This window comes from Falco cherrug, chromosome Z, assembly GCF_023634085.1.
Source record: "Falco cherrug isolate bFalChe1 chromosome Z, bFalChe1.pri, whole genome shotgun sequence".
In the NCBI taxonomy this organism is placed as follows: domain Eukaryota; kingdom Metazoa; phylum Chordata; class Aves; order Falconiformes; family Falconidae; genus Falco; species Falco cherrug.
In genome coordinates, this window is record NC_073720.1 from 53246768 (window position 1) to 53318617 (window position 71850).

The 71850-nt window shown below is 42.9% G+C and overlaps 1 protein-coding gene and 1 long non-coding RNA gene across 3 annotated transcripts; one reads left to right on the top strand and one right to left on the bottom strand.

Annotated features, from left to right (window-relative positions):
• Positions 1-1424: 1424 nt before the first annotated feature.
• On the top strand, positions 1425-18550 carry LPL (lipoprotein lipase). 2 transcript variants are annotated; one of them, XM_055699262.1, is made up of 10 exons: positions 1425-1692; positions 8575-8738; positions 8874-9053; positions 9864-9975; positions 11136-11369; positions 11593-11835; positions 12954-13074; positions 13887-14069; positions 15245-15349; positions 16370-18550. In XM_055699262.1, the coding sequence occupies exons 1-10, from the start codon at positions 1611-1613 to the stop codon at positions 16413-16415; spliced, it is 1470 nt and encodes a 489-aa protein (XP_055555237.1). In that variant the 5' UTR covers positions 1425-1610; the 3' UTR covers positions 16416-18550. The 2 variants fall into 2 exon arrangements, with proteins under 2 accessions (XP_055555237.1, XP_055555238.1); XM_055699263.1 differs by having other exon boundaries at positions 8578-8738.
• A 2002-nt stretch (positions 18551-20552) lies between these two features.
• LOC129734731 (uncharacterized) lies at positions 20553-32783 on the bottom strand. The gene is made up of 3 exons (XR_008730265.1): positions 32617-32783; positions 28277-28424; positions 20553-21118 (listed from the first exon to the last, which is right to left on the bottom strand). It is a non-coding gene; the product is annotated as an uncharacterized LOC129734731 (long non-coding RNA).
• Positions 32784-71850: the final 39067 nt, after the last annotated feature.

The following is a 71850-nucleotide window of genomic DNA, read 5'->3' on the forward strand; positions in this document are numbered from 1 at the left end:
TCACACTTGGCGGGGGGGGGGGGGGGGGGGGGGGGGGAAGAAGACATGAGAAAATTCTTGCTATTGTTTTGATGACAGGGTCTTTAACACTGGTTAGAGGATATGCTCAATACTTAGCAACCTGCAGCACAAACCGTAAGGAAGGCTGGTCTCTCATCTTAGCCCCAGCCTCCTCACCACCTATCCCCTGCCTCTGACTCCCGTCTTCTCACACTGCCTCACCCGCTTCCTTAGCCACCCTCCCTGACCCTGTTGCCCTGGTTGGTTGCCTCAGTTGGGAAGAAAGTCTCAGCATGATCAGTTTGCACTCTCATTAAATTCTTCCAATGCCTTTTGGATATAAATAGGGACTGGCAGTGGAGGAACTTCAAGTTGAGTCCTGGGAGAGATGTGTTCTCACTTACAGATATTCTGGTCTTTTAATGGAATCCAACGTTGCAAAGGTGACCCAGTTCTCTTACTCTCAAGCAACCTCTTATTGAATAGCCTTGCTAATATGAACCATATATATTTTAGTCTCCAAAGGTGCCTGGTCAGAGGAGGATCAGTTACCCTCAAAGTGAATCCCATTTCCTTCATGTTGCAAAACCCAGTGAGTCCTCATTCCCTGTAACTGTCGTAAGCCTCTTTACGAAGCTGGGCCTCTGACAACACACTGCACACTGAAATGGAATCTGGTCTTGTTATTAATTTAGTATTTCTCTATTACATGTCCTTACATAACTGATCTTTTACCCAGTGGCCACCGATGCAAAGCTGTTTGCAAACCATACTGTTGAGAGGAAGGCAGAAAGAGCTGAAAAGCTCAAACTTTGCATTTCTCCAGAGTACAGATGCAGTCTCCAGTGAATTTACACTCCAAACTTGTATCCCCTTGAGTGCAGGCAAAACAAGACTTTGGCAACGGTTTTTCAAGGGAACAGCAGAAGGCTCCTTGCAGGCACCGAACTGGAAATGCAGTTAGCAGTTGGTTCCTGGTGCAAAAGCATGGATAAGATGGAAGATGTTATCTGGGGTGCAGGGGAGCTAGGTCACCAGCAGCCCGGAGGACCAAGGGGGAGGGCGGCGGGGCCATAACCCGGCTGGCCGGGCACAGCGCCGGGGGGAGAGGGCAGAGCTGAGGGAGATGCGGGTGGCCAGCGGGAGGCAGGCTCGAGGGCTCTGAGCCGAGGGGCCCATGGACACCGATGCCAGCTGCCCGAGCTCCTGGGTCTCGCCCGAGCCGGGCCCGGCCGTGGTTACCCCTGGGTGACGCCCTGCCGAGGGCCGCGCCGCACGCGGGCTGACCGGGACCGCGGCGCCCCCGCGGAGCAGCGCGGCCCCCCCGGCCAGCCCCGCCCCGCCGCGCGCGCCCAATAGGTGTGGGGGCTCATTTGCATATTTGCATATTGGCGGGGACATAAGGGCCCGTGGAGGGCGCGGCAGTGGCATTGGGTGGGTGGGTCGTCGTGCTAGCGCGGGCTGTTGCCAGAGTGGTTCATTGCCGTCGCGTTATTGTTTTGCGCTGCAGCAGTATTTTCTTTCTGACGCCCCCCCCCCCCCCTTTTTTTTTTTCCTTAATTTTATTTTACTTTTGCGCCGCGGCCGAGCGCAGGGCGAGGGAAGGCGCGATGGGGAGGAAGGCGTTTCTGGCTGCCGTCTGCCTCTGCCTGCGTTGGGCGGCTGCTGTGGGTGCGGCGGCCGCCGCCGGCGGTAAGTTCGCGGCCCGGCGGGGAGCATAGCGCGGACCGCGCAGGGCCCGCGGCGCGGCGGGGCTGCCGGGCACGCCTGTTGCGTTTGGTGGGGGGTGTGTGTAGGGGGAATGTCGCCGGCGTGGCGGGAAAGGGGGCGTTTGCAACTTGCAGGGCTCTCCCGGGGTGCTAGGGCTGCCGCGGGACCTGGGTGGCGTGAGCTGTCCTCGGAAGGCGCGGGGAGAGCGATGCTGGGGGGACCTGTATTCTGTTAGGACAGAGCTGGAGCCGATTCCCTACCGGGATCGAAGGCACAAGCTGCCGGGCTGATGGCACAGGCTGTGGAGTTTTGGGATGTGTTTTCTTCCCCAGGTGCAAGGTGGCTTCCAAGTGTCCCTTGCCGCAGGTGGACTGGCACGGCGGTGGCAGCACGGTAGCGTCCTTCGGCTTACCGCAGGGCTAGGACCCTCTGTTCTGCATGGCACCCGCCCCATCCCATGGGAGTCCTGCATCCCAGCTTCCAACGGTCCTTGGTCTGAATTGTCAGAGGCAAGGCTGAGTTTCGTCAGTGTCATGATGATGTGTTTGGGCTGTAGATAATGCCTTTAATGCAGAAGAATTCACTGAGGGAAAAGTAGACAGAGGGGTGTACTCTCACAGTGTCTGTATATATACATGTGATTGTACTTGCACATAACCTGTTGTACCTGTGTTTGTGCATAGCCACCCTCCAGGCTAGAAGAAGTGGACCAGGTGTGAATGTTGTACCTGTGTTTGTGCATAGCCACCCTCCAGGGTAGAAGAAGTGGACCAGGTGTGAATGTTGACTACTAGATGTTCACTAATGCTCTCTTGGTTCATCACAACATGACTGGAGCTTTAATAAGCAAAGACAGTAGTTCTAGGAAGCCACTACTCCTCAAACTTAGGCTAGCAGTGCCCTATCACAGCCTTACTTTCTTACACTAATCTCTCACGATTGTCCTTAAAAGTCTACAGCCTTAGAAGAAAATGTGGCTGTAGCTCTTAGAGCTACTGTGTGGTACTAAAATGGAATGTGGAAACTGCTGTTTTTTTCACTGCAGATGCCTTTGTTACTTCCTTTGTGTACAAGGAAGCTGAAGGGAAGTGTTCAAAAGTAAGCGGATGGGGTGCTAGGGCACAGCCAAAGAATGTATTCTTTCTTTGAATCCAATCTTATGCCATCATGGCAATCAAAAGCAGTTTTCATCAAAGTATTGAAGTTTCATACAGTAAAATAACTATCTTCCCAGAAGAAGCTTTCATCTCTGTAGGAAGTGATTTTCTACAGACTTACTAATGATTCCATTATTTCTCCCTAGGAACAGGTTATATGAAAACAGGTTGTGCGACCATCCTAAAGCTGTCCAAGCCTTCAGTCCCACACTGTCTTGCACACCACCGTGAAAAGATGTTTTGAAATCATGGAAAATTCATGATCCAGTCCGCCAGGAATCCAGAGTATTTAACAAACAACACGGGCAGAGATATTCTAGGTGGAGGGAGCACTGGTGTTCCAGGAAAAGATAAAAACATTACTAGGAATACATTCTGATCTCTATTTCTGCCAGTGTAAATCCACAATTGGGAGTTACAGCAGAGTTAAACTCTTGTGTGATGTTAGCTGCTGACTTTTGCTATGGTGGTGTTTGGGATAGACCTACCAGGGCAGCTGTGGCATGGCCTTTCCAGAAAAAATGCATTTCTTAGAAGGCTTAGAGGTGAGGCTGTCAGGCATCAAAACTGTGCTAGAGAATAACATGAGCACTAGCACACCTAAAAGTTTGCTGGAATGTCTCCTGTGCAGGAAGTACTTGCTTGGTACAGCTTTCTCAGGCATCTTTTCCTCTATATTACTGCAAAGGGTGACTGATTGCATTTTATTGTCTTGGGCTAATTCCGGATATCCCAGAGGGACTGATGGATGGCAAGAGCTCTGCTGGATTGAGTTACAAGCCTCCCAGCTGCAGCTGAGTAAGGGTTTATTTGACAGGGAGTGCCTTAGAGAGGGGTGAGCACTTGTGTGCACAGTGCAAGAACAGCAGTTTGCCCTTGTTTTGCCAGCTGCAGGACTTGGGAGAAGCTGCTCAGCATCTCAGCTTGGGCCCAGATGCTTTTCAGAAGTGTTGCTCTTTCTGTTGACTCTGCCTGGGAAGTAAAGGAGAAGGTACTCTCAGGGCTCTGCCATTAAGGAATACATAAATAAACTTGAAGTTGTAATTTCTTTACAGTAACCTGACTTGTGGGGTAGATTTCATGGGCTTGCAACACATAGTACACTGTCTGTTTTTCAACTTATAGTGTAGATCAAATGAAATGATAATAATTTCTATAATACAACCCCTTTATTTCATCTGACCACCAGTTTGCTTCAGAACTCGTTTAGGAATTCAGTGTGAGTGATGATCCTAATGTTGGTCATCAGCTGAGGGAAGAGTTACTCCCGTTAACTCCAGCTGGTTATTTAAATGTTTGATGTTATGTGCAGATGCTGGCTCCAGTGCATATTTGTGTGTGTGCATTTCAGTGTGGGCTTGAGTTTACACGGTCTAGCTGTATAATTTCTAATGATCTTTGCACTTAGCTAACAGTATCTCCATTTCTGTGTACATAATGCTAGGAAACTGTTGTTTATCAAAGATTACCTTTTCCAAAACCATAGTCAGGTGCGCTGATTCTGGCAAACGCATTGTTACTATTACTGGCATCCTGTATCTGATGTGGGCAGTTTAACTTTTGATTTATATTCCAGATGCTGTTACTTCCTCAATACTCACATTCTCCACCCAGCTGACCAGTGATAAACAGTTTTCTTCACCAAAATCAGTTGCCAGGTTGCCTTGAGCTTCCATGAAGCAGCCTTGAAGCTGAGTTCTCTTAATTAGTATGTAAACTTGTATTTGTACTGTGTCAGAATGGTTAAAGGTAGTGGGATGCTTGCAAAATCGATAGGAGTCCCTAACTGAATGGAGTTCTACAAATTGTAAGTCCAAAGTGTCACAAGGTTTGAACAGGAAAATGAAACTACTAATTTTTCCCAGTTTCTAAGCTTTTTTTCTTGTGCTTCTTGGGAGTTCTAAGATACTTGGTATTGCTTGACATACAGGACAAAGTCTTTAAAATACGAAAGCTAAGATTATTGAAGTGGAGGTGTAAGAAAAGGATCAGAAATTTTGCAAGGCGTGACCAAATGATGGGAGTTTGTAGGCTCTTAGAAAAGACAACTCTGACCTGAAATTGGTGGTTTCATTCTTAATTCCACTCGCTCTTCAGTTCCCTGAATAAACCCTTTGTTGGTCACCTTGTTAACTGCAAGCACGTGGCAGTGGCCAGAAAACTTTTGTAGCAGGTCCTTGTATGGGTAAAGTTTCTGCAATATGGAACACGTGCCTTTATACATCTGCTGAACTAAGCCTGGGAAAATGTGGTTTTTAGCAAAAGCATGGATTTTTTTGTCTATGCATTTTTATCTCCAGGTCTGTTTCTCTTCAAGGCCTTGTTTAGAAATGCATTCTATGCATTAGTGTTCAGACTTTAATTCTTGTCACTAAAAACTATTCCAGTGTCTCAGTAATGATGCATATAGATTTATCTAATTTCTATATCTACGTTATGTAAAACCTGATGCAAATTCAGGTAAACTTCCATCCACCTTTCAGAAGCATGCTGAAGACTCCCCATTTCTGGGTTCTCCCTGGTTTAATTAATTTCGGTTAAAACATGTTGTAACTAACCAGTGGTGAATCTGTACATTGACTGCATTTCTTTGGCTTTGTGTAAGGCTGTGAGAATGAGACCCAATAGTGTGTCTAGCTCAGCTAGAGCATGATTCAAGGAGATCTCTCACTTCATGAGGAAAAGGTCTGTGACAAAGGTCTGGTTCTGAATAATTTTTTTAAATAGACCAAGGTACTTCATGAGGTACAAGAGTAGAAGTGGGAAATGCTGGTTTTCTGAAGTGATATGTTTTGTAGTGTTTCTGCTGCAGTTTAAAGCATGATACATACAGATGTCCATATGTGTGGAAAATGTGATCTACAGAAGGTGGGAAATGATGTGGCACTGCAGCTTGTGTGTAGCACAACCTGAGGTGTAGACAAGTTATCTTATGCTCTAAGTCATACAGAATCTGCGAAGCCAAACTCTGGAAAATTTTGGGGATAGCTTCTGAATGAGTGTATCATTAATAAGTAGGTAACAAATCCTACCCCACACACTTCCCTCATCCAGAGGGTATCTTGCTGATGAAAATTGAGCATATGTGGACACTGGACTAGGCAATACTTTGTGTGACTGTAAATATGCTAATAATAATTTATTCTGACTTTTTCTCGTATAACATAACTAAATGAGCAGAGTGGCCTCCTGCCATTTCTCAAACTCCTGGGCTGTTGCTCTGCAGCTGCTTGTTTCCTGGTGGTGACTGCATCTGAGGGCTCCGATGTCTTCAAATCCCACCCAAAAATTTTTAGGCACAAATATTTGAGAAGCACTGTGCACATCTTCAGTGTTAGGTGCCACTGTATTGCAACTTTTCTAAGTGCACCTTTAAGTGCGGTGCACTTAAAATTATAAATTTAATTTATTGCAAGCTTATTTCCAAAAGCAATGCAGGCTGAACTTACATGCAAATTCTAGCATGTGTTTGTAATTGAAAACACACTGCAAGACAGGGTATCCGTTTCATTCAGATTTTGGCTGATTATCAGATAGGTTTAATTCAGAAAGGAAATGATATCCAAGTATGAAAGGAAGCACTATTAACTTGTGAGCAGGTGGACTATTCTTGTTAGCCTTCCTGTGCGGGGCGGGAATGATCATAATTGGAAGTCCTTGCATTGTATGCCTTGCCGCTGAAAGTTGTTCCTGGTCCTGTCAAGGTTTTACTAACTCACTGCTGAGTGAAAAGTTACAGTTGGTACCTAACCAGTTGGCCTTTGGGATGTTTTCTGGCTTAGAAGTAAACAGTGAAAGAGTAAAGATTTGTTCCAGAAAGAGTTTTTGTGTGGTCTCTGTGAGAAAATGATGTTTTGAGTGTAAAAATACAAGAAAGGGGCAGCTTCTGAGAAAGATCAGCATTTGGTTAGTTTGGTAGATTTTGGTTTCAGTAGGTAAAGTCTTATATTCACCATTATGTGAATGAACTTTATCCCCTTCTTTAGGGGGAAGGGGGCCGTCAGTGTAGTTATCCAGGTTTAGCTAGCTAACCAGCCTAGTGCAGTCAAGGTCAAAACCTAAAGCTGAGCACTGCCTCTGTTCAGCCAGCGGTTCTTGTTACCTGCCTGCATGTGCCTTGCTTTCAGCAGGTGAGAAGCCCTGATGAGCTTGGGCAAAGTTAAGCTGTTGATTTCGGATGTCGGCAGTCTCTCTGAGGCTTGCATGTGAGCCTTTGTTGCCAGCCTGTTTCACATCTCATGGAAGAGGTTAGACTCTGGTTTCTGTGGCCCCTCAGGCACAGCAGGAACCTCCCAGATTTTATACAGCTACCTGAGGGCAAAGTGAGGTTGAGCCTGAGTCAGTGTCCTGCTGAGTATGGTAGCTTGAATGAGAAGACCAGGAAAAATAAGTTTTAGGGGGGAAAAAAAAGTTCATTATATTTGTTGCCTCTGGGTGATGCAGCACAACTTTATGGAGAAATACAAATCTACCAGTTATCATAGAAAACTTGTTCAGCAACGGGCAAAAGAAAAGGAGTGGAAATCTCTTTTGCATGTCATCAGGTCCTCCTCACTGTGTCCCTTTGCATTCCCTACAGTGGCTTGGAGCCATTCATTAATGTGCGTTTAGGAGTTTGTGAAAGCTTCGTAGTCATGATGCCAGGAAACAACACTGAAGAAAGCAGAGTTGGTCTGATTTCAGCTGCACTTGGAAAACAGGCAATCAATATTTGCTGAATGCAAGTTGCCAAAGTAAGGCTTGGTTTTCAAAAAGCATTGAAGTTTTAAGTCCACAGTTAATTACAGGGTCTGTTGGATATAGAGGTAATTAAGTGTTGAATCAGATGTAAAAAGAGGAGGTATTTAAGTTTCTTTCCAGACAAAGGAAATGGTAAGCATGAAGCCTTGGCAGGAACAAAAGGAAAATTTTTGTTTTGAAGATGGAGAGAGTTCTCCAAGTGATCTTTTCAGGCCATCACATGCTTTATTACCACCAGTACATGATCTTCCCCAGCCCCTGGATTCAAAACAGGCTGAGGAAGATTTTTTTTTTCTGCAGTGTTGCTTATCAGATGGTCTGAAAAAATACTGCCTTCAAAATACAGGCTTGTGCTTTGCTAGTGCAGTTTCCATAATGGGTGTCTGATGTTCTCACTTGCTGTTTGTTGGTGAAAAGTTAAAACTAGCATTTTGTAAAACAGTGGTGAGTTTGCAGCTCTTATTTTTAATCCACTGCAACTACTGTGTACTATAAAGAGCCGCCTTTGGCAGTGATTATTGGTGTTGTGGAAGATGCACCACAGAAATATGTAATAGTATGGTAGGAACTTGCTGCTTTCCTGCATATACTGTCTATGACTGTCCTGAACTGTGGTAATTTCCTGTTTAATTGTATGTATATATCTATAAATATACCTGTTTATATTGGTTTCCTGTTAATAACATAATGGGGAAAATAGTGACTCCTAAAAGGAATTCATACCTCTCTGACAGCTGGCCAGATTCTCACTGCTTTAGCAGGATCTTGGAGGGCAAACGATTTTCACTCTTTGATTCCATCTTTGCATGGTGGCTGTTTTGTCACAAAAGGAGTGCTGTATGAAATGAAAAACACATGCCCCATTTCTTGGCCAATCCTGATACCTCTCCAACATTGTAGCTTCTGAACTGTTTGTCCTAATATTCCTAAAACACTGATGCACGTTTCCTGTGCTTTTTCATAGCAGAAGCCGAGACCAGTTTTGAGGGAATTGAGAGCAAGTTCTCCTTACGGACGCCTGCAGAGCCCGATGAGGATGTCTGCTACCTGGTTCCTGGGCAGGTGGACAGCCTGGCACAGTGCAACTTCAACCATACCAGTAAAACCTTTGTGGTGATCCATGGGTGGACGGTAAGAAGAAAGGGGAGGAATCTCCCTTTAACCACACTCCTGATAAACTATGCTGTGCTAGGTACATCAGCTAAGGTGTCTACACACCACGGATAATATTAAGACATCTTTTTTTAATTAAAAAAACCCCCACAGGTGACAGGAATGTATGAAAGTTGGGTCCCGAAGCTGGTGGATGCTCTGTACAAGAGAGAACCCGATTCAAACGTCATTGTGGTGGACTGGCTAATTCGAGCTCAGCAGCACTACCCAGTGTCCGCTGCATACACTAAGCTGGTGGGAAAGGATGTTGCTATGTTTATTGACTGGATGGAGGTAAGACATGTAGTCACATGTCTCACATTTTACATAATGATGTCGGAGACAAAACAGCAATGATGCAGCTGTGTTAACCATCTCCTATTGGGTAGATGGAATTAAGCTGTTGCAGACAGTGCTTTTGTTGGACTAGTAAAATCCCAGCTTTATTGTAATAGTTCTCTCTTAATGCAAGGAGGCCTCTTACAGTGCATTCCAGAAACTTCATCTTGTGGACTGTGGAGCCCTGTGAGTCCACAGTATTTCAGAAGGTTCTGCAACTATGAAAGACACAGCCCTATATATCAGGGGTCCTCAAACTACGGCTTGCGGGCCGGATACGGCCCCCCAGGGTCCTCAATCCGGCCCCCGGTATTTACAGACCCCCCTGCCCCCCCCACTGGGGGTTGGGGGGGGAACCAAGCAGCCACAGATGGCTGCCTGCCACTGCATCCGCGCCGGCCCCTGGTTAAAAAGTGTGAGGACCCTTGCCATATATTATGCAGCAGCCAGCCCTTGAGAAACAAAGTCTGCCCTGCCTTTGGGAAATACTTAGAACTGAAACTGGTGAGGAGGGGGTGGTGGAAAACCTTCAATATACACAGCCCTATGGTCTGTCCTTCATTTTGCATTCCTCTCTGCTTAGATTTTTTTTCTTAACTAACTCAAGTGACCTAGTATGCCATAAAATTGTGTTAATTGTATTTAGTGTTCCTTCTGTTATTTGTGGCTCAAAGAAATCCCAGTGTTTACAAAACATTTTCCTTTGTGTCTGCTAATGTTTTCCTATTTGACTTCAAACTTTAAATAAATTGCTCTCTTCTGCAGGAGCAATTCAATTATCCTCTCAACAATGTCCACTTGCTGGGGTACAGTCTAGGTGCACATGCTGCTGGGATTGCTGGGAGCCTGACCAAGAAGAAGGTGAACAGAATTACTGGTAAGAACACCTGTGGTTGTAGAGTGGAGAGTTCTGTCTCTTGCATGCTGAAATACTATGTTCCTCTGGAAAATCACTGGAATAACTTTGGCTTTTCAGCAGTGCCTAGGTTATCTGTTCATGCTTTATTAAATCAGCAGGGCTGGTATTTGTGTAGTAGAACTGGAAAAGGTTCAGAAGAGAACAGCAAAGGTGACGGGTGAGAAGCCTTGATCTGCTTCTGCACAAAGAATGAGTGAGTAGGCAGGGATTCATTGGCTGTGAAAAGTGACTATCTGGGGAAATGTAACTGAGACTGGCCAAATGTCCAAATCCCTGAATGGCTTGGGGAAGGACACAGTATCTCTTGCAGCATGAGAACTTCAGGTGGTTGTCTTCAACCCAGGCAGTCATCCCTTGCAGCTGATGGGAGCTGTTTCAAAAAGAACAGGAGGTAGATCCTCCTGCAGAACTCATTGCTGTGGGACCTTTACCATGTGGTCAGGTACTCACAGTAAAGAGGGAGGCAGCTCAGACTGGGTGAGGCTAACCAGGGGTGGGCAGCCCAGGTGCCTAACCCTGGCTGAGGACTGCAGAAAAGACATGTCCCTTCAGCTTTGCCCTCAGCCATCTCTCAAGCTCTTGTCTGGCTCCAAGAGAGAGTACTCTATCACTGGCAGAGTAGTTCTGGCTGTTTTTGATGTCAGTGTTGCTGCAGCTTGACAGTTCACCATAATAATCCCCTCCCCCTTAGGCATGTAGACAGTGAAGCTCTTGTTTGTTTCCCACCTGTTCCCCTAGCAGGGAGTTAGCAGCAAGACATTTTCCACACTTCAGATAGAAATTTTGCAATTCTTGACAAGAGAGGAAGACACTTAGAAAATATTTAGTACCTTGTTTCTTCTTTCCACTGTAAATGTTACAGCTGTGAGGAAGCTAGCTCTGCTTCTTTACATGTTTACATACACCTCATTTTTTAAACCGTGACAGCTTTTCAAGGTAGTGTATTTGATTCTCCTGTACACATGAATGCTACTAGAAATGATCCCACTGTAATGCCTGCAGTGACACCAACACCATCTGCAATACTGCAGCCCAATGTGGTAGCTGTTTGGCATTTGTGATCAGTGTCTTTGGCAGATAGTAATCTTAAGTTTTTCTTTGTGGTTTGCCCCATAAAGGGCTGGATCCAGCTGGTCCTACCTTTGAATATGCCGATGCCCTCATCCGCCTCTCACCAGATGATGCTGACTTTGTAGATGTTCTACACACTTACACTCGAGGCTCTCCAGACCGCAGCATTGGGATCCAGAAGCCTGTTGGACACATTGATATTTATCCTAATGGTGGAGGTTTCCAGCCAGGTTGCAACTTAGGAGAAGCACTCCGTCTGATCGCTGAAAAAGGCTTTGCAGGTGAGACTGCTGTGCAATAGTGTAACATCCAAAGGGAGATCTTCAATAGTCTGCAGGCTTCCTGCAAGCAATGATCTCTGAGAGGCACAGGAACTCGATCTTTTAAGTGTTTTTAAAGTCATCCTATGAAGTCCAGCTCTGGCATAGTGGATTGTGCCTGCTTAGGGATTTATATCATTATATGCATGTGTGTATAAATATTACACATTTTCATTTTTTCAAGATGTGGACCAGCTGGTAAAATGCTCCCATGAACGATCCATCCACCTTTTCATTGACTCCCTCCTCTATGAAGAAAAGCCCAGCATGGCCTACCGCTGCAACACAAAGGAGGCCTTTGAGAAGGGTCTCTGCCTCAGCTGTCGGAAGAACCGCTGCAATAATTTGGGTTACAAGGTCAACAGAGTGAGAACAAAGAGAAACACCAAAATGTACTTGAAGACCCGTGCTCAGATGCCTTATAAAGGTAGGTCCTGCTTGCTTACTGGTGAGCAAGGCTGGTACTTTTTTGCTTAGTTGTGTGTCAGGATGGGTGTGTGCTGCAGGTGACAATATTGCTGCTTTGGTGCCTATGGTGAGCAGGGGTGAAGCTTGCCTGCAGTTTGGTGTGAAGCACCATCACAGAAGAACTAGCGTCATCTTACTCACAGTAAGACAGAGGTAAGAGGATAGAATAAAGGGTGATGTCTGTAACAAGTTTCTAAGTAGCAAAATTAAGATTTGCTCCGCAGCCTGGCTTCTTGGAACAACTAAGTCTTGAAATTTTTTTCAGTATTTTTCAACCAAATGATTTTTATTTTCCTGCTGCTGGGGAAATAGCAGAGCTCAGCCTGATGAGCCACAGCTTTAAAGATGTGCAACCATCAGACTTAGCTTTTTGTAGTACCCTTGCCAGGGGGGCACCAGCCCATGTTAAAATATCACAGCACTTTTGATTCCTGTTGCCACGGTGGTAGGTCTGAGAAGGATGCTGCCTGAAAGAACTGGAAGGCTTTGAGCTAGGGAAATAGCTTCTGAGTTGGATTTTACTACTTTTAAAGCTAGGCAGGAAAAAAATAACTGTACCACATGGTATGGTCATCGCATGCATTGTGTCATAGACCAGAATCAGAGGGCATATTCCTGCAGTGTTAGAACAGCTGCAAGTCTAGAGATTTGTTGGCGTTTGGTGCTTAATCTGCAAGTGTCAGTGGGTTGAATTTTTTTTTCGCTAAGGCTCCTGTATGAGGAGGACAGAACTCATTTGTTTCAAGTCAAGGACAGCAAGTCTTACACATTTATAACAGGTTTGAAGGTGATACTGCAGACTCTGGGGTTATAATAGTGGCAGTCCACTTAAATGCAGACTTCAGTTGCAAGAACTGCAAAGGTGTTTTTTAACTGTGATTGCCTTGCATCCTAATCTTTACCTCTTCACGTAGATAATGTCCTAGGTACCTGCAGGGAGCTAAACTCCTCAGTTTAGTGATGTTGGCATAGTCTAGCCTAGGTTTACACGGGGGTTTTTACGTGGCTTTGTCACCAGCAGTCTCTTCAGAGGTTGATTTTTTTCCTAATGGCCTTCTTTCTTTTGTGTTCTTCCAGTCTTTCATTACCAGGTCAAGATCCATTTCTTTGGAAAGACTAATACGACCAAGACAAACCAGCCATTCCTGATCTCTCTCTATGGCACTCTAGATGAGAGTGAGAACATTGCTTTCACACTGTGAGTAGCTACAGAAACAACTACAACGCACTGTTGAGTCTGCCTAAATTTCTTACAGCCCCAGCTGAAAAACTTGCTCTAGCTTACAGGGTCCCAGAATGTGCCCTTGTCCTTGATCAAGGGAGTGTATCCACTGCTAAAGCTAATGATCTAAGCTCTATAGGAGCTGTTCTTGATCAGAGATCTGAAATATAGAAATGTGAATTCTGACATGTGGTTCAGCCTAATAAGATTTTTATCTGATGTGGCACATTTCTTGTTTCTTTTGCTTTTCACTGTCTTTAAGCCATGTTCCAGCTGAACATGGCTGAGTTAAGCTTCTGAAAAGCAGACTGTAACCTGTAGTTGTTGTCTGGGTCTGAAGGCATCAAGTGCAGAAGCAAAGGGAGATGTGAGATCTGCTTCCACAGCTCTGCAAATAAGTAGAACTCTGCTTGCATCCCTGCACATGGGCTGGCAGGGAATGGGGCTGGAAAGCACCAAAGTCTGTCTTCTACTCTGAGGAACCTAAGTTGTTCTGGCTAGTGCTTGTCTGGCTTCTCTGAGAGCCATGAGTGCTCGAAAAGACACCGCTTGCATGGCAGTCTGTCCCAGGATTTTTACCAGCCTTTCTGTGGAAAGCTTTCCTTGTGCCTGTACAAAAGCTCAAGGTGGTTTTTTACCCCTTATTCCATCCATCAGAACTATGTGGAAGGTTGCTTCCTTCTTCTCTGAAGTGCATGAAGTCTTGGTTCTGTTTTGCCTTAATTTTCTTTCTGTCCAACAGTTTCCATTTTTTTGTTGTTTTTTTTTCCTTATTCCCCTCCCCGCAGGCCTGAAGTCTCCTCAAACAAGACCTTCTCCTTCCTGATTTACACAGAGGTGGACATTGGTGACCTGCTTATGCTGAAACTGCAGTGGGAGAAAGACACTTTCTTCAGCTGGTCAGACTGGTGGACTCCTTTTACATTTGACATCCAGAGAGTCAGAGTGAAATCAGGAGAAACTCAGAAAAAGTAATTTTGATTGTTATAAGCTGTATTGGTTATAATTGACAGTGTTTCCTGATTCCTGGTAGCTTGCAGGGCAGGACAAAGCACAGAAAGCAGTTATAAATGGGTGCAGCACTGATAATAAGGGCTCCAGTGGCACCAAACCAGCATTTTTATGTCAGCCAGGTTCAGTTACTTGCTTTCACTGGGATCTGCAATCTGTAGTTTTACTCCCACAGAACTAATTTGCATGCCACTGTTTCATATGCCTCAGGGTAGTTACAATATGCAGGAGAGGATCTCCATGAACCAGCATCTCTGATTGTATTTGCAGTTACTCTCTTCCTTTCTCTTGCTGAGCATTTACATAGGTTTTCTTGTGAAGAGTATGCTTAAAAGGAGATTTTTAGAAAGCCTTCCAAAAGTGCATTTGCACAAGAAATCATGGCTTTGTTAAGCTGGATTTTTCTTGGGGTTTGAATACCTGAATGGTGGGTAAAAACTGAAATACATGACTGTTGCAGGACATTGCTAAAGCATGAATGTTAAAACAGCAAAATCTGAACAGAACTGCTTTGACCCAAATTTTTTTAAATACTTATGTGCACTAGATGTAAGATCTGTTAGAAAAATGGACCTGGAACAGGGTATGCATGTCCTGTGTACAGTATTGTGAATAACATGTTCCTCCCTTGAATAAACAAGGCAGTCACTTGATCAAAGAACAGTTATCAGAGCTGAACAAATATAGGGGTGGGGAAAGTACTGATAAATAGAAAAGTGACTGCTCAGGTTTGCTGGAATTGGCAACCTGTTTTGTTTGCAAACATTTGAGGGAGTAAGGGTTTCTTCCAAGATCACTCACCTGACAAAAGTCACACAAGGACTTGTGTAAATAAAGATCCAGAGACTTTGAGATGGAGTTGCTGCTCCCTTAGCCACAAGAAGATTTTACGCAAAGTACCAGCAAAAGTTACGGCTGCAGTTTGAGGTCCACGCATAATGCGTTCACCAGTTTTTCTTGCTCAGTGTTTCTTTTGTCACAAAATTCTTTTAAAAATAACTTTCTCACAGGCTTGTGAGGTAGTAGTGCCCCACATGGCAAAGTATAAAGACTGCTTCCAAGCACCAGTCCTGTCCCTGCAGTTAAAAAGAGACATCTGGCTCAGCCATATGATTGTGCAATATTTATTCCACAGGGTGGTGTTCTGTTCTCGAGATGGAACCTCACATCTCAGTAAGGGAGAAGAAGCAGCAATATTCGTGAAATGCTTGGAGCAGCCCATCAACAAGAAGAGAGAAGGGTATGAGTGATCACTGTTATTTTTGGGTTTGGGGGAAACTTGAGTGGTAGCAGGAGGATCTAGAAAAACTTCCTGATTTAGTTGACTTGGGCAGTAGTCCTCTCAAGGCTTCAGAAGAATCACATCACAGCTCAGACTAACCTGAGGTTTGCTTGTGGCTGCTGTGGCAGCTTAAATCACCGCCCCCCTCCCCCTCCCCTCCCCCCCCCCCCTTTGGTTATCCGCTAACCATCTCCTTGTGTGGTTGTTAGCATGTCTGAAAAGCAAGTACTGGTCATTGCCTCTCACATTCATATGGTGGCCAAGTACAAATGACCGTTGGAGGGTTTACAGGCCAGGCACTAACAAAAAGAGGAAAGTGTGCCTCTGTCTAAAGAAGCCCTACATTTACCCTTAATTGAGGAACATTTGAACACCCATACTGAGTCAGTCCAGAGCCCACTCTCCCTCACTGGCCAGCAGCAGATTCAGATGCCAGTACAGAAGCTGAGCAAGCATACACAGGTGTGCTCTTGGTGCGCGCTGCTTTCTGCTGGCAGCTGTCAGGCGAGTGACTTTCTGAGATTTGCATCTCTGACTTGGACTGGAGATTGTTTAAAAGCCTTTGATGTACTTCAATTTTTTAATCAATGATTTTTCTGACCCAGAGTAAACTTTAAAATGTGGGGCCAGCTTTATTTGGACTTTATCCACTAAAGTTTGAGCTGGGGAAGTGTTTATATTTATTTTAGTGCAATTGCTGTGTGTGAAAGGTCTCATGGGGACGCTTCTAAACAGAGATCTAGTTATGGATAAAAAGGCATGTGTGTAGACCTTCACTCCAGGACAATGACCTGGGGAGGCCTTGAGAGCTCTGTGTGTATCTGATATGTAAAATCAAGCAGCAGCCAGGAGAAGTCCAATCACAAAACTTGTTTCCCTGTTAAGTAGTATTTTTTTAATCCTAAGTTTCAAAGATAAGACAAGAAGGAATAAGTATTTTACATCTTCTTCCTCAACTTATCTGTCTTTTCCCCACAGAGCCAAGAAAGCCTCTAAAGAAAATTCTGCTCATGAATCTGCTTAAGTGACAAGAATGAAGATTTTCCACAATGGGGAGGAAGAGAGTCTGTTCGTCCCCATGGACTGGATGTTCAGAACCAAATATATAGAAATATTTATCCACTGCTGGCTTTTTTTGCCTGCTATTCCTAGCTATCTTAAGAGACTTCTTGCAAGGAAGCCTCAGCATACAGAGTTACTAACCATAAAGATACATTATCTACATAGTTAACAAGAAACCCACAAAACAACTTGCCAAAGGCTTGAGTGCTGGAAAGGAATAAGTAATTTTGCTTAATCATGGTGCCTTGTGACAAGGTTTCTTGACATAAGATGTTCTATAGCAATTTTCTAGTATTTATTGCAAAGAAGCAAAACCAAACCTGGCTTTTCTTTCTTTTCAGAAGTCTTCTGAAATGGGACAAGTTGTTTTTTGGCTTGGCTAGCTGAATTTTCAGACAGTTCAGTGGCTAGACTTCACTGTCTTGTGTGTTTGGCAAATGAGTAGGTTTCTCATCAAAAACCACCTTTGTATTACCAGAAGGTGTTAGGCACTGCACTGACTTGATATGGGGATGAATTTTCTAGTTTGTGGTTATGAATGTGTTTTACTGGGGGTAGATGCCAGTGCCGCTTAGCAGTAGGTATGATCTGTTAAGCTATATACTTCTATGCAGCTGAGTCTGGAATACGTAGCAGTTGTAGGAGAAGACAGCAATACCAGTGTCCTGTGCAGGCATTCAATTTTTCATCTGTGCTTTCATTCCTTGAAAATGAAAATATCTAGCCTCTAACACTGTGAATAAGGAGCTGCAAAGAAAATTGAGCTATCCGAAACTGCAGGAAACAGATTTTTATTTTTATTTTTTTAAAAAAATTTTCTCCACTACTTGCTTGCATCCCATGTGCCAAAACTGTGACAGTTTCTCTGCTCTTTGACACCAAATGTCAGTCATGCAGCTGAGTGGCTGCTGTATGCAGTCTTCAGTGCAAGTGAAACTGCTTGACAGGTGACAAGCATGCTCATGCTTCCTTATGCGGGAATTGTGACTGCCAGTGACCCACCTTGGTTTGGTGCCTGACTGTGATACAGTGCTAGTTCCTAGGAGCTGCTTAGTTTTCTGACATGAGGTAGAATTCAGCAAGGAGCAGGAGCTGTGACAGTTAAAAGGAGCCTGATTGTGTGATGCACAAGAATGAATGCTTTGAAAAACACTTGAATTAGACATCCTGCAAGTTGCCAAAAATGGGTATCTTGAAGGCATTCTGCATTCCCTTTAACACGTAATTTTTTCTAGTGCTCTGAAAGGTTCAGTAGCCCTGTTTTTAGCTTTCTAGAAGATAAACAAAGTACTGGGGAGGCAGAAGGTCTTCAAGGTAGACACTTGGAGAACTGCAGCGTGAGCAATTGATGCTGGCTTTTGTAGTCTTTTCCTGCATGTGCAAGACAGTGTGGAGGTGGTGATTTCTCCAATGTCATTCGATCTTGCAAGGAAAACCAACGTGTATGCATTTATATGCACGGTTTGGTTTTTTTTTCCCAGCCATGGCTGCTAGTGTATTTGGGGATAAAAGTCTGAAACAGTGCAATATGTTGGGATATTAATAACTCTGAAATTGCTCACATTTGATTTCCTAACCCTTAAACTATAGCAGAGATGTGATGAGTCACTGAGGGTGGGGTTGAGTATTGAGCCACTGCATTTGAGACCTCTAAAAATAAATACAATGATATATTCCCTATAGACTTCACATTTTGTTGCAATTTTCTCTTAAGAGTTACTTTTTTTTGGAAATGAGGTGTCTGAACAGATGTGCTCTTAATACAGGATCAAATACAAACACATACAGAACGTGGATACAAAGTAGTGAAGGGTCTTGTACATGAGGACACATGATTTGGCTTTGGATGTTATTTATTAGCTGTAAATAAGATATTTATGTGTGTAAAGGTAGTTTGTATATATTGCTAAAGTTGCTGACAGTCAGCACATTAGTACAGTTGTGTGGTATTAATCCTGTATATAGCTTTCAGAGAGATTATTATCAACAAACCACTTACACTGCATTATTTCCTATGTGGTTAATACTTTTTTTAAAGAAGCTCCTCAGTTTTGTACAGAATGGAAACCTATGGTTTTAATAAAATTCTCAAACTGATGCCAAAGTCAGTAGTTTACTTTTGATGAAACAATCTGCTCTATATCTTTTATGTGAAGGCCACAGCCATTTACTTGGAGTCTGGGGTAAAAAGATGGGGTAGTTCTGATTTTATTTTTTTTTTTTAAACAATGTGTGATTTTGGGGGTTTTTTTCTTCCCATTTCCTTTTGGGAAATGCAAAATCCACTTATCAAAATGTAAAGGAATCACTGTGTCAGCAAGTATCCCTATCACAAGAGAAGTAGCTGAGTAGCTGGTCACCTGCAGTTTGTGGTTTTAGTTTCATGCTCTTTTAAGAACAGCCCTTACTTTGCAAGGCTCATTTCCTCTTTTTTTGTCAAATGTCAGAACACTACCAAAAATAAAGATGTTATGACCCTGTGGGTACAGGAGGCAAACACCAAACACCAGTCCTTCACCACCACTACTGCTGAAGACGGTAACAGTGAAAAACCCACTTTGATCCACATGTGAGCACAGCTGAGCTCAAAAGTTGTTGTCACCAGAACAGTTTGCTCTGTGTAATACGTAGCAAGGCTCTACTAAGACCCTTGGCAGGGGAGTGCCAGAATTAAGAAGAGTTGTGACATGGATGTGAGGGACAATGTTAGAGGAGTATTTAGAGCATCTCTGAGCGGCCTTGGGACTTCTTCCCAACTTTTTCCAACACCCTGTCGTGTAGCTCTTTCACAGGAAGCAGAGCTTCACTCCTTGTGGAATCAGAGGGGATGTATGCAATAGAAACCCCAATGGGCACAAAGGCAAAGGATGAATGGAGGGAGAGGGATGAAAGAGGGAAGGGGAGGGAGCTGGGGGGTCACCTGGGGGAATGAATGGGAGAGGGGAAAGTGGGAAGAATCCAGACTGCAGAGAGGGAGTGCATGGAAATGCTGGCAGCAGGTGTTCTGAGGGTTCTGCTGCTTTCCCTGTGTTAGTAGCTGGGTTGGGTGCCTGGAAGGACTCCTACATTTGTACAAGATAAGGCCTGTGACCACATCTCTGGAAAGCACCGTGGTATTAGTACTCTTTTAAAGCCACAACAATCTCGCTACGCTAAAAACATTATGAGGTAAAAGAGAACTATTTTTTTGGTGCAGGGACTAGAACCCAGGTCTCCCCTGCGAGCCTTCAGAGCCGTGCTGGCCCTGTTACTCTCGCATCTTGCTCTGCAGTGCACAGCCACATCAAGAAGGGTGATGATCCCTGCTCACCCTGCCAGCTGTCTCCAGAGAAGGCTATGGAGGAGACAGGCTGTCCCATGGCTAACCAATGGCTTGAACAGGCAGAAAAAGCCATTCTTAGCTAGAAAGAAAGGGCGAAGAAAACAATTTCAGCCAACGTACCTGCAAGGCAAGGAAGTCCTGACTTAAGTACCTAGTGCCTAGATTTTTTGCCTGCATATTTCATTCTGAGAAATTGTTTAGACCAGCAACGAATGTGCTGTCTGTAGGTGTCTCCATACTCAGTTAGCAGTTTGTTAGTTAGATGGTTTGACTGCCTTGCTGAGGGAGAGCATTCTTCATAGAAGCCTGAAATGTGGCACCTGGATTCGCATCAGGGGGCACGTGCTTTAAACATTAGACTGCATGGGGCAAGAATAATAGCTTATCATCTGAAATCCAAAATTAGTTCCTCTATAAAAGCTGAGAAAGCACTTAAATTGATTTAGCAGTGAGAAAGCTATTCCTCTTTCCATGTCTGTAAAGTGGGTGGTTGATTTCCATGAGCCTTGAAATCATGATGGCCTGTATAAATCTCACATCTTTGTATACCAGTGCTTTTTTTCCCTTCACAAACTGTGATGACTAGCTATGGGAAATACTTTTCTCCCTTCACTTATAGCTGTGTGCCTACTTTTTTCTGTGTGTTGTGAACAAAATGTCAGAAGCTTGCTGCTTTGGATGAGCAAGACATTGCAAATGTGTTGTTTCTAAAACTGGTCAAAACCAGATACTGAAAACAAACTTTCAATACAAAAGGGAAGAATTAAAGTAGCTGTAATATTTTCCTTCTTGCTTACAGCTGTCAGTGCAGGGCTGTCCATAGTCAATCCAAACACAGCAATGTCAAAATCCTCAGGTCCAAGGGGACCAATCCAACTGCCACCAAGTCATCATTCAGGAAAGAAATTTCCAGCTTCCCTTGCTGCCTCTTTCCAGAAAAGTCTTCTAGTCAAATGACTTTTGTAGCAGGTCTGGAAAGTCACCAGTATACACATAAACAAATAAAGGGATTAGCATTCTCCATTGACTGAAGGAGAACAAGGAAATGAGAAGAGGAAGGGAAGGGAACCATTTGGCAGAACATCCCACGTAGAGCTTGTCTCAACAATGCCTTTATATCCGTGTGTGGTGCTATCTCTGTTCAGCAATGCTTGTGATGCTTCCCTAAATCATTTCAAGTTAGCTTACCCAGAACAATGCATCCACATCAGAAAAGCAGATGCTAAACAGGGACCACTTTGGGTGTAGCAGGTGTTACTGTGTGGGTGCAGTGTATGTCCAATGATGTAATCTCCCAGCCATTCTCATCAGATAAACACCTTGTTCTTCTTTGTAGACCCTTCCTGTGGGAAGTAACCTGATATCATTAGTCTTGCTTCTCACCAATGACTCTGGAAAGTCTCTCTTACTGTTCATCACCCCACCTTGTCGAACCACTCCTTAAGCAGTGAGACAGCCTGGCTGGCCATGTGTCTGTCCTCAAAAGCGCCAGGAAGTGAGGACACATCTTGTGTTGCTCCACCTACCAATGGCTTTTTTTACCCACAATTAGCTGTAAACCTGGAATCTTACAAGTAGTGAAACAAGGACTCTCACAGACAGAGAGGACTGCCAGTGCTGGCTTTACTTCTTTGTATGCACAGGCGCGCCATGGAAATTAGTTGCAGCACGGACAGATTCCTATGCTAGAACAGGTTGAAAAGATGCTAAGAATAGCTACAATTTTTCGAAAGAAACATTGAAAAAAAGACTTCAGAACGTTTCCTTGTTAGATCCTCAGCCTTTGGTGAGGCCCTTGCTTCCTTCCTGTGACATGCCGCATTCAGGAGCTTTTGGTGTTTTGTCCCTCAGCCTGGGACGCTGCTGCTTCACAAGGCTTCTTTAACCCCTGGGATTAAAAACCTTTCCCACAGCTGACTTTGGATGTGAGGAGAGGGCTGCCAGGCTTGTGCTCCAGGTGAAAAGGCCAACTCTGCCCTCACAGTGTGAGGCCTAATCCAAATCTCATTGAGGCTGGGAAAAGTCTTTTTGTTGACAGTGGGGTTGTTGAGTGCTTTCCTAACACCTGGCATGATACTCCAGTTTTAAAATGAAAGCACAGCTCAAGCTTTCTTGCCTTTGCTCCTCTTATGCGTTGTTATCAGACTGAGTGTATACAATGTCAAGTCATGGTCTGCTCAGGCTCTAGATTAAATACCAGCTCTGGATGACTTCCCACAGATATTCCAAGCATCTCTTGGCCAGTACAGACTTGCTTATTTATGGGAGGCCAGAACAAACAGCATAATTGCAGTGATGTAAATAGCACCCAATTAAAATTAAGAAGGTGGTGGGGGGAGAGAAAGAGAGAGAAAGACATGGTACATAGCACCTCATGTAACATCTAGGGACCCCTGTAGGAGGGTATGAGACTAAGACAATCCCAAGCGAACCCCACTGTTTGCCTTGGCCTTGTTGCTGGCAGGCCAGACATTCCCACGGGCAATGGGAGCCATCTCAGGGATGCTCTCATGTAACTCCAGCTCACTGCTATGTGTGGCACGCTCATGTCTCAGGTGGTGTTCCCCTTCCAGCCCCTTGTTGGGTCTTGCTCTGAAGCCAACCACGGTCACACTGATTCTTAAACTCCTCACTGGCTGCCAAGCTGCAAAGTGGGTAATAGCATAGCTGGAGCAGGTGGTTTCTTGATCTGTAGCAGTGAGGTTTAACAGCCAGGAGGCTTGAAAAAAGTCTAAATTTTGGAGCATTATGTTACATGTCAGCATCCATTTTGAGAGAAATGAAAACAAAAAGCAAAAAGAAAGAGCAGAAATAGCTAAGAAGAGGCAAGACGGAAGAGGGGTCTTTGGTGTTGCAGCAGGTTGTACAGTACTGCACTTCAACGCAGTAAAATCAGCCATACCAAGATTAGCACAGTAAAGCTGTTAAGCATTCTCTTGATTTTAAATACACATTCTCCTGACATCAGGAAGATGGAAGTGTGCACCTGAGGTTAGGTATACACTGAAGTGCTTTACACTATGTTTGTATCTATTAAAAATTTTTAGTCCATAACAAACCAGTCCTAAAGGAAAGTATGTAAAGACCCATTATAGAAAGATCACCCAGATTATAGAATGAAGAGCAAGATATAAATCAAGGTTAAAAAGTAGAAGCACAAATTCAGCAAGAAGAATAAATTAAGAGGAAGAGCAGCTCTGCCTTAGCAAATTATTCCACCCAGAACACCCACCCACATTTTCATGAATGTAATTGAGCTATTATTTATATATGACTAATTTTTCCCGCTTTTTATTGTATTTATAACCCAGACACAAAATTAAGTCAAATTTTCTTGTTTATCTTGGCAAAATTTTGCCCTTTGCTTGCAAGGTTTTCCAGTTCAAGGGTAAAAAGTAGATCTTAATCTCTCTGATTTTATTTCCCAGACCTTAGACAGGAGACACAAACTGGGCTCAGTGCAATAGAAAGACTGCTTCCAATATGAGTCTTCTCTTAATGTCCTGAGCACAGAGCAGTGATGGAGTAAGCAAATGCTTACACAATGGCCAATTCAAGAAATGGAAGATGCTTGCTTCCCCCCACCCAGACCCATTTTCTTTTTTATTTATAGAGCTGTGTTCATGTGCCTTGCTGTAGTTCTTTGTTTTTCTTTTGACATCAGTGAATTTAAAGACCCTGGGGAGAAATCAGGGAAATGCCGGGGAACATTCTTTTGACAGTAACTTTACTCCCTTACTTAATGTATGAAGATTTAAATTGGAGCATAAAAACAATGACATTTTTATGGCTGGATATTTTTAAGGAAAGGCTTAAGCACCCAATCACATTCACATTTTTGTGTCCTTTTCTCCCCTCTGCATTTGAAAGCATCATTCTGAATTCGTGTGGGAGCTTTAGAAGAGGGCAAGAGGGCAAAACCTCTATACAAGGTTTAATTGGGGCTTTTTGTCAGTGCTGAGGCAGCCCTCTCTGAGACATTTCAGTTACTGAGTGGAGTGGTACCACTTCTGAGTAACTGGTTCCTGACCATCACTTCATTTGCTTTTGCCTATTCACTGACAGGGTCCACGTGATGGCACCGTGTTAGCTGTCAAGGTAGTAGTCCCATTGCCTTCAAGACTTTCTTGGGCATCTTAGGGGTAGCAATAACTGTGGTTACATGTGAGCATTTTCCTCCAGACAAAGCGTAACCAAGTTGGCAAAGAGCTCTGAAAAGTAGCTTTTAAATAATCAGAGAGGAGAACTTGTATTTCCTTACCAAGCTTGGACCAGATGCTTGGACATCTTTGTGTAGGTATGACTAAGCCTCTATGACCTTCTCCTCAAACTTACACTAGCTTGCTGCTGAATCCTGTTTTCCATTTCTCCTTTCACTTATCTTCTGACCAATTTTGCAGAATTCGTCATCCTTCCGCCTACCAATGCCCTTGTGCTCCCTGTCCCATGGCCTCATAGGATCCTGGTGAATTTGTGCGTTACCCTCTGCAAGACTATACCCCCTCCAGCCAGCTAGGAGATGAGTCTGCATCAGCTGCTTCTCCAAGGACTCTGCAACACTTTTTTTGCCTTTCCTGTTAGGTTCACTTTAACCCCAGCTTTTGGTCTAAAAGCCTTCACAGATGGGGAGAGAAAGGAACCATACTGAGCTAACAGTAGAGGTGTTTCCAAGTCCTCCATGAGCTGATTTCCTAACAAATCAGCGTAAGAGAACCTATCCATTAAACCATCTTCTGTCCATTGCACTGTATGTTCATTTAAAGAAATAGCAGTAGTCTCTTATTTGGACTTTGCTCTGTGCAACCTGCTGGAATCTTCAGGACTCTAGATCCATATCCTACAGAGAATATCTCCTTCACTCTGTGTCTTATTTTCTATAGTATTCATTGCTGAGGTACATACAGTGTTGTTAAACAGGAATGCATTTCTCCCTACAAAGTCTTGTATGTATGCCGCTGGGGGGATTAACTTTTATATGCTTGTCTAGTGTTGGTCAAAACCTCACCAATGTGTATTTTATATAGTTCAGTTTGAGTCCCATATTTAATGTTTCTAAAGATGAGACACAGAATATTAAATCCTGAAAGACAAACACTTTAATAATTGAATTAAGTATCACATGCTATATTAGACTGAAAGAAAGGCTGCCCATGGAGTAAGAACTGCATTAAGTTCAGGTCTCTCCTACCACTGTGCCAGACTAGACTTTTTTTACATTATGTAAACTGATGCTAAGTGGAAATAAATTCAGCTGTTTGTGGAGGAGATGCTTGAAGATTTGGAATAGGGTTTTGATGAATCCTCATAACTATATTAAAAACAGTCTGATTACAGTAGAAGAGGGTTAATTACTCCCTACAGGTCAAGCTTGGTCAGGTGTGCAACTGAGCCTAATAAAAATCCCGTAACCGGTTTCCTGCACCTTTTCCCTATGATACAAGTCCTTTCTACATCAATACACTTTGAAAGAATCAATACAACCAAGTAGTGAAGGACTGTCACATTAAAGCTGAGACAGTAAGATCCCTTACTCCTATCTCTTGATAAATGTATGTCATTAGGGAGTGAAACATCTTGACCTGTGGGAACACCTAAATCACTGTTGTAGTTCTCAAGATGTGGATTTCAAGTGTTGCTGCTTTGGGGACAGCATCACACAGCTCTCTGCCTTTAGGAAAGCCATCCTGTGAGAGTAGCTATGGCAGAAAACAGACAGTGGATGCCAGGACCAAGAGTAAACCACATTTTTTGTTTAAGGACTGACACAGGAGAACACATCACAAGGCAGCTTCTGTCAACAATATTTCTGTTGCCTTTACCAAGGCACTTCCATTGATTCTGCACCATCTTCTCCTTTAAGAGAAAACCTGTCAATATTGCTGTCACCATGGAGAGACATGTGAAGTGCTATACAGAAGAGTAGCCAGGCCCACAGCTCTTTAGCACAAGCAGGCTGACAAGAAACATGGCTGTGTTCTTTCTACCTCTGCTGAATTAACAACAGAGTACACACCCAAGAATAACTTTTCCAGGAAGAAAGAAAGGTCCAATGTAACACCCTGAGTAGTTGGAAGCAGCAAGGGTTGATGCAGAAGAAAAGACTGGTCAGTATTAAGGCTTCAGCCATTGCTGTGTGAAAGAGTAATGTAATATAGGAAAGATCCTTGCTCTTTAACAATGCTGAGACAAATTCACAAACTGGGGGGAGCATGAGTGAGTAAATACTCTATCATTCACTTGCAGTATTTATCAGCACCTTTCACATTTGTTAAAGTTAAAAACCAGTGAGGGAAAGAGAGAGGGGGAAAAAAGCTTTCCTAGTAACTCAGTACTCTGAAGACTGAACGCTGAAGATAAGCTAGTCACTGCTGTGCAGTGCTGGGATACTGTGCATGCTCACCCTCCCAGCCCATGAAGATGTGGCAGTTAGCTAGCTGGTTCCTTCTTAGTTACAGCACGGCTAGGTCTGAGCTCCTGAATTTCTTACAGCATCCCTTACCAGACATGTTGTCTTGCATTGTCACTGACCCCAGATCTTCCTTTTCTCCTCCAGGCAGCATGAGAACAACCCATTTTCTTTAAAAGCTGAGACTACATAACAGTAAACTCAGGAATCTCATCTTGTCCTCTGTCGTGTTCACAAATTACAATTGACAGGCAGTGTTTCTAGGCTCAGAGGTTTTCCTTCTTTCACTGAAAAAAGTGTTCTTTCACTCAGAACAAAGCTGGAGGTGAAAATGGCCTTTTACAGCACTACCAAGAACGCTCCCAGGGATGTGCATACAAGGGCAGCCTTGCAGGAGGGCCAGTGGTCTGCCATTGTACCCTCCCTGCGGGTGTTTGAGGTCCAGTTTCCTTTGCTAGACTTGTCCATCAGATCTCTGCTTAACGTAGTACAATGTACTAGACGGTGTGTACATACATACACATACATTTTGAAATTTCCTGCCAGACGTGGCCAAAGAAAACTTCCTGCAGCTGTGCACAGACTCTTCATAGTTTATGGAGCAGTTACTGGGTTGCTTCAGCTATTCAGAGTGATCCCCTGTGCTCTCTTGGTAAGTGGCAGAATCAGGTCGACAGATTTAGCAGCCTTTGCTTCTCCTGGTGAGACCAACCCTTGACTACTGCTCCCTAAAAGACATCTTCTTTATATACTTTTCACAGGAAAAAAAGAGGCTCTGAGCCTGGGGTATTTTCGCAGAGCTGTGGGTAGGCTTCATGTCTCCCTCTGACCATTTACCCATTATCAGTTCCTGGGAGACTTGTTTGTATCCCTCAGAGGCCCCATGGTGAGGAGATAAGTTGGGGTGAGGAGGAGAGGGCTCAGCTTGGGGGGGGGGGGGGGGGCACAATCTCACAGGAAGGACCTAGAGCTGTCTGAGAGCTGTGAGAGGAACTAAAGTGCCAGTTACGGAGCAGCTAACACAAGCAGGCAGGGAGGGGAACCACTTTCTTTAGATTAAGAAACAAGCTGAAAACAGTATAGACTTGGAAGAAATGGCATGCAAATGGCACGAGTGGGCAGTGAGACATTACTGTATCCTTGTCACATTACCCACCTTCCCAAATGTATTTTGTCCCTCGTCCCTAGCCTACGGATGAATGCCCAGGGACACAGCTTTTTCCAGTGCCTTCCTGACCTCTTTCTCCTTTGTGATCACAACATGACCCTCCTATACCTTTCAGGCTGGCTGTTCCCTTTCTGCAGCAGCTTTCCCAGAACGTGGCACATAGGGGAAACTGGAAAGGAGTGAAGAGGAAGGTATACAAATATATGTCACACAACCTGTGCCAGTCACTTTAACCATGAAAATGAAACCTTCCTTTGCTTCCAGGAGAGAGCAAGTCTTGAACTCCGTGAGATCAGCAGCCTCTGGTACCACCCCCCTCTAAAATCACTACATATACATATATATGTATATATTTATACATGGATTAGATACATATTTACATACTGACTCCTCTAAGCTCCTTTCCCTGCTTATCTTTTCATTTGGATAGCTGCTGCCTGACAGCCACCACAAAGCAGCCCACCATGAGACTAACATGAGAAGGGAATTAAACAATGCCTCTGCTTCAGGGGAGAAAGGTTACTTTCGGACAAATTCCTGCTGAAGTGGCAGGATGGCCATTTGCATGTGACTACTGCTACTGCAGGGGTGAGCACAAGGTCTGGGATGCTAGGCAGTTTTCAAGCACTTGGCTTTAGAAGTAAAATGTACAAAAGGATTGTTTTGCCTATGGATACGGGCACTCTGAAGAACAATGTTAGACAAAGCTTAAAGACTGTTTTTACCCCAAGATGCTGCTGGTGAGCATAGGTTTTAACTGGCATATTATTTTCTTTTTATTTTTTTCTCCACTTTGTTATCTAGGCACTTGTGGGCCCACACCTTCCTACAGCTTGCCTATCCAACAATCATTAATGAGTTTTATTCTCATTAGAGTGTATTTAAGAAATGTAAAACAGAGATAGTGGGGTAGATTAAATGACTCACCTACAGAGACTGTGGATAGTTCAGGTCTCCCAGTGCTCATAAAAATTGTTTCATCAGCCTCTTCCCTGCCAGGTACTTTGAACATAATTAAGAGTAGAAGATAGTTTTCCAGTCACCTCAGATTCAAGTGTATTAAAACCTGGGATCTCTGTAAAAAGGTACAATGGCAAAAAAATGTTCCAGATCACTTTCAAGAGCAAGTGAGTCCTAGGAAAGAAAAGGAAACAAAGCAACATCCTCATTTGACCAACTTTCTTTCCTGTTTCTGATCCCTGGTCACTCCATCATTTCAGGGAGCTGTCAACATGGCATCCCTTGGTCTGAAAGGCTGAACACTGCTGTGTTGAGGACCACAGCAGAGCATTTGTATAGTGTCTTGATGTAATTTCCACATAAAACAGGCTTAACCCTGGGGCAGATGCTTTGCATTTCTCACTGTTAGACAGTGGATCTTCTTCCCCTTTCTTCCCACTCCTTGCCCCACTGTTGCAGACCAGTAACACTGCAGTGAGACCACAGGCATCCTTTGGGACAGGATGGACGCCATTTTCTCCAGACTGCTACAGCAGCCCTACAAGGGAGAGAAAGATCTCTGCAAATGCTTTATGTGTGCCTTTGCACAGACTAGTGTTCCAAGCCGTGCTGCTGCTGTGTGAGGTGCTCTTCTTCTCTGGAAAACCTTTCAGGGTATTCTCAAGAAGGGGAATTTATTACTGCAATCCTGCTTAATGTGTAACAATAGATGAAATCCATGCTATGTGGCCAACAAACCTAGCTGGTTCACCCAAGCAGCAGCCTGCGATGTACCCTCACATGATGATGAGACCTGTGGGAACTTTCCCTCCTCACATTTCAAGTCTAGATGGTGACAGCAATTATCTATGATATGCCCAAAATCTCAAGACAAAATAAAGCACATATTTCACAAAACATGTAGTTTAAAGGCGGGACACATTGACACAAGAATTTTAGATGCCAAAAGATTATGTGGTTCAGAAGTGATTAGACATGTTCATGGAAGAAAAGTCCATCTAGGGCTGTCATGCACAGCAGTACTACATGTAGTACTGGAAATCCCTGGGCATAAGATGACTGGAGGCTGGGAAAGCATCTTGGAGAAACCTGGCTACACTGGATCTGTTGTGCAGGTATTTGCTTTTAGCGGCTGTCAGAGAAGGATTCCCAGCTGGGAAAACTGTAACCTGGTCCAGCCATTGTCATATATTCTGGCTGATAGTCCTATTTACTGGTTATTCACCTTTCAAATTAGAGCAATTCTAGTACACTTAAACAAAGTTTATTTAAACATCTCAGTTCTTAGGCTTACCCTAAAGACTTGGTTAAAAACCTGCTCATCGGACTTAGAAAAGCGCTGGAGGTAGGCCCTTTTCTTTTTTCTTTTCCTTGTCTGTGGAAAACCCTAAAATGTGAAATGTCACAGATGATAGACAAATAATATCTTTGATTTTCTATTCTAACTTCTTCAACAGTGCTTGCCTTAACGGAAATTCGAAATATTCAGTAGTGACAGTGAGGATTTCAGTTTATAAAGTGAAGGCCTCTGGGTAAACTGACAAGTCTAGCACAGAAGTACAATTTTTGTACCTAACTGTACACCAACCGTATGCAGGTGCACAGTGTGTTAAATAGTACCAGCTATTGCTAAAGTGTTTATACTGAAGCCTAAGGTACACAGTCCTTGAATGTTCATTTGTTGACATGTCAAATGAGTTAGACTTTAAGCTAAGGCTTTGCAATGTTTTTTGCTGTTTTTCTTTATTTTTGTTCTACACTATGGCTCAGTGTACCTAGACCCCCCTAGAAGACCCACTCTGCCTCACATGTAGACACAGCCGGAGTGTCTCACTGGGTAAATGAGCTTTAAAAGGATCCCAGATCCCAGGACAGTAAGGTGGCAGACAGAGGCTAATTAACAGCTAGGAGTATCTTCACACTCAGTGGGTTTTGGTTTAATGATTTCTCAGCTCATGAGAAAACATTTTGCATTTGTTCCATGCTGAGGGAACATTGCTCCTGAGGCAAAGATAACTTATTTCTGGAAGCCTGAAATCATCATGTTCCAAAAGCTGTACATACAGACTTCTCCCCAGTGCCAAGTAACAGATGCTATCATGGGAAAGATGTCCTCTTCCCTTCTAGCCCCAGCAGGCAGAAGCGCCAGGCCCCGTGAAGGTGTAGGAAAAGTGAGGGATAAAATTTAGGTACAGTAGCCCAGTAGCTGGCCACATGATAACTGGGATTCACGAGTCAGCATTTTCCTATTTCCTTTTACTCACAGATTATTCTGTGTTTTGGGTTTCTTCCTCCCCTTTGCTAGGGAAGGAAGGTGCTCTGACGATGTGCGTGGTATGGTGTCAGAGGAACAGAAGTTCTGAGAACATGAATTTCCCTCACTCTGCCAGTTATGCTGTGGGGTTGCCCACACAGCAGCGGTGGGACTTTCTACCTTTGTTTCTCCCCTGAGTAGGCAAGGAGTGCAGCCAGCCATGTTGATGATTAGCAGCCCTCATCAAAGGACTATGAACAGAGGTGGGCTGTGAAGTTGAGAGGAGTATGTCAGTGCAAGCACACGTAAGAAAGGGAAGATTGACACCAGACCAAAAGTGGCACATATGACTGCTGCGTATGCTGCCACAAAACATGTACTTTACCATGCCACCTGCTTCTGCAAAGCTTTTGAGAGAAATTGCAGTTGCAAAACCCAGAGCCAGCTGCCCTCTGACATAGAAAAGCAGATGCATGCTACTACCTTTTCAGCAGTGTGTGTATTCAACTGCTCAGCTGGCTCAGTCCCCACTGTACTCCTGGGCTCAAGTCCTCTTGTTGATCATGGTGCACACACGCGATGTAGCTCCTGGGCTTCCCTCTGAAAGGTTAGCTGTTGTGATGACAGTTTGGTCTAAGCTGTCTGTCTGGACTGAGTTCTACTGTACTGCACATACATGAGAGTCCTTCAGCTTTGTCTCAACAACACTTGCATGCTCAAATCTGTCTTGTCCTCCTCAAGACACACATTATTCAATGTGTATACCTAGCAGCATGGCATTGTCATGGTGATCTGCAAAAAGGGCCTTCTTGCTAGAGATCAGGAATGACTGCTCCAGAACAGAGTTGAAATTCACACAGAATACACAGTTCACACTGTATAGTGAGTATATCTGAAATCCCTGCCTACAGTAAGTCTTTGTTCATCTAGAAAACCTGAGAAGAACAGAAATCTGTGGTTTTATTATTGCTTTTCTTTCTGGTTCCAAGCACACACAGGCCTCCTGTACTACCTGACCTATCCAGCTGAGTGATGGGACTTCAGACTGCTCATAACTTCAGTTTTGTTTCTTGGAATGCTTTGTTTCTTGGAGTTCACACCAGAAGGCCAAGCTGGTAGACTGGAGAATTCTGCAAAATGCAGACAAGGTATGCAAAAGCAAAGACTTAGCTGTTCACTTTTCTCCATTTTCTTTATTATAATTTCCAGCTGATGAGGATGATGACTCGGACCAAAGCTCTTCTGTATTCATGGCTGTCCCTTTTCCCAGTAGTAAGCTAGTCAAAGGTTGCACCACTGGGTTTGCATCTGCACTCTGTCACAGCTTGTTCCCTATAAAGATATCTGTGGAGCGTAGGAAGGCTGGCACTGCACCAAAGCAGCATGAACAGAAGTGGTGATTTATGACTTTTCCATATAAGGGTAATCTAAGAAGCTGGCAGATTGATGCTGGTCTTCAGGAACAGCACAGAACTGCAGAGGGAACTGGGAAGGAGCCTACCCTATTACCCAGTCGTTCCCCTGAGGTCCTGTGACAGAGCTGCACTCATCTACTGTGACCAGCTCAGCCCAAAACAGAGACCCCATGATATCCAGAAAGACTGCTCTCTGTTCTGAATGCAGAAGTTGTCCCTCCCACAGAGTAGTTCTTTCCTTCTATTTGCCACCCGTGGATCTTGAAACCTATGGGGGCCTGAAAGTTACACTGCTGAGTTAAGTAATAGTTCCTACTGCAGGTGGGTGAACGGGAACTAGTGGAGGATGCTCAGGGAAAAGAGGCCTCAGCCTCTGCAGCTAACAAAGTAGCTTTGTAAAGGGACGGTCTGGGTTAGAAATGGTTGCAGTACAGTTGCTGTTCCCCACGCTTCTCCCCAGTCCTCCCCCTGCCCCCCAGTCTCTTCTGTTAAACCCCCAGGACAAAGTTTTCTATTGTCTGATGCCAATACACAAACAGGAGAATTCAAGCCTCATCCATCAGCTTGTAAACCTGATGTAGCATGCACTGCAGCAGGACTGGAGAAGATCTAAATCCAGTGCTCCGAGGGATACTTACCACTGTCCTGCATGTTTCTTAGGGGTGGAAATACCAGGCCAGGGTAAGAAAGGAGTTCTGGCAAAACTGGAAGTCATTGTCACCTGAAGACAGCTACTGCTGGTTTCCAGAGAGTGGGATTCTGCCAGGTTTCATTCTGGCAAAGGAGGTTGCAGCTCTTCCCTCATCTCGGCCAGCCTGCAGCATTTACAGAGAAATGCGTGGGGAGATTTAAAACACAGTAACAGTTCCCTCTAGAGGAGTAAAGCAATAATGTACACATCTCTCCGTGCTCTGCTAGAGCCTGGGCTCCATTTTCTTTACAGGTACAGGCTGAGAGTGGGAGAAATCCACTAAAGAATTCGTCTGCCCATGCACTAACAATAAAAACAAGCCAGTGCCAGCTAAAGCCGTCAGGGCCTTCCAAGGACTGCCAATGGCAAAAGGGAGAAACCTGGAGCTTCTAGCTTAATCTAAACCCCGTTTAACACAATTCTCCCACTGGAAAGGAAGAAACTACTCTTGCTGCAAGAACGGTGAGAATTCCTCACAGCAGTGATGACCCCATTGCGCCCGATGTTGTGTACCCCTCCCCTGCAGGGCTCAGCATCTGAACAGGAGAGAGAAAAGGACGTCAAGGCACAGCAAAGGCATTAGGCTATGGGCAAGATTACACAGAGGGGCACTCGCATGAGCAAGATTTACTTGCATGTGTCCCCAAGTCCTGTTACTATTTTTTCGTTATTATTCTTCTAGAGGAATTTCAGTTGTAGGAATAATTTTGTCCCATATTCTCTGACTATTGCAAGGTCTTTTCTTTTTTAAGAAGTATGCAGCATTATGGAAAGGCTGCATGATTGTATAAATAAGATCTGTTTGCTTCTTTCACTTGGAACTCTGATCACAATAGAAACACTGTGAAGACACACAGCCTAATGTACCAGCTGTGAAGAATTAATATGCCTTGTCTTAGCAATAACTCTCCAGAAATGTCAATGAGAAAAGGTATGGGATTAAGTTGTCTAATTTCCAAATGGAACGCATATGAAGGCAGACAGGACTAGCTCACTTGCACTGGGAAAGAAGATAGCAAATGTCTATCCGTGAAGAGAAGAGACATTCTCAGAAAGGTTTTGTATTACAACAGGCTGATTTACACAGAACTCTTTAGGCTGGGCTCTTCAAAAGAAACCACAGGAGAGAGGCATACAGCTCTGACTCAAGAGTCATATGGAGCTTCCAGCTGCAATGAGAGCACGCTATGCTTTGACCTTCTCTGTAAATGGGTTCAAGCATAATCCCACTTTGCATCCACCCAATCTTTTTCATCCCAAGGGAATGAGATTCCTCCAAAAACTTGTCTCAATAATTGTTGATGTAATTTCACATGTGAGGCAAACAAAGCAAATGCCTGCACCAGTAAGGTCAAATAGCTCTCTGTGTCCAGGCTAAATCCAGTGGAAGAGTGGCACAGAGACACCCACAGGCAGAGAGTGTGGGCAAGCTCTGGCTCAGATGCAACCTAGAGGAGATAAACCTACCTAGGATACAGGTCCAAAGTCAAAGAACTTAACTGCAGTAGGGTACTGATACTGTTCTGCTTATTTGTAACACATGCCCAGGAAGTGGTAGGTAAGTGAAAAATAGGGGATTTTACAAGAAAACTGATCTTTTTTTTGGGGGTATATTTTATAATACTGAATGATGGTATATCTGTCAGATATGCATATACACACATAGAAATATGTATATATAAACTACCTTCCACCCACATTTTTTATATATGCAATGATTCATGGAGGGAAGGGGCCTGAGGAAGTTAAATATAACTAATGAACAGAAAATGCAGAGGTTTGCACAGTCTAAATGACCTTTCCAAATATTTGTGAAAGAACATTTAGATAGTACTTCAAGGCAGGTAAAACAATCAAAAATATGGAAGCCACAACAGGCTGTCTGCACGTTAGCTGCTTTGCTAAATGCAGAGGCCTCAGAAGGTCAGTATAGGCTTGATGTCTGTTGTTTGTTGTGGCTCTGAGAGTTAAGTCGTGATATAATCTGCAGGTATGTTACAGTGGTACCAGATCCTGCCCCATCTAGGCTGATTTTGTGACACAGTTTCATGAAATGATTCACCACAAGAAAGCGGGATATGAGGCAAGTGATAGAAAGAAGGTTCAGAAAGCAGCCTAAGGACCAGTCCAGTGCTTCAGAAGACTTGGCATCAGTTTACTAGACTGTGTCTGTGACCTTGGGCAAATAATTTGAATAGTCTGTGCCTTCATAACTTCAGCTATGAGACAAAGTTTTTAACACTTATCCCACCAAACTGCTTTGTGTGCCTCTCAGATACGAAGTTGAGGCCATGTAAGTTCAAAGCACAGAAAGAAACCCAGAAATTATAAATTTTATGAAAAGTGCGTTATAGATTATAATATTGAGCAGTCTCCTACAGTTGATGTTGTTCCATGCAGTGGCACATTTTTGTTTATATTACTGAAGAAACAGGATGTCTTTTATCATGTTTGCAGCTGATACAAAAAGTCATGACTTTTATCTGCTGCTCCATACAATACTGTTACTTTGCATGAGATGTTTGGAACCTGGTGTCATGGTTTGAGTTGGCGCACACTAAGCACAAATGTTAATCACACCACCATGATTTGATCCATGGAACGAGTCTGGGTGTTCATTGCCTCTGTGAAATAGTAAGTAGTAATGCAAAGAACACTACAAAGTCAGATAAAAGCAGTTATCCCTACTTCAATTTTCTGTGTAGACAGGAGGTGGGAGGAGCAGGGTGTTGAGTGAGGTGGCTCTGACCATAAGAACTTGGTCCCAAGCATTCCTGGAGGTCCTCCATGGCCAGGTATCCTGCAAGGCAAAGTCATGCTGTCCTCCCTTTCGGGTGGGATGAGATTGATGAGGAGGAGAACATCTTCCGGGCTGTTGGATTTTTCCTGCCCTGTGGACCTGTCCAAGCTTTGACTCGATGATGAGTTAGTGAGTCATGGAGCAAATATTATTGTATCAGTTGTTATTTTTGCCATAGCTCCTTTTATTTTTGTAACACCTGCTTAATTATATATGGCTAATGACTACATAGCAACATACTGAAGGTCATACTATAGGTCTCTGATATTTGTCTAATGACTCCATAGGCTCTGTAGCTCTGTAGGGCTAGACACTAGACAAATAATGTAAAATCAGAGCCAGCTTTGTAAAATTGTATTTGGTAAAAAAACAAAAGCTTTTTCTTACACATTTTGCTAATGCTGAATGTATGGTACTGTCACGGCATACATCAAAGAAATGACTCTACTCTGACAATGAAAACATGCTCTGCATATACAACAACATCAGGACATGGCTAAGAAACTTTCTGCCACTGCAGCTCTCTCCTGACAGTGTTAAGAAAAATCTCTTTAATTACGAGAAATAAACACTACCAACAAGACCAGAAAATAACTTGCTTGAATAGTAAGTAAGGTAAATGTGGAAAATACAGAATGTTTATCATTTACCTCCATTTCAAGGAATAGTTTGGTTTCTTTCATGCAACTTTCCAGTTGTTTGTAAACAACTTCCAAAATTATTCATAAATTCGTATCTTTGATCTTTTAAATACAGTCTTTGCACAGTGTCAGTATTTTCTGCAACTCAACCTCTTTTTTGCCCATCTTTTGTATTCTTGCTCATAAAATCTTGACTGTTCTCTATCTGCTCCAGGAACTGTGATTTAACACCACTTTATTAATTGCACCCTCAGCTATAACCTTCCATATCAAAATTAACAAAGACAAAGCAGGAGGTCTCCCCTTGGCTGCAGATCTATTCACATGTTAAAAAAGCCAGTCTTACTCTCTGTGGTAGTACAAGCACTTCCATTCATTACTGGCAATTATTACAGTTCTTATACTTTTTGATATCAAAGAATGCCTGTGCTAGAACTTCAGAAATCTTAATAATCAGGAGAGAGAACTCAATCATGCTTCTGGAGAAAAGTCAGAACCTGTAATTAAAAATACAGCCACAATAGTTCGAAGGAGCTTTTCAGAAGACAACACAGTCTGTATGTTTTAGCCCGTACATAAGAAAGACCACTAAATCACTTTCTAAGGGCAGCCTCCACCATAGATGTGAGACAGTCTGACCCCGTGGAGCAGGCAGGACACACCACGCTCTGAACGCACACAGGAACCAAAATCAGTAACAGAAAAAAAGGCAAACAACTGCAAGTCAGCCCACAAACCAAAAAAATTCTGAGCACGTATTAACTAGCTCCAGCTTTTCCCAGAACTTCAAAGAGTTCGACTCCTTTCCACAGATGGTCAAAACACAATGTTAGGTTGTTGAGTGTTTTGTCCAAATTAGAAAAATCTAATCAATGTGTCTCGATTTCTTTCCAAATGACTGTTTAAATTATCCCGATGTGTCACATGCATCTAATTTAGATTGTTCCATGCCCTTTTGTCTCCAGAAGTAGAAAGGACAGTTAAAAGGACATTTAACAAAAAATCCAGTGGGTCTGGGTTGAAGGCCTGGATGAAGTGTGCTGTCTGACTCCCAAGAGCAGGGAGGCTTGGCCACCATGACGGGCCCGGTTTCCATCCACAGACGCCTCATCCATGCTACCAAACACTTCCAGTTCACGGATCTGACCTTCTTATTCCTGGTCACACAAACTTTCCACAGGATGCCTGGTCTTGAAGACTTGTGCTACTTGCTTAGAGCACTCCTTGACTTGCTGGCTGTACTTCAGCCATTCAGCTGTGGGAGGCCTTAAGGGATGGTTTCTCCTTTGGTGGCTATTTGGTTCTCAGAGCTAGTGTACCCACAGTGAAATGGTTCTGTATTACTATGACTCCCTGCCCAGAGCTGTGCCCATTCATATCACAAACAGAACTTTAAAAACAATGGAAAAACTTAGCCTGTAGAACATCCTCCTCTTTGCCTGCTTCGTGCTGCACAGGGGTGGACTACGGGATGGTTCTTTACCTGCTGCCATGTCTCTCCTTGCAAACAGCTGGACACGTGCTCTGCTGTAGTGTGAGGGAGGAGAAAGCAGGGTGTGCTGCCCCTGGTGAGATGTGCCTGCTCACCTTGCTTTGCAAGCAGATGTGTGCTCTGGCAGCATCTGGGCATAGCGGCTGATAGCACTAGCCAAGCTCAGAGGAGAGTATAGGAGAGGGGGAGAGCTGGATTATAAATATGCATCCGGAGCCTTGCAAGGATATCTGTGCTTGATTATAGAAGGCTGAGACAGGAAACAGGTCTACTGCACATTTAGGGCTTTTAGCTAGCTCCCTTTATCATGTCATCAATATATAGAGGCATGTGTGTGTGCATGAGCATTTTTGAGACCCCCTTATACACATTTCCAGAGCCCATCTGATACAAAGGTTTTCAGGACTTAAGGGAATCAGTCCTACCACCAACCATATTTGAAATTAAGAGCTGTTATTATAAAGTTGCCTGATGTTTTGTTTAAGAACCTTGCCCATGTTGGTGCTGTGTGGTTTTCTGTGGGCAGTAAAAAATAGAGCATAAAGGCTGTCTCCCTTTCCAGAGGACATCCAGTTTGAGTGTTAGGCACAAAAGGACAGAGGAACAGGGCCAGAAGACCACGCACAAGGAGACAACACTGATTAGCATGGCAAACTGTTGTGTTATCCCTGCAGCTTAGTTTGAGAGGCATCTCAAGAAAGGGAAGCACTTGGGAGGGCTAAGAAGAACTGTGTGGTTGTTCTACAGATGTTAATCATTGCAAACAGGACAAATGTTCTCATCTGACTAGCCTCCCTCAATCTTAATAATCCTTAGAAAACCTACTGTAGTGAGGTTTGCAGGGGTCCTGAGCAGCTGCTATGGCCCCCAAGGTACTCCATGAGGTGAACATTGGAGCATGAGCAGGGTCTGAGAGGCCTTCAGAAGAGAAGCCAGCCAATTCATATTTAGCTTTATAAAGAGATGGGACCCCACAGAGGAAGGTGAAAAGAAGGGTGGACTGTTCTCAGTGACAGTGTGTGTGTTCTTTCAAGAAGGCTAGCAAAGGAGCTCTCAGCCACAAGCCTTTGTGGTGTCCATGATCAGGTTTCCCATAGCGCTTGATGAAAAGAGCATTGCGGCACAGCAGGATAATGTGAAGACAGCCATTGTAGAAGGCACTTCTTTTATCTGCTGTCCTGCTACCGTAGTAGTGACACATTTAGGTGAGAGTAACAGACATCAAAAGGTTAGAGAGGGGAAACCCCTCTGATGTTGAACTGGGACATGGCTACATTTAATTCATGTGATGAGTCTAAGTTCCAGTTTCCTCATGTCATGGCCAAGGCCCTCACAAATAGTTTCTCTCCAGGTGGACTGTTTCATTAAGATGCGGAGGCGGGCTCGTATTTGGCATTTTCCTTGGTTCCTTACTTTACAGACTATTTTCAGGGGCTGGACCTCCCAGCTCTGCTTCCTCCTCTGATTCAAATAATGTTTATACTTTGGCTGCAAAATACACTTCCAGTAAGGAATTTGAAGAATGCCTTTTCATCTGGGAAATAGATGTATTTTGCCGGTTTCTGTCTATGGAATCTTAAATTTCAAGGCTTTCAGAAATGGGATAAATTATTAGTCTTTTGATTATATAGATAGCAATCCTATCTCAGAAGTTTCTTCAGTATTCAGGTTTGACAGTGTTGGCTTCCAAAGAAGTCTAAGGGAACTGAATGCTCCAGTTCCCACCTTCTAACCATACCACAGATTCTCCCAGAGTGAAAGAAATATTACATGGTTGCAGATCTAATTTAGAAAGTGTCTGGCCCACTACAGACACTTCAGATATGGGGAAACAGAATCACAAATTTTATTTCTTAATATCTTTTTGTCTCTTTTCTAGGACTGCACATCAATCATAATTATTGCTTAGAACCAGGATTTTCTCCTGTTCTTAGATCCAGTAGCTTTCTTCAGTGCTGAACTAAAAGTGTCACATCTCTCCGTGTGCTTTATTTCAAAGCCTAATAAATTGCTGCAGTCTTAACCATACCTTCTCAAACTATCAGAGTTGCAAGAGGTGCTGTGGATTTAAGCCAGTTTTGCAAGGTGCTTGAGATAGGTCATGAGGTGGAGCAGACTGAGGTATCATGCTGCTGCCTGTCCTGCCACTGGCTCCTGTTAGATCACTTTAACTGCCCTGCTTGGCTGAAGATGTTTTTCTCCCAGCGAAGACCTGTTAACTGCATTGGTTGTTGGCTAGCCCAGAGTCCTTGGAAACTGATGTCTCTCACACAGTCCAGCGAAGCTGTCTTGCTTTGATTTTAATGACATTCACTTTAATGCTATTCAAAACCCTTTGCTCTCCTTTAGTATTTTTTAATTAAGTGATAACTCTCTGGACTTTGAACCAACACATTTTCCTTGTGATTAATTACATTCAATTGGATTTGGTCTCCTTTTTTTCTGTGAGGAAAAGCATTAAAATAAAACCCTGAGGAAGTCAGACAAATAACATTTTGATTCCCTGTCTTTCATGTGATATGATGGGATGTTAAAGGAAGACATTCATTGGTAACTGTGATACTGGCTGTTTTTAAATCCCCTCATCTACTTTTACATCACATTCTCAGTTCTTTAGGTACAGACCTGGTGGACTTCAGCTGCTTCACTACTGGAAAAGGCACCACGCAGTTTGAAGACAGGTACTGTGTGGTCTAGCCTAGAAGACTGGAAAACCTTGGCTGTACTTACAAATGTAGATCGTCAAGAAATAGTCCGTTTGGTGAAAATGGGTATTGTTGCCTGGCAGGAATAAGGACTTAACACTATCGGATGAGTGTGGAAGATAGCTTCCTTTATTATCTTAATTCATTGTCAGTAGTGTGATGAGACTAGAGAGCGTGAAAATGTTCCCCATCATGTTGGGAAGAAAATCCACTTTGTGAATTTTCTGCATGTGGTTCAAGGGAAGAAGTCAGTGCACAACATCTCCTCTGTACCTGGCACTTCCAGGCCACTGTGATTTAGATCACTGATATTAGATGCCTAAGGGAGAAGATAGACATACCCTACTTGGTAAGAGATACTGTCTACTTCCAAAATGCCCCAAAACCAGCAGGGCATGGAGTAGCTAAGGAAAAAAAACCCCAACAAATGACAACCCAAACTGATTTGGGCTAGGCCAAATAAGAGGTGGTGAGAGGGGCAGATGTACAAAGTTGGTACCCACTGGACAAATAAGGGTTGTATTCAAGCATCACAGCAAAGATCTGGCAAGTGATATCTGACTCATGATCACATGCAGTTTACCCTGAATTACTTTTCAGTCAGCCTGGTCAGATTACACAGTTAACTCCCATTATGATTTTACAGAGAAATCCAGATGTATCCTGCTACCATCTGTGCTTACAGATTCTTCTCAGGAAGAACAATTGTATTTGAATAGGTTGTTCAAACTCAGTTTAATGAGAAGCTCCACCAAAGAAAAAATACACTAATTTGAGAGGCATGCACAGAGAGTTTAGCAAAGTTTATTTCAAAGTGAGGATGATGTCAGCTCAAATTCCAGCATTGCACTCCTGAAGCCGTCAACAGAGGAGGCTATTTACAGCCTCTGCTTCACATAGACAGGGGATAGTGTGTTTGCAGGGACAAAAGCCAGAAATTTTTAACTGGGAACATCTTAAAGCCATCATCTAATACAGAGATTTAAAGTGACAAGTACTAAGAGTAATGATGACATTATCCTCTGCTTGTAGGGCCAATTATTGCCTCTAATTCATGATGTTCTAGTTACAAGTAAGGCAGCTTTTCCATTACAAGCTTCTTCTCTGTGTCTGTGTTACTTGAAACTGACATTTCTCCTAGTAGCTGTCAGTCCAGTCATCAGAGGATTTTATGATTAATGAGATTTACTTTTTGCTGTTTCCAAATGTGCTTTGAATCCCACAGACATAGTTTACCAGAGGGAAAAGTGGGACAGTTAAGGCTTCTGATGATAACAAGTTCTGCTGATGCTTAGCTGTACACAAGTGATTTTTTTGACACAATGACCAGAGTCTTTGATAAAGCAGTGAAACATTATTGTCTTCTCTGATTTGCAGCCCTGCCCACATATTTGTCTGAAAGTAAGTGTGGTTGAAATTCAAAGGGAAACTGCTGTGATGATTTTGCCTTGCACTGAAGGGTAGGCTGTGAAAACAGATACTCTGATAGCTTTTCTTCCATCCAGTTATTTTTTTAATATTTTTTGGACAATATTAGATTTGGATTTGCAGGGGTTTTTATCTGTTATTGTATGTGCTACAGTAGCTTTCAAGTACCTGTGCCCTGTGGTGCTTTCTATGTACGTAATGCAGGGATTTTGAAGGTGTGGAGCAAAGCAGGAATGCTTAAGTAGACCAGGATGCTCTGGGCTTGAAAAAAGTTGACTGATGTCAATAAGATAGAGGTCTACCCTGAGAGGAGTGGAGAAAGTAAATAAGGAAACTACTGTTTCTTGTAATAAAAGAAACAGGGGACCCCCAAAAAGACCAAAGGTAGCATGTTCATAACAACATAAAATACATGGCTTTTCACATAATATGTAGGTGAGTTGGGGGCCTACTTACTCCAGGGTGTTATGGGGCTGATTTTCCATGGATTCAGAAGGAGGCAGGAAAAATTCATAGAAGAGAATTTGTTCTGTCCCACCTGAAAGGGGCTTAGTATATAGAAAAATGCTTGTGGTTTATGAAGTTTCCAGAGCCACAAAACTGTTAATGTTTGTGATGACATTCTATGGTAGTATCATTGCAGGTCTTTCCTGACCTTATGTGCTTTCTTAATTTGGTCTTGTGTGTTGTAGAGATTCAGGACTAAATGAGCCTTTTGTGTGATCCAGTGTGACTATCCTTATGTGCTTTCTATTACAGTCTTTGAATTGTTTTGTTGAGGAAAGAGACATGAGCACTAGGGAGGAAACTTGTACAGAAGTGGTTGTTGCTCTCACCATAAGTATGGCAGCATTCAGAGCACGTCCGCTTATCATAGCAGAATTGCAGAATACCTGAACAAATTTTGTCAATTAAAGGTTCTGGAGAGCTCATTATTTCCTCGCATGTGTACACAAGGGCAGACCAGGACAACTCAATTGCATGGATCCAGAGGTATCTGGAAATTGGGAGGACAATCTTTGGGCATGTCTGTTTCATCATGGGGAAGAAAAATCTCGTGGTGAATCTCAGCTTCCCCCGAATTTCTGAGCCAGCCTCCAGGCTGGTTCACGAAAGCCCTAAGGACTTACACAGTTATTGATAACTGTATTGTGATGGCTGAGGCTGTCATTGACCTGCAGATTTCTGTGTCACTAGCAATTTAGATGTCCAAGCCTTAGTTCAAAGATTTAATGAGTCTGATGATTGCAAGATGTCTGCTGACAGGATCTGGAAATATTATGAGGTGGGTAAAATCCTGGTATTCTCCAATAGCTCTGAAGAGTCCAGAGCCCGTGCATTAAATACAGAGGATACAGTGTGAAGCCCAGGAGATAATCCACACAAACCCTGCAAAATCCAGTGTGCTTGTATCAATGTTACAACTATGCTTTATCAATGATAAAGCATAGTTCTGTAGGTTTTATACAGCAATATGTGCCAGCAATAAAAAGGGAAGATACATAGATGCATTGACAGATACTCTTTTACATTCCCTATATTCCAGAAGCTAATTTTTTTCCATTTGTTGCATTCTCTGGCTGTATTAAATACTTCTTCTACTAAGAAACTGAGTATAACACTATACTGGTAAGTGGATTGGGGGCTGTTTATCTCTGAGGATTCAGGGATCTGCAGAGGGATGCTCTGGGATTCACTGATAGATAAAGCTCTCTGGAAAGGCTAAACTAGACTGGTACTTTAACAAAGGGTTAAGCTGATGTTTAGGACGGAAGGATAATGACAGGCAGAAGTATGTATGATCACTTTCTCCTGCACTCAAAAACTGGATGTGACCCAAAGGGAAAGCTGTAAGAGAGAATATATTTCAAAGAATGATTTTGCTAAACACAGAGACACACTTTGCTGTACTCACCTTTGGAGTCTCAGTCCATTAATCCATCTCTATCCAAAAAAGCACTTCATGAGCTCTTCACTGACAGCAGACACAGGCCCTATTGCCAGCTGCTCACATGCTCTGTTGAACAAGGAAACTTGGTATCATGTATTCAAATTTTTGCTTAAGAGTTTAGGAGAATCAGCTTGCAAAGTCATGTTACAGAAAAGAGCCAGAGTCTGCAATTAGCCAAGGGAGAAAGAAAGATTTCCAGTAAAATTTCTTTCTCTTAGGCAGCCAAATCCCAGCTGCCTTATCCTGGCAATCTTTGGCAGACAGCAGCGCAGAATAATTGTCTACTTATATTAACACGTTTTTAGGAGGAGTAGGAGTAAGTCTTCTGAATTACAGTAACTCCTGAAAAATCTTTCCCACTAAGCTTTCTGTCGTAACAGCTCTCCCTTGCTGCATTTTTACTTCTTTGCTGTACTTCAGTGTTCATCTTTAAAGTCCCCAGAAATCTGGCATCCAGATGCTCGAGCCTCAAACAAGGATCACAGTCTTAGAGACTACAAAGCTCTAATTTGTATTAATCAGTGTTGTGTCATAATGTCACCTAACTGTCAAGGACTTACTTGTTATTTTCCTTTGTTGTGCTATGAAGCTTACTAGAGGGAAGAGAATGGTAAACAAAAGGGAAGTGGTTTTATGAAGAACTTAGCTTACATTTGGGAACCTCAGGGGCACGGTCTGATTTTCAAGGTTATATATTAACAAGATGTTTTCTTTTCTAGGTATTGCTTTCTACAAAAAACCCAGTGGTTTTCTGGTTAAACTTTTGTATGCCTACATTAGTGCCCCAAGGGAAGGTCCCACCCTCTCCCCACCCTAGCATTCCAGGTCCCACTCTTCTGCTTGTATTGGCATAAATGTTTGTGCAACTGAACAGTCAGCCAGGTCTAAGAGCAGATTAGCTGAAAAATATAATTTAAAAAATACTGGAAAAATGTCAGACTTGAGCTGTTGTAAAATAGCCTGTATCCTTCAGCTAGCACAAGGAAAGCATAACTGAATTGCAATGGGCTGTAGTGTGAGATGGGGCTGCCTCTCTTTGTGGTGATACGGATTTCCATTGGGCTGAAATGACTATGTAACAACCTTTTGAGCAGGGGCTACTGTGAAGAAGCAGCACAGATTTTATTTAACACGTTAAATAAACTGCTTGAGATGCTCTTTTCCTGCTCCCTCTTTCAGCACATGCAAGATTTTTCAGGGAGTAGGAACCCTTGCCAGGCCTGATTTCAGCTATGAGTCTTGTTCCTATTGCAGACACTGCAAGTACCTGCTGGTTGAGTACATACATTTCATCCCCGTGGCAGCAGAGAACACCTATGTTCTCATCCTGCATTTGCAGGGTGAGCCTTCTGTCTGTGATAGTACCTTTTCTTAGGGCTTCCAAGGGAACTATTAATTGAATTAAAACTGCTCTGCCTTTCCTTATCTTGCCCCAGAGAGATCTGTAGTTGTCAGGAGACCCTGACCCATTAAGGGGGGGAGTGGATGGGTGGGGTCTAGCAGTTTGCTGTTGGGCTGTTATGTCGTGAGCACAGCGTTCAGATTATTGCAGGGAGTTGGCATATCTGCCTGAGAGATTTGCTGCCTTGTTCTTGTTATTCCTGGAGCAAAGCATTCATGCAGGGACTGACAGTGAGATTGGGCCAAGCTCTGTTCTTGTTCCCATAGTTATTCTGATGGGACTTGACTGTTTCCTTGGCAATAAACATCATGCACGGACTAAGACACTTAGATCAGGGCCGTCTTTCATACTTCCAGAGCTGAGGTGGCACCAAAAGACCAGGTTGCATTCTTGAACCCCATCCTCTGGCTCCAGAGAGCTCCTGGCACACAAAGGGGAGAAGAAGAGGCAGAGAGAGCATCCTGCTGTCTGTGCCAGTGCATGTAGACTCAAAGAGCAGGGAAGAGATGACTGACAAGCCCAGTGAACTTAGAGGATGTAATGCTTTTTATCTTCTGGAAAATGAAATGGAGCTATTTTGTATTCCCCGCCTAGTTTTAAATTTCTTTTGGTAACCACCAGAAAGATGTATCCTTTAGCACTATTAACAGAGTGATGGGTTTTCTAACAAATGAACAAGTGGGATTCTTTTTGTGATTGATATTCACCAAAAGACACATTACTACCCTGCAAAAATAGCTACAGTGCTCAGCACTGTCCACACAGAAGGGAACAAATCATAGCTCCTAGCATGAACTGGGATTTTTGCAGAGAGAAGGCAGCTCGTCCACACCAGGACAGAGCAAAAAAGGATCTGATGACATTTTAACAAACAGACCAAATGCCCTGGCCAAGACTGCAGGGAGAATTTACAATTTATTTAGAGGCAGTTGTAACCATCAATCTGAACCTGCAGAAAAAGGAACTCATTTCCTACAAAGACTATGTGGGTGAAAACATGGTCACTTAACCTGTTCCGGTACTTCTTGTCAGAAGAGGTAGTCTCTTGGCAGAAACATATTTCCTAAGCACACTCAAGTATCTACACTATGTTTCTTCATCATGTAGTTTCTTCATGATGGACGTAGTGCAGACACACTAACTCACAACTGCCTGAGTTCTCCAAACAGCAGAGCCATGTGAGCATGAGATCATGCTGAAACAGGCATGGCCAGACCCCTGCCTGGGGTACCTTTGTACTGTGCTCCATTCCTGGGCTAACGATCCTCAGCATAGGCCTACCCTTCTTTTAAGGGATTAGAGCAAAAGCACAAAAGAAAGTTTGCTTTCTAATCATGTCACTTAGCAAGGAAATCTAGTTCAAGGGCAGCAAACCTGCATAGTCATTCTAGTCTATTTACAGCAGATCTTTATTAAGACTGGTGTGATCACACCTGCTGGCCACTTTTTTGATTGTCCAAAACCTGATAATCTTTTCAGACTGTTTTAAGTTCAGACCTGTCTGTCTTTCAAAACGACAACGCTTCCACACTTGTGGAAGGGACACAAAGTAATAGCGATGTAGGTAGGAAGCAGGCCAATGAGAAATTACTCTCCAATATCTCATCCTGGTTGCCACAGGGCAGGCAAGGCACTGTACCTTTGCAGGGTATTTGCATGTTCCTCCTGTCTTCTTTAGTCCCGTGTACCCACAGGCCCTCAGCTACACCTTCATGCCAGCCTCCCCCTGCTCCTGCTTAGAAATGCATCAGCAGTGGCTGCTTTATCCAAAAGCATGTGGTTAGAGTATAAGAGATTGCCTTCTGGCCCAGACCAAAAGGATAAATGGAACAAGTTGCAGCCTAGTGGCATTGGCAGGCTTTGCATGAGGCTTTTGGTTTATGCTGAGGGCAAGTAAGCTAAGGTTGCTGCTTCTCACAGTGAAGGCTCTGTCTTGCCTGTGAAGCCAGCCAGAGACAAGCTGGAGCACACAGGAATGCTCAGTCTTACCTGTTCAGCACTTACACCTGCCTGAAACTGGACAAAGGCATCACAAATAACCATCACAAATCAGCTGTAGCCTGGGAAGTACAGAAGTGGATGATTCTGCACCTGGGGAATCAGGTGAAGCTGGTGGTTCTCTGCCTTTACTACTCAGTGCCACGTGAGATGTAGTTTTTCCTTATCCCTTGGCTCAGAAGACGAGATCATTTGTTATGTGTAAGGCATGGCTTGTGCAGAAAGGATTCTGATTTCTTTACTTGCTGCATGAGATGCTGTTGTGGGGACTATTATTACAGTCACATGTGAACTCTGAAATCCTGCTTGTGAGTCAGTACAAACTAAAGAAGTGAAGTCTATATTCTTGATGCTGTGTGTTTCTCTTCAAACCCCTGGATGTTGTTGTGCTGCACACATCAGATTACAGCTTTGCAGCCAATTGCATAAAATTAATTAGATGGACTCTCTCAATTCTTTGAAATGATTTCATCCTTTTTTAAAGACCTACTGTTGATTCCCATTGAAAAATAAAGTATGGGGCTCCAAGGTTTTCTGACATTGCTTGATGCTGGCTGAGAAGATCAATGTTGTTTAGCATAAAGTCAAATAGTTTTATATTTTAATATATTTTAATGTATATATATTATATATAATACAATATATATATAAAAATGTATAAAAATATATTTTAATTTTGAACGAAGATTGGAAAGGGGATCTGCTGACCAAACTCCAGACCACTAAAAACTATGCCTCTAGTTATTTCAAGGTGGCAAATCACTGTTCTCAGAGAAGCGGGATGAATACTTCCCTTGCACTGACAACCTGCCATCTTGTCCGAGGTGACGAGTTCAGAGAGAGCCTTGACTCTTAGTTTGGTCTAGATGCCTAATCTTGAGCTGTTTGAAGTTAGATAACATGAATCCTAGCCACAGTGCTCAGGATGCTGGCCAATCTGACTTCAGTTTAGTATAGAGAAACTCCTCCCAAGAATGTTACTGGACCAACAATGGCAGTGGGGAAATCCAATTTAAAACATGTAAACTGATTATAGTGACCTTTGCATCTCTTACATCCCTCTCACTACAGCACTGCAAAATTCCACAAGAAGGCCTATTTCAAGAATGATGAAGGCCAGACTCTAGCTTAAAAAAAAAAATAAAAAAAATAAGTCACGCACTGTTGCTAGTTAGAAGTACTAAAAAACTTTAGTAGAATTCAAAACAAAAGCGGGAAAATCTTCTGATGTTCATAGCAAATTAGTGAAACTCTTCTCTAAAGACTCTTTTTATCTCTTGAGGGGAAAGTGTCAGCTGAAAACACTACCTGCAAAATCAACCTGTTTTTTTGAGATGTAATGGGCTCCTAGCACATGCTGTGAAACCATGGTCGGAGTTTTCCTAGAACATATTTTGCTCAGGTTTCACAAGAATGTGTGGCATACCTTCTCTTCATGGTCTTTCCCAAATACATACAAGGTGACACCTGTTCAGATTTGTTTAGATCATGCTTGTTTTACTGGGTTTGGTTTAGTTTGAGCAGAAAACACTTCCAAGACATAATAACGCGTGTGACTGATAGTGCAGCTGATAAAGCATTAGGTGGTGGGCAAAACCCAAATGACTTCTGGCTGGTCTGTTTTACAGAGTTTAAATTGGGGAGGCCAGTTGTGACACTGCAAATAGCTGGAGCTCTTTGTAAGTAAACACGTATAATTCAGGTGCAGCCTGGTATTGCCTGAGATTGGAGTGCGTAAGTCACCTGCTGCAGGGATATAAAGGGTTGAAAGTGATAATGGGCTAAGTTCTGCTGAAAACACATAGCAGAGAAAGAGTAATGTTTTTTATGCAGGTAACAATTCAGAGAATGAAGACTGTAATCTGCTTTTTGGCAATCTGTGAACCTTTTCTCTGCTAGTATGTTCAGTCCCACTTCTTGTTTGGCAGGGTTTATATGCTAACTTCGCTGATCAAAAAAACCTGAGATTAACTGTATTTTTATTTTGCTTTTTTTAAATATCCCCAAGAGTGAGCTGCAACAAATCCTGGAGTATTGTCCCAGGGACAGTGGTTGGATCCCCAGTAGAATGCAGATTTAAAAATGGACTGATCTAGTTTGGGTAGAAAGTAATTTTGTGATTTCATAACGTGATGGGAGTTAGTAAGTGGTGAATGGTCTGCTGAAATGAATACAGCTGAGGGCTGTGCTGTAGGTATATTCTTCCCTCTCTCATCAGTAAAAGGCATGGCTAGGCAGCTGTGCTTCCCAGTGTTCCCTGCTGTGTTGTAAGACTCATTTCTTACAATTTCTTGGATTGGTAGTACAAGGCAAGACTTCAGGGATCTTCTAGGTTGCTGTCTCAGCAAGACAACCCTGTGAAAGACTGTACTTTTGAGGGTGATCCTGAATACATGAACATAGAGCTATACCTCTACAGTAAACCAAGTCTTGTTCTTGAATGACAGCAAATATTTAGCTAAACTGCTTGTTGGGAGATGTAATTACTCCGCTGTGGGCTAGTAGACTTAAATCAAGCCATTTTCTGTTGCACAGAGATTTGTTTATATCCATGGGTAAGGCATGCTAGAGGAGTCCTTCCAATGAGAAACAGCAAAACTTTAGCCAGGTGATACAAAAAACGTTTTCTCCTCAAACAAATTTGTCAAAATTTTCTGTCATATTCCTTCTATAAGTTGTGTTACAGTGAGGTGCAATTAATTAGTATTAGTTTTCATTTCCTGGATAAAAATCTTGCCTGATGTTATCTATACTCTTGAGAATGTTTGAAAAGTAACTTGTGAAGACTCCAGTTCGGCTAATTGCCTAGGGCAGCTCATTTAATTAAAAAAAAAAAAAAAAAAGGGGGGGGGAGTGGGGAATGAAGACGCATGATATAGAAAGTGTCTAAGATGTCTGATAGGTTTCCCTGTCCTAGGTTTCAAAATAGTCTGGTATTGCTACAGTTTCTGGGGGTAAATAAATAATAATACAAAAACAGTGGACAAAAACTTTAATGAATTGAAATTCCACTTTTTCTCTCAGACACTGCAAACTCCAAGACCATTTCTGAGTGAGAATCTGAAAGCTTGCAATATTTTATAGGCTGCACCATGATGCTCAAGAACTCATCTAAAATACCTGCGCTTCCTGAAGGTAGATCTCAATGTTCCAGTCCTGCAAGTGCTTATGCACAGCTTAGATTTACACTCATGGTATGTTTTATAGGGTTCAGTGCTAGAGAGAGACATAAGTGCTTGCATGGCCTTTGACAAGACTGCGAGGAAACAAGGCTGTTTGCAGTCTGGCTACTGTGTTCCTGCCTCCAGCAGGACTGTGAAATATTACAGCAGTCTCCATTTAAATACTTTGATTCATTGCTCTACTGTGTGGAGAAAATGCCTGTAACTCAGAAGCTGAAATTACACTCAGATAGGAGCTGTCTTTGATTTTTAACAGAAATGTCATAAAAAAGCTGCTGTAATGGTACACGGGAGTAGAATTCCAATTGAACATCGAGAGAAAAACTTGATTGTCTCAAAATACTAAGCTATTTAAAATGGTTTGCATGTTTTTTTCTTTTGCATTTATGAAGAACGTATAAAGCACTGGGGTTTGAAAACACCTGCCTTCACGTTCAAGCTTGTGCAGCTCCTGCAGATGTTATGGTACTTTGCATAATGTTGCCCAGCAGATACAGGTACCATGTACAGTCTTTTTTACTTTGGGATGTAATCTGGGATTGTGGGAGCCCTTAGTCAACTAAGTCAACTGAATGTAGTTTGGGAGCAAGAGCCAACAACTTCCTGTGCTCAAGAGACTGTAACTATCTCCTGAAGGCCAGTATTCCTTCTGCACTCCTGAGGTTTTGGTTAACCTCATGTGAGCAGGCTGTGTATTCCTCCTGCAAGTGTAGCACATCCTTCTAACTCTGCAAACACTAGTTCAATTTCTCACTTGCCAGCCAGGAAATTTCCACCTTGCAAATGGTTTATTGTGCTAAAGTCCAGAGTGAATGCTTATAATCCAGGATTAGGTGTGGGTTCAGATCTCCCTTCCATGCAAACCCGAAGTGAACCAATTTGGGAGGTTCTGTTAGTAACAATTCTTAGTTATTGTTATTATATTTATTATATTAATAACAATTTATAATTGCATTATGATTATAATATAACAATTATTATTATTATAATTGTAAGAATTATAAAACATTACTCATGTTTGTAATATAATAATCACATGTTAATATATTATTTTCCCAAAGGTAGGTGTTGTGGCACCATCTGAATGCCATCTTTTCCAGGAAAGACAGCTATTTCACAACAGTGAATGGCAGAAGCAGGACATAGCTTCTGACCTGAATATCTATACAGATCAGGGCATGAGAAATTCTTTGATAAGCCCAATTTGCAGGAAAGAGCAGAACAGAGCTGGCCAGGAATATGAATCTGTAATACAAAACCAGCAATCAAATAATTCCAGATGTTTCTCATGAGTTTTTTCTAATCTGGCTTCAAAACAAGGAAAAAAGTCTCTGAATGATGGCTGGGTCAAAAGTAGGTATGTTTGCAGGGACTGGGAAAAGTGATCATGGTGGGCATAAAGAAAGTTCATGAACTAAGAACATGAATGTAAGGAAAACTTGTCAAATCTAATGCTGAAGGCTAGAAAGATTTTGTGATCCAATCAAAAATCATATATGAAATCTACATAAGATCCAGGAAACTCCATTTATTTTGTGTCTTGTAGCTCTAGTCCTGGATCAGCTTTGCCCTTTTTGACTCAAATAACTAGGTTTTTAAATTAAAATTATCGATGACTTTAAAGCCATGGAAGGCCTAGTTAGTTTCTATGTTTATTTATTACAGATAACAAAGTATAGAGGGCACCAGATGTATTTTAGGAAGAAAGTAAACAACTTAAAAATCAAAACCCTTCAATTTCCCCCACAGAATTGTAAAAACAGAAAACAAATGTAAAGCATAATTTTGTTCATGAATGCAAAGGTTTTGTTGTCATAGCAGCAGGTAAGCTATGGATGAGGTTTGCCTCCTGCCTGGCTGTTTCCAGACCAGACAACATTGCTGGTGCAGCAGCAGCATCCACAGATGAATCAGGCGGGGACAGAGACAACATCCAAAGGAATATGTTATTTAAGCATTTCAGAGCTACTTAAAAGGCACCAGAGGATCTCAGAGCTGTTTCTGAGATCTCTTGGCTAGACCGGGCCAGCAGCCCTACCTCACCTGGTTGTGCTCAAAGAATCCTGAGAAAGATGAAGCAGGGAAAACAAAAAAGCTTCCTTGAGCTGTTTGTTGAGTCTTCCTTTCTAGACAGAGAGAAATAGGACACAGTTCCTCTGAGTGCTTTAGCTATTCTACAATATGAGACCCAAGGCTAGCAGGAGACTGTATTTCCTAGGGTGCTCCCACAGCTTTCTGCAATTCTTTTCCAGCTGGGCTGAAATGAAAGGCATCCTCCCGCATATCCACTCCACTTCCCAGAATAAGAAGGAAATCTGGACAATTTGTCCAGGGACAAGAATTTACATAGCAAAGGCCTAAACTTAATTCCATCCAAAGTGTCATTGGTCTGTTTGAATTCCATGTTGTAGAATTACTGACTGAATTTAAAAACTGTCTCAGTGTATAGATGTTACAGTTCATGAAAACTGTACCAAGTTCTTCTCTGCACAGCTACAGGCTCCTGACTTGCCAGTAAAATGGAGTGAGAGTGATTCATGGATGCAGACATTGGTTCAAAGACACATTCCTCTGGGAGCAACCAGAATGGCTCAGTTTGATTTCTAGGTTTGCTGCAACAAGGAGCACTTAACTACTTAGACATAAGAAGGATGTGTTCAGATTATGGAAGCAGGTACAGGTGACCAAGGAGGAATACAGAAATACTTCCAGTTATGCAAGTACGAGGTTAGGAAAGTCAAAGCAACCCAGAATTAAATCTGGCAAAGGAGGTAAAGATGAATTAGAAAGAATTCCATGTGTACAAGAGCAGTGAAAGGAAGACCAGGAAAAACATGGGCCCACTGCTAAATGATGCAGGGGTCCTGCTGACAGAGGACATTAAAAAGGCCAGTGTACTCAATGACTTCTTTACCTTGGTCCTTACTGGTAAGACCGGCCTTCAGCAATCCCAGGCCCCTGAGACCAGAGAGAGAGCCTGGAGCAAGGAAGACTTTCCCTTGGTGATGGAGGAGCAGGTTAGAGAACATTTAGACAGACCAGACATATACAAGTCCATGGGAATGATGAGATGCATCAATGAGTGCTGAGTGGGCTGTTGCCTTTTCAGTGCTGCTCATGGTTGTCTTTGTAAGGTCACAGAGGGGGTTTCTGGGCACTGGAAGAGAGCAAAAGTCACCCACATCTTCAGGAAGGGCAAGAAAGATCCAGGGAACTACAGGCGACTCAGCCTCACCTTGATCTCTGGGAAGATCATGGAGCAATTAATCCTGGACACCATTTCCAAACAAATAAAGGACAAGATGAACAGAAGTCATCAAGGATTTACAAAGGATAAATCATGCCTAACCAACCTAGTATCTTTGTACAATGAGATCACTGGCTGGGTGAATGATGGGAGAGCAGTGAATGTTTTCTACCTCAACTTAGTATGGCTTTTGACATTGTGTCCTGTAACATCTGTGTAGACAAGCTGACAAAGTACTTCTTAGATAAGTTAACAGTGAGGTGGATTGAAAACTGGTTGAACAGTCATGCCCAAAGCATTATGATCCATGGCACAAAGTTCATCTGGAAGCCAGGTACCAGTGGTGTACCACAAGGGTGGGTACTGGCTCAAATACTGTTTAACATCTTCATTAATGACCTGGATGATGGGGCAGAGAGCACCCTGAGGAAGTTTGTAGATGATATAAAACTGTGATGAGAGACAAATGAAGCTGATGGATGTCCTGCCATTCGCTGGGACCTTAACATGTCAGAGAAATGGGCAGAGAGGAGTCTCATGAGGTTCACCAAAGAGAAGTGCAAAGTTCTGTGCTTTGGGAGGAATAACTCTGTGCACCAGTACATGCTGTGCCTCAAACAGCTGGAAAGAAGCTTGGAAGAGGAGGACCTGGCAGCCCTGATGGACATCAAGTTGACCAGCAATGTGCCATTGTGGTAAAGAAGGTTAATGTTCTGTTCAGTTGCATTAGGAAGAACATTGCCAGCACATTGAGTGAAATTATCTTTCTTCTCTAATCTAATGGTTTTGTAGCCTGCCTCTGTTTTGAAGCCAAACGTGACAAAGTGACAGCCCTAGTGAGTGATTTAAGTCAATGGCATCAAGAAGGAATGTGGAATCTGGCCCTTGTGTAAAGGCATATATCAAATCAGCAGCGCCAGGATTTAACTCTGCATGCCCACACAGCCAAATCTGGGCTTGCAATCCCATCCCGGGCAACGAGATTACTGACATTGCAGGATATAGATTTTTCCTCTTCATTCCCCATGCAGCCCTTGTGTCACCGAGGATCTGCCCAGAAAGGAGAAAACCACCTCCAATTCTGCCAGCTGCAGATAGACACAGACTATTTGCATTTTCTCTGCTTATTGCCTGGGGTCTACATGGGCAACTGTATTTCAGACACAGTTGTTTCTTATTCTAAGCAGAAAGCAGGCTCATTTGTTTTGGCAAGGTGTTTGCCATCAATTACAAGCATTTTCACTCTGCTCTCTGTTTCCATTACAGCTGTTGCTTATTTTTTTCGCAAGGGAGCAGGATGACATGGATTACCAAGTCCTGTATTTCTGTGTCAAGCTGTTGCTGAAATTGAGTGAAGGCATAGTGTCTTTCTGGATTTATATCCTGGGAAGAACAAGCAAGTGTTGGTGCTGTCCTTAAGCTGCATTTATGTTTGCAAGCTAAAGCAGTTACAGTATAGTACTTGAGTTGGAACCCACAAATAATCTTTATTTTTCCTTTAATTAAGTCTTAATTTTTAAAAAAATCCACTTTTCCCCTCCTCTTCCTTTTGGGGAATGGAGCAAATATTCTTTTTTCCAGACTAAAGAGATACCCCATGAAATTATCCAGCTATGCCAAGGTCCCTGTAGGTTTTCTAACTCATCTTTCAGACAACTTACATATTTTTCAGAGAATTTTTAGACTGCAAAGTTTCACAGCAATGCACAATCCTAGCAGACACCCTTGCCCTCACCTTTTATTACAATACTGGCATCATCTGGTGAGCTAAACATAACTGAGAGTCTCAGGAGGAGTAATCCTAGTGCTGCCTGGTTGTCATGGCCTTACACTCACCTGTGTCAGTGGGCAATGTCTTGGAGTCTGATAGTACCCACTAACATTACCACCACAACTTCTTTACAATTAGAAGCTGCAGTCTGCAGATGTGAAATTCATCATGCCTGATACTGAATACTCAGACAGGTGCCCCAGGAGGAGGTAATTCAGACATGAAACTACAGGGCTAACTAAGGATATCCTGGACACTGAGTAGTAAGGCATCCTCACCTGAAATGGATATCCATTTCACAGGAAGCAATGAGTTTCTCCACTGGAGAAAGCCCACAAAGCAGTCCTGGAATCAGTCTGAAATGGTCACACAGGGACTCTTAAGTTGCTCTGAATGATAGGAAGAAGTCCAGGCCCAGGCTGACCTTTGCCACAGGCACCTGTAACTCCCCTGAGCAGTTAATGTCCCTTAGGATGGTCAGGGGCTTCTGAACACAGCAAAAAATTGGAGTGACAATCCTAGTCCTTGGCATGTTCTCCTGCACCTCTCACTAGCCTGTGCTGAGCTCCTTCAGCCAGGCTGCAGACACTCCTGCCTTCATTTTGTGAAATGAGGACCTCCCACAAGTCTGGCCAGCCATCCTTGACATGGGGCAGAAACTGGAGAAACATTGCAATAGCTTTGTGATCAGCTGGGCTGATTATTATTGCAGAGTGGGGAATAAGCTTTTGCCTTGCATCTCCCTGTAGGCCTTTGTACCAATCCAGGAACAAGAGGGAGCAATGTTTTGCCTCTCACTGACGCCCCAAACCCACCATCCAGGAAGGTAGCAACTGTCTCTGTGTGCCCAAGTCTGGCTGTTTGAAGTGCTTTTTTGTTCTGCACCATTAGAAAATCATTATGCACATCTGTGTGCTTAGATATATTGCAAACATTGCTCCTCATCTTGGTGTTGCTAAAAGGACCAGCAAACTGGTCCTTTACTTAATGTCTCCTAGTGGTTTAATTAACCTCAGCATTTGTGTCATGGTTTTGGCATGAAAGACATTTGCTCATTCTTCATCCATTTCAATAACCCACAGAGACTATCAGGATGCAGAGAAAGAACTCATGTTCTCTTCTTGTTTGGAAGTAGGGTTTCAAATGCCCTGATGCTCCCATCCTTGCAGAAATGATAAAACATTGCCCACATAAAGAAGAGATGTCCGTTAGAAAATAATGTTTTCAATTGGAAGGGACCTAGTCCACCTAGTCCAACTTCCTGACTAATTCAAGGCTGAACAAAAGGCAAAGCATGTCATTAAGGGCATTGTCCAGATGTCTTTTGAACACTGACAGGCTTGGGGCATTGACCACCTCTCTAGGAAGCTTGTTTCAGTGTGTTACAACCATCTTGGTAAAGAAATGTTTCCGAATGGCCAGTTTAAACCTCCCCTGGTCCAGCTTTGAACCATTTCCACAACTGGATCCCAAGGAGAAGGGATCAGCACCTCCCTCCACTTTTTCTCCTCAGGAAGCTGTAGAGGGCAATGAGGTCACTCTCAGCCTCCTTTTCTCTGAACTAGACCAAGATAGAGTTGTTAGCTATTCCTCACTGGACATGCCTTCCAACCCTTCCACCAGCTTTGTTGCCCTCCTCTGGGTGCATTCAAGTGCCTTAACACCTTCTTAATTTGTGGGGCCCAGAACTGCACACAGTATTCAAGATGAGGCTGCACCAATGCTGAATACAGTGGGATAATCACCTCTTTGTTGCCAGGGCACACTGCTGACTCATATTGACCTTAGTGTCAGCTGGCCCCCCCAGATCCCTTTCTGCAGGGATCTTATGCTTGTGTCCAGTGTTCTTCCACCTCAGGTGCAGAATCCATCATTTGGACTCATGAAATTTAATCCCATTAGTCATTGTCCAATGTTCCAATCTATCTACATCCCTCTGCAAGGCCTCTTATCCCTCAAGAGAGTCAACAGCATCTCCCAGTTTGGTATCATTAGCAAACTTGCTAATGGTGCATTCAACTGCTGCATCCAGATCATTGGTAAATACAGTGAACAGAACTGGCCCTAAAACTGAGCCCTGAGGAACACTGCTGGTGGTAGGTCACCAGCCAGATGTAGCCCAGTTCACTACAGCCCCCTAAGCTCTGCTGTTCAGCCAGTTCTTCATCCAGTGCACTGTCACCCCACTCATCCCACAGCTGGACAACTTCTTGAGAAAGATGCTATGAGGGATAGTATCAAAAGCCTTATTAAAATCCAAAAAAAATACAGTCCTCTGCCTTCCCTTCATCCACTAGGTAGATGACGATACTATAGCAGGATATCAAATTAGTTAAACAGGACTTTCCCTTTGTGAACCAATGCTGACTCTGCCTGATGATTGCATTATGATTTAAATGCCTTTGATAGTACCCGGTATAACCTCCATAATTTTTCCAGGAACTGAGGTTAGACTAAGAGGTCTGTAGTTCTCTGGGTCTTCCCTCACATCCTTCTTGTAAATTGGAATAAAATTGGCTGTCTTCCAGTCAGTGGGGACCTCCCCAGACTCCCAAGATCTATGATAGATGATAAGAGGGGTCCTGCCATAACATCCACCAGCTCCTTCAGTACTCTGTAATCTTCCTGTGAAGCCTGACCTCTTTTCCAGAGATCATACAATTTCTTTTTCCTCTTGAGGTCCATGAGGAGTTCCCTGTTCAGCTAAGCTGGTCTGCCCCATTTGCTTGACTTACGATACAGTGGAATTGCTGGCTCCTTTCCTTATAAAAAGGTCGTTCTTAAAAACTGACCAGCACTCATGAGCTCCAAAGCCCTCAAAAGCACATTCCCTGAATACTCTACTAAACAGCTCCCTGAATAATTTAAAGTTTGCTCTCCTGAACTCCAGGGTAGCAACTCCACTGTCCTTTTTTCTCTTTGCACTGAAAATTTTAAACTCAAATGTTTCATAATTACTGTGGCCAAGACAACCACCTGCCATCACATCCCCTATAACTCCCTCTCTATTCACAAATAGGAGTCAAGGAGGGCATCTTTCCTAGTTGGTTCACTGGGTACATGTGACAAGAAGTTACTGCCTACAAACTTCATGATTTTTCAAGACCTGCTTTCACAGCAGTATGATATTCCCACTTGACATCTGGGAAGTTGAAATCTCCTATAAGGACAAGGGCTACCAACCCAGAAATTTCACTTAGTTGCCTACATAATAACTCATCAGTGCTTGCATCCTGGCTGGGTGATTGGTGGTAGATGTCCATTACAACATATCATTTGTTTTCCATTTCCCTAATCCTCACTCACATGTTGTTTTCAGCCACATAATCACTATCTGTAAGGGCTATACAATCAAACCTCTATCCTACATATACTGCGACACCTGCACCTTGCCTGCCCTACCTATCCCTCCTGAACAGCCTATAGCTCTCCATCCCAGCACTCCAGCTGTGGGACACATTCCACCAAGTCTCAGTAATAATATGGCTCAATATTGTAGCTCTGGAAACCGGACAGTGCTTCCAGTTCATCCCATTTGTTTCTCATGCTGCGCACATATTGGAAAATACACATTGTGGAAAGTTGGTACTCCACTTCCTCATGATTAAAAATATGCAGGATTATCAAAAAAGAATTGCTGCTAATACTATTATAGTTACCACAGATTTGCTAAAGCTGACACTAATCTCAAGCTTCTCACAACACAGTTTTATTCCAGGAAGCTCTTTGAAATATGAGCAAATGTGTGCTGATTTTATGTCTTTGGCACAAGTGTTGCTTTCCCTGTAAATTGTACACCTGTATATCACAGTCTAAGTTGCTTGCCTATTTAAGGTACGTGACAATCTACCCAGCTGCTTCGGTTTTGTGCACATGTTTCTGCAATGTGAGTTGAACTTTCAGGATAATCTTTGCCAATATACCTATTTTCCCTTCCCAGTCTACGGATGCTGAAGAAGATAAGTTGTCTCTGTATCCACCAAAAATGAGCCAATCTAAGCTCAGTTAACATTCTGAGAAATAAAAATTCCAAATTTCAGGATTATTTCCAGTAAGAAGTACCCACTCTTCACATATTAAAGTGAACAAGACAGATGAAGAGTGCTAGTGCAAAAATCAGCAGAAGCTTTCAGGGCAGCCAACAGTTTCCTAGCATGTAAGCAAACATACTGGTGTCTTGAGCAAGAGTGTTAATCAATCATGCCTAGCAGTAGATACTGACTTTGCACCACAGAGGTAAGAGAACTGAATGTTTAACTGCAGTGGTAAGTATCAAAGTTCTAGTCAACAAGGCAAAACCAGTTATATTTTGGTTTCTATAGGGAGAGAGGTCTTACCCATAGCTGAAAAGCATGGCTTTGTACTTCAGCCAAGCTCACCTAATAATGAACTGCTGCTGAAAGAGGTGCTAACCCTAATCCTAATCCCAATCATTCATCCTCAACTCCTTAATCTGCTCCCTTCTGTCAAGCCAAGTGATTGTGTGCCTGCAGAGCTAGTGAATGAAGTAGAAATCTTTGTTTATTTTAAACCACAGACTTGATGGCCCACAGACTGGCTGCTGGAACTGGCTCCCTAAGTGTACAGCAGCAATTGTGGTGTCTATTCAAAGGCAATGCCACCGAGAGAGAGGGATAAACTCTAAGAAATCTGTACACCAGGGATGATTTGTGCCATGACAGCAGCAGAACTCCTTTCGCAACCTTAGGGACTTAACAGGGAGATGTAGAGGACAGGAGAATAAATTAGTGTTCTTGATAGTATATTGAAGTTGGAAGTATATTAGTTCATATGATAACCCTAGACTGTACCACGTACTGGGCTTCCCTAAGCCTGTTCTGTGTGTGTGTCTGTGGGGATCATCCCCTGCTCAACAGGGCTCTCATATCTGTTCTGTCTGGTTGCAGATGTACCTTCAGCATGTCAGACCACAGGGAATGGCAAGTATAAGTATGGTATAAGCAATATATAAGCAAGTATATAAGCAGTATAAGCAAGTATAAGACATGAGGTATGTATCCTGTCATTCCAGCTACGCATGTTCACCTCTTGAATAATAATGAAAAAAAGGTAAGTATTGTAGGAGATAACATCTGCTCTACTGTGACTTGCCATGTCTCTCCTATTACATGTCTAGATGATGTGGTCCCTAAAATGCAGAGCAAAACCTCAGAAGTGGGGCTGGTCAGAACCTTGACAACTACCCAAGCATTTCAGAACTAAGAGAAACAGGTGGAGAATTGGAGAGCAATTCAATCCTCTCAACAAACTGTGTAATAATTTGAAATGCAATTTATTTGGGAGAAAAGAATTTCTGGATTAAATTATAATGTAGAAATTTGAAGAATGCTAAATTTGTGTTTCTCCTGTGGAAAGTTTTGTTTCTGTCTTTTGCTGTTTTTTTATTACATCTACTCACAATAGCTCCTAGTAGTCCCTCATGTTAGAACAGTCCACTGAATGCTTTCTGGCTGAATTACCTGGCAATCCTTCAGATAAAATCTAATGCCTGTAGCTCAGGAAAATAGAATCAGTCCTTGCCTGCCAGGCCTTGCTGTATACAGGTCTGTATACCTCATCAAGGTAATATTAACACTACTACACAGTGACATAAACCTTCATTGAATACATTGAGCCAAGTCATGGCATGTGAGGATATAAGCAGGAAAAGAAAGGTCACCAGAACCAAACCTGGTACTTAACCTTTTCAATAAGGCAAACCAGAAATAAATTGCTCTTGAGGGGTAGCTCAGCCTTGCTGTCTTAACTTCCCCACTTGCTCAGTTAAAGTGCAAGTAGCTGATGACAGCTATAGTGATATGCAGAGGGGCTGCCAAGAATGTTCTGTTTTGAAGATGTCCCAGTTTTAACAGATGTTAGTTGTGTAAAGTGGGGTGCTAGATTTATCCTTAATTTCTTTGCAGCAATTCTTTTGGCTGCAGCTTTTCTATCTATGTCAGCTCCTGCTTCCATTAGTGAAAACATATGTGCTGTAGAGCTGTCATGCTGTATCCCTAAATGAAAGCAAGTTTCTAGGAGCATTTCCACTAATTTCAATGGGAGCTCAGCAGGGTCAAGCAGGCTGCTCAAAACAGTAACCATGCAAAAAGGGAACTCCTGCTTGCCACAAAAAACAAACCAGAAAAAAAGGTATGCACTCTGGCTGATTCTAATGTCACATACCTAAAAGAACAGATCAAGCTGTTGCAGAAGTCTCAAGATATTTTAAATGGATTTATTCAGAAGGCAAACACCACTGAATAACTGACGAGCATATTTGTTTAGGCCATGATTCATGAATAGTCCAAGTGAAAGCAGTGATAATACTGATCAAAGATGGTGGAAAGATAAGGATGTGCCAAACTGCTTTATTTTTGTCCTCAACAAGACTACATGTGTACAAATCTCAGCCTTCGTTAAGAAACCTAGGCAAAGCTTTTCTTAACCAACCCATGCATTTCTCTCCCTCCATCAAGATAAATACTTTCTCCTTGTTCTTAAGGCAAACCTTCTCTCTCACTGAGAGCCTTGTAATGTGACAAGCCTGCATAATCCACTGTATGAGAAGATCTCCAATATTATTTGCATGATGTTGGGCAGCATAAGATGACAATTCAGGCAGGATATATGAAAAATACTGGAGAGTAGATTTTGTTTTTCAAGCAGAGTAGTCTTGAATGAGCCAAAACCAGATGAGAGCATTAACATTTAGACGAATAGTGAAGGTGCCAGGGTAATGGAATGAGGGTAAGGTATGAAAGGAACGAGCAATTTGTAATAATGTTTATTACTCAGAAGATGAGGCAATATCGAGGACAGAATACAAACATGCTTCCACAGGTAATTGCTCCTCTGTTTTCAAACAACACATTATTTGCCATAAGTACTATTTTGAGTTCTAGTTTCTTATGTGTTTACAATAACACGTAGTTTTAAAACAATAGTCTTCCTCTATGGATGTGCTAGCTTTTAATTTTTGTAATGCTTAGCTGAATAGGTAGCAACCCTTAGCTGCTGCTGTAGCTGGTGCGAGACATTACTGAAAACAGACCACCATGTAAAATAACATGTCTTGACAGAGTCATGTACATAATGTCTGTAGATATTAAGGAACTGAACCAAAACAAAACCCAAAGCAGTTCAATGTTTTACATAGTGGACCTTAAGAAGGCAAACTCTTTAATAAAAATCTACCCATGTGTTTAAGAACCTGAACTGTGATTCAGATGGTTGAAACTCTTATTTGACCTCAGAATTCCTCTGACAACTTGGTCAGGACAAGTTGTAGTTGTTGTGCCACTTCAGTTCCCTTTGAAAAAGCAGATCATCTCTGTCTTCATACTTGGGTATTGCAAGTGATAATTTTCCAAACTTTTTCCATGGGGTGTTCTGGTACTATCATGTAACACTGAAAGATGCAGAGTACTAGTTGGAAATGAATGTTCCCGTTTCACCTATTCTCACAGCATGGCCACTATGACTATGGGGAGCCATTTAATCCTGGCTGGCCACACTACCTTCCTCATACCCACGGCTCAGGCAAAGGCCACAGGAGCATGAAACCCAACAGGTAAGCTGCTTCTTTAATTTCTCTCCTCAAAACCATGCTTCACAAGCCACCCATGGCTCAGGAAAAAGAATGTTGTCCTGGGACAACCTTTTCTTCCTTTGGGAGTCAGAGGCTAGTTAGTGATGGAGGCAGGATTGCTGGCACAAGAAGCAAACCCCATGCTCTCACGTGGGAAGTCTTATATGAATGGGACTTCCAGCGAACGCCACGAAATCATCTAACATCTTATCTGCAGGGTAGAGCTGAATAATGAAAGTGTTCAAAAAAAGTCTGGTGGAGTCTGTGAACAAAATACACTGAAGTGGGCAGCAATCTTGTTTTGATCATTGCTGAAAACTGATGTTGGGAACGTGTGTGGCCCAGGTGTGGAGATCTGATATTGAGGAGAGAATGCCTGCTCTGCCACAGAGATCTAGCACTGCCTTTGCAAATCATTTAAGCATCCTAAAATGAACAGATTCAATTAGTAGGTAACATTTCAGGCACAGAGCCCAGGCTCTCCCTGCAGAAGAGTGTCTGTCAAAGCACCTGAGCTAGTCTCCTGCCCATCATCATGCTAGAGGGATGTCTTTCTCACATGGACAGGGTGTGCACTGCTTATCCAACATGTGGCAGCAGTGTCCCAGGTACTCTGGAAAGCATGCTGCAGGACTAGATTTGATTGTAAGGACTGTAGAAGCAACAGACAAACATTTGGGTGACATCTGGGCACTGTGAGAAATGCAAGTGGTGGTATTATCATCATCTCAGGCAGGACGTGGCAGATTACTTCCCTTATCTATCATTTTTCACTCTGGGACAATATTGCTATCATTTTAGCAGCAGAAAGATAATCCGTTTTTTACACATTTTAATAACAGTATTGTCTCTTTTCCTTGCAGTATGAATACACAATATCTGTCCATCCTCTGCCACTGCTAGCCCAGCAGACACCCAACCCCAGCATCCCAGGTTACAAGCACAAAACCCATTGCTGCAGCCCATACTGCAGCCTGCCAAGCAAGCCCCAGCCCAGCACAATGAAGCACAGCCCTAATCCTACAAGCGCAACAGCCATTTCACCAAGGACAACTTTAAGGGGTCGGGCAACAGCTCCCAGCTGCAAGAAGTCAACAGCAGGTAGTTTCCTTGTATATATGCCCATTGAAATTAGTCCTTTCTTTTGGCTTGACAAGTCTCTGGACAGGTTCTGCACTACAGGTAGTATGCCAGACTTGTTCCTGCACTTTAACTCGTTGAAATAAGACAGTGTTTATTTCTATTGGGAATTAAAGTTGCCAGACTCCTACCACTGCTGGAAATGGTAGGGTGGTGTCAATGTTTATCTCTGCATCTCTAAACTTTATGGTGCCAATTTGGTCTGGAGAAAATGTAGTGAACTTCAAGGGAAGTAAGGGAATGGTTTTGCTGGTGATGACCATCGTGCAAGTCAGGACAGAATATATCCTCATGTCTTTAACTGGAGTAGCTTATGGTCATTTGACTCAGAAAAAGCGGCTCTGTGGGTTGAATATTGATAGGTTCTCAGCTTGCCTTATTTAACAGAAGCTGACTGACAACTTTGAGGGCTGTGTAGGTTTGGTTCTTGGCCAGTGCAAGACCAGACCCATATCCTACAGATAAAGGCTGACCTGCGATACCCCTTTCCCTGTGAAGTCTGAGATTTTTGTCTATAGAGGATGGTATTTCATGTACAATGTGGTAGCATAATTTTATCTATCTTTGTGCTATCAGCCTCAAAATAAACCCTGCTACCACAGGAGATTATTTCAGGAAATGAAATAATGCAAGTGCTAAAGAAGACTTAATGTGCTTGAAAGTTTGTTTATTTTTCCAGCTTTATCAGTTCCTCTAGTAACAGATTTTTTCCCTTTCTCCCCTACAAACCACACCTTATTTTTTTCTTTCATCGCTATTGAAAATGTACAAAGAACAGCAGGAAATGGTTTGAAGGAAGACTGAGTAGCAAAAGCTGTCTCTTCGTATAGGTGTTTTTTAGCCAAGCATTTGGGTCCCAAGGTGAGTATAGATTTTAACATATAGCTTTCTTAGGTGCTGTAACACAACTCTTTTTATACCAAAGTTTTGTGGCAACTCCTGGTTGGATTAAACTGTTATATTCTCAGGCAGAACTAAGAATTAGCTGAGACGTCATTTTTTGCAGAAAGTTAGTCAGAAAAGCATCTGTGTAAAAAGTCTTTTTGTAAAGGCAAGCAATGAATTCTCCTCAAGCGCCTCAACTGTTTTCAGCTGCATCTACATGAACAGCACAGGCAAACACATATTGCTATGTCTGCCCTTGCTGATGGTGAGATACAAACCAGCTCTCTCCCAGGAGCTGAATAGTCACGTTCAGCATAGGTACAGCTCTGAGCTAATGCATTCAAATGGCTCTGGCCTGCAGCCAGCAGGGCACACAAGTGAAGCAGCATCTGTGCTTGTCTGTGCTCCCAGACATAAAGTCCTGGTCATTCCAGCACCCATGACACTGAACACTCGCTAACGCTAACTAAATTATTTTTTTCTTTTTGTTCTTGATGTACCCAACTGTATATCAATTAGTCCAGCAAGAAGAAGCACAAGAGTCCCTACAACAACCAGTTATTTATTTCCCATATTATACTCTCCATTTCTTTCTGCTTTTACTTGCTGTATCAGCTTAATACACTGATTATTATTTTTTGTTTTGTTGAGCTTTACTCTCAGCTGTTTCTTCTATCCTATGCAGCAAGCCAAGGGGTAAGTTTATTTCAGTTTTTCCCACTCTCAAACAACTATCTTTTCAGTGGGCATTGCTGCAGGTAAAATTCAGCCTGAGTGGAAAGGCTGATGTATTCAAAGCCATGGCACAGACCTATATGTACTCCCCTTGTTCAGTAATGGCCACCGGGCTTCTGTGTCTAGCAAAATTTGTTTTAAAATTTCTTTCAAAATTTCTGCCAGAATGCCTTTTTCATTCAGTTTTCCCCTAAAAACATAATTTTGTTCAGTGGTGTAACACTTGGCCTTGACTGCCTCATGCTCTACTGTCTTTTTATCGGGATGTCCCTGCAAGATTTGACATAGGGAGCTCTGAAGAAATGTAGGTGAGTCATATCTGCGTCTGTTCCATCACAAGGGACATCTGGCTCTAAGGCATCCTAAGGTAAAGCTTGGACTTTTTTAATGTTAATTTCAGTAAAACTGCTCTGCATATTCACAGACTTATTTCAATCATAACCAAGGGCTTCACAATATTTGCAGCACTGTAAGGTTAACATACATTAGGTTAGATCACGACTTCCTTACCCTATGGAAGCAGCAGGCAAAGGACAAAAGTCCTGCAATGTGATCATGGAAGAAGCAGGTGTAATAACCCCAAAACTTCTTATCTTTCCAAGTGGTACTTACTATCTTGGAAAAGGACCAGAAATAATTAATAATCATGACTTTAAAAGCCACACTCAGATGGTAATTTTCTCCTTCAGGCCTAAAATTCACAGCTAAGGGCCATTTCCCCATTCAAGAACCAGGTGTTCTCTCACAGCAGGAGATGGCAGGCACTGGGGGTACATCTGGCATGCCACAGGATAAAGACTCTCTGGATGGTCTGTGTAGCACCTGTGTTTGAAGGGTTGTCACTCCAGTACCAGCTTCCACAAAACAAATGGCTGTGGAGGAAAGCTAGTCTTCTGCCTAGGCTTGCCAGCAGCAGCTGACTGCACATGTTGATGAGAAGCTGAGGAAATAACTAGTCCTTTCAATTTGCTTTTCCTTCAGGGAGGCAGAGTGGGTGCCCCAGCCTCTGGTGCCATGCTTTCCATTTTTATTGGTGTATACAGTGGATTAGGAAGGGGCCCCTCAAAACAGAGCCCTCCAGGGAGGTGTCAGAACCGAAGATTACTCACCAGCCCCAGGATAAAAGCCACTGCTGTGTGGAGGTGTCAATCAGATGCAGGGAGGTTCTTCAGCTCCTGGGGCTTTCCCATCAGACTCGGGGAGTGATGACCATCTTCCAGATGGGATGCTAGTGGGCCACAGTGAGCCTGTGACATGCACTGAATGCAATTGGCAAGCAACCCTATGCATCCAGCAGGTCGGAGCAGAGGGATTCTTGAGGAAACATGCACCACTGCCATGGCAGAAGGAACTCAGTTTCCCCCTGGCAGCCTTGTACCCTTCAGTTTTATAGCCTGGCCCCTCTGGAGGGCTAGAAAGAAGTGAGTATGTATCCTACCTTGTACAGTGATGCTCTGCATACACCTCAAGTAGGAAATGAAGCCCATCAGTTACTGATCACATGGGGTATAAAGCTGTTCCATGAACTGTCAAGTGCTCTGCTTCTGTACCGCACCTGTGTTTTCTCTGCATGATGCATTGCCAAAGAAGTTGTAGTAACCTGTCTTTCTGGGGCTTGCAATAAAGCTTTAATTATACTAACCAATGTATACAGCTATGGAAACTCTAGTGCAAAAATTTTTCTTTCTGTAATATTTGTGAGAGGGGAAAAAAGGCGATTAACAGTGAATTTTGTTCATGCAATGAATGACTGTAAATTTCTTCTTCATGCTGCTGTACATGCATGTGTAGGGTGGTATGTACTCAGCTTTTCCTGTTAAATATCCCTTTGGTAGCAAGAAAGTGCATCTGAAGTGACAAATGCTCTTGTAGCATCTCTTTTACTGTGAGACTGTGTTTCTCCACGGGTCATATAGGGTATTATCTGAGAACAGGGTAGTGCTTAAGTAATAAAGATTTATTCTGCCATGCATTTTGCTGCTGCTTTTTGAAAAACAAACAAACACACACAACCCACAAAACTAAAAAAAAAAACCAAACCAAAAAAACCCAAAAACCCACAATCACAACCAAACCACTTCAAATGATGAATGTGAGAATGGCAGATGGAAGATACGAGATGCTGCCTTTGCTTTTGAAAACACACAGCCAGATCTTCAGTGTAGTCTTCAGTCAAATAGATCTATACCCAGACTTTTGACCTACAATTTGTCAGAAGTCTGTCCAGGCTGAGAGGAGAGCTGTGCAGGCACAGTGTCTGGGGCAGCTTGCTGTGTGTACACGCTGCACGTCAGCATGGCAGGGCAAGATTTCTGCCACAGTTGTGTTCAAGCACAGAAACAGACAACAACTTGCGTGGTATTGCCAGTATGAACTTTAATCCACCACATCTACTACATCAGAGCAGTTTGCGTGAAAACTGAAATGGGGAGTCAAAGTATCTCTGATATGGAAATACCAGTTTAAGAAGGAGCACTAGCAACATGTATTTACAACTGGGGAGAACAGTTTGAGTCATAGGGACATACATTACTTCTATGACTGATACCTGCTGTATCTGTTACATTACTGGAGGTAAATTGCAGAGGTGGGACACTGGAGAAATATCCTCCTTTCTCAATAAACAGGTCTATCTCGAGGCTTCTATTCTTCATGGCTCTGCAGACTCTGGTGTCACATGTGTCAAGGTATTTCAGCCCACTGTCATCTGGGGTGTGTAGTAGTACATGATGTAGTTATGGGATAAGGGTGGCATGCAGTCCTCAAGTACCAATATGAGATGTTGTACATCTTGTGTTGCACCATGGCTTATTGTGAATTTCTGCCCAGCAGCAGTAGGTAGGAGAGGCGCATGGGTGTAACTGGGGAAGGCTGAGGACTGAGACTTGCAGAGATACTGAGAAGGAGAAGGTGGAAAGGGGAAGAGAGAAACGTAAACACACCAGCAAAGGGAAAATCCAAGGTGAAGAGTTTGTTAGTAAGTAAAGCAAAGGGGGATAAAGAGGGCAGGGATGGGGAGAGGGCACTAGGAAATAACGCAGGCCAAGTTTTTCCACCCCAATCAAACCCTTCTCACCTGTGGGAGAAGGTCCTCTCAGCCTGGCTGAAAGTGACAGAACGAGGCTCAGCTGCATCTGCCCCTGGCTAGTGAGAGGTGATGATAGGTATGTTGAATGAGAACCACGATGGCAGCTCCATATCTGTTATTGGAGCTGCTGAGTTGTTTCATAGGTCTGGATTGTAGCAAGCTCTGTGATTACACAAGGACTTGGCACCTCTGCAGCTTTTCATGATCTATTTGAACTTCATTGAAGCATTTCTAAACCAAGTGCATGGATCAATTGGAAAATATGTAACAACTGTGTGTTATAAGCCTCTCTCTAGGTATTATTTCTTCTCATTAACTTTTCAGAGCACTTGGGCAGTCTTATAGCAGTCTGTCTGGTTATCATATCCATTCATCATAGGGAATTCTTCTATCCTCACGTTATGTGTGTACAAATCAACTCAAAGGGATGTACTCAAGTGCTTTCAGGTAAGTGATAAGAAGCAAGAAAGGTGGAAAAGAAACAAGGGTGTGAACTCTAGGCTTTAGCCTGCAGCTGATGTCCTAATCACCTTTGGTGACATTATGCAAAGGAGAAATGTATTTCCTATGTGTAATTATCTTTCTCTACCCATTTCCAGAGGGAGAAAGAACCACTAAGGGGAAATTGTAAAGGGAATATGGAGACTTATCATGCTTCCATTTCCCAGGAGCTCAGTCCTGCAAGGTCGTCAGCATACACTGCCTTTGCATATTAAGATTTATTGAAAGCACTTGCTTTCTTACAGCTATTTTGTGATTAGGAATGTTCAGCAAATTTGGGAAGAAAATGAAGAGTCTGGTATTTCTTCAGGGTTTCCCCTGAAGGACCTGAAACTGAAGGTTTCCCGGAAAGGACCTAAGTGAGAGCAAGGCCCAGCAAAGCAATTCCTTATGGAGAGAGCACAAAGGATCAAATTTGACAGAAGAGGAGAACAGCCAAACAGTAAGAGGCTTTTCTAGAAGGAACAGAGTAGCAGAGGAGGTACACAGTGCTTAAAAAGCATTCAGGAGGGGGTGTAAAAATGGATACATCATACAGTTAGTGCTTCTGCCAAAGTGTGGTATAAAACAAGACAGCTTATCATAGCAGTTCTAAAGACACAGACAGTATCATTTTGTGCAAGTCAGTGCACTAATTTGCTCCTTACCACCTTCTACCAGATATACTCTCTGTGATCTGCTTCATCATTGCTCCTTGACTGTATTAAGCATTTCCTTACATTTTCCTTGCCACTTGTTGCCTTTGATTTGTGTGGCAGAAGAGCTTTCAAAGTACCTGCCGGAACACACCAGAGTCTCTGATAAAGCTGCATCTTGCTGTAACCTCAGCTGCTGGATTTGCGTAGCAATCCGTTAGATCTGTAAATTTGTCTTGTTAGAGCACAACCTCCCTTCCCACACCCCAGACTCTGTTTCACATTCACTGAACAGCTTTTCTCCCTTCTTCTTTCCCAGATATGGGACCTCACTCCCCATCAGCTGCACTGTACCTTTACAGGAGTCTTATCTTTTAGTCCGGTCAGTGTATCAGGCACAGCCTTTCCCAGAGCCTGTTAGCACTTGATCTGCATGAGCTCATGCTTCAGAGAACCACAACAGCTGTAAACAATTGGACTTGCTCTGCTTGTAAAGATCTTCCAGCACAGGCACTCAACCATTCTTGTTAGACAGCACTGACACTCAGCTGTAAGTAAAGTTAAAACAACACCACAGTCACATGTATGTCCTTGTCCTGGTTTTCTCAGTGTTCCTGACCCTTCTTTGTCCGTGACTTCTTTTCCATCATATCATCTTCCCCCACATCATGAACAAAAAAATGGAGGGACTCACTCGTCCTTTATCTTCTTCTAGCCAAACTTACAGGAAACAGGCTAAAGAAACCCATCCTTTCCCAGATGCCTTTGTCAGATGACTGGTTTCAGCAAACTCTGCCTGGGTAGCAGCTGTGAACCTATTCATGGCCTTGCTCATGCATGACAGCTGTGTAAATCTGTGAATCAAGTTTAGCTTAGTGAGATACATACTTACAGATCACCTGTTTCTTACACCCAGTAAATGCCTTGGGGAAGTAGTGAAACCCTTGAGCTAGGGTGAGATGCAGTTTGAGATCAAACAGGTGAACTAACAATTTCATGAAACCAGTCAGATCTTAATCCAAGATTTATTGCCTTAATCCAAGAGATTATCCATAGATAACAAAATAATGCCATGGGAGGTATGTTTTGCTAATGCTACATGGATTTTTTAAGGGTGACAATTGTGGATACTTAAGGACTTTGGATGTTGACTATCCATTGATTTAGTGGGCTTCAAATATTGAAACACATTAGAAGCCAAAGAACTCAACATCAGTGTTATGGCCATAACAGTGATGTTGAAATAGTTTCCCAAATAAATCCTGAGTATCAGCAGGTTCTAGGGGAACTACTTTGTTTTGGAAGTGAATGAAGATAAATGAATGTAAGTTTTTGTGAGAATCTCTGTGCAAATAATTGGTTCAGTGTGATTAATCTGTGTATATGTTGCTTTTAGACCCCTCAGACTGATTTTTCTGAGAAGATAAATCTGGAATTTTGTTCATCTACAATGAACTATGAGGACAGAGAGTGATGACACTGCTGGCAGGAGGTGGCTCTGCACCAAGCTGGCTGTTCTCAGGGAAGAGAGCACTAGAAGAGAGTATCAGCATTTAAAAGGGGCTGTCACAGTAGTAGCACCAACAGTCTGTTTGGAGAACAGCTCTGATCTGCTCCTGGGTTTCAGTTGATTGTGATCACAGTGTTGTCAAAAATAAGTTAGAAAGCACTCACAAGGTCACCTCATCTATGTGTCTTCTGCTTTATCTTCTGTACTTCAGTTGTACCTATGCCAGTTCCCACAGATGTTGCATTGCCAATTCTTAAAGACTTTCTCCAATGGAGACACCATGAAATCCTCCTCCTAATACCTCATTTACCATTACTGCAGATTTAAATAATTGCTTGTTCCCTTTGTTTCAGGAGACCATCATATTCTATTTGTTCATGCAGGAAATTTACCTTGATGAAGCTTATTTCTGTGCATCACCTGTAAGAAAAACAGCCCTTCTCCTTTCACTCTTGCCTTTCAGGCCATATTTACTTGACTTC

Excerpts from the sequence above, each read along its gene's own strand:
- LPL (XM_055699262.1), top strand. The coding sequence starts at position 1,611 with ATGGGGAGGAAGGCGTTTCTGGCTGCCGTCTGCCTCTGCCTGCGTTGG. Across the intron at positions 1,693-8,574 it reads TGCGGCGGCCGCCGCCGGCG|AAGCCGAGACCAGTTTTGAG; the intron begins GTAAGTTCGCGG and ends TTTTCATAGCAG. Across the intron at positions 8,739-8,873 it reads TGGTGATCCATGGGTGGACG|GTGACAGGAATGTATGAAAG; the intron begins GTAAGAAGAAAG and ends AAACCCCCACAG.